The sequence below is a fragment of the Hyla sarda genome, chromosome 3 (genome assembly GCF_029499605.1).
Source record: "Hyla sarda isolate aHylSar1 chromosome 3, aHylSar1.hap1, whole genome shotgun sequence".
NCBI lineage: Eukaryota > Metazoa > Chordata > Amphibia > Anura > Hylidae > Hyla > Hyla sarda.
The window spans coordinates 57,111,798-57,183,886 of NC_079191.1; the positions used below are offsets into that span (position 1 = coordinate 57,111,798).

General features: G+C 44.2%; 1 long non-coding RNA gene across 1 annotated transcript; it reads left to right on the plus strand.

Annotated features, from left to right (window-relative positions):
- The first annotated feature begins 53,372 nt into the window (after nucleotides 1-53,372).
- Nucleotides 53,373-59,358, plus strand: LOC130360561 (uncharacterized). Its single transcript, XR_008890709.1, has 4 exons — nucleotides 53,373-53,387; nucleotides 58,481-58,680; nucleotides 58,782-58,951; nucleotides 59,054-59,358. It is a non-coding gene; the product is annotated as an uncharacterized LOC130360561 (long non-coding RNA).
- Nucleotides 59,359-72,089: the final 12,731 nt, after the last annotated feature.

The following is a 72,089-nucleotide window of genomic DNA, read 5'->3' on the forward strand; positions in this document are numbered from 1 at the left end:
GCGCCACGTAGGCGGTCAAAGAGTTCCGAGATAAGAGGCAGGGGGTAGCGGTTTTTTATAGTGATTTTATTAAGACCGCGGTAATCAATGCATGGTCGTAAGGAACCGTCTTTTTTAGAGACAAAGAAGAACCCTGCTCCGGCAGGGGAGGAAGACTTGCGGATAAATCCCCTTTTTAAATTTTCTTGGATGTACTCCGTCATGGCTTGTGTTTCCGGAGCAGACAGAGGATAGATTCTGCCCCGGGGTGGAGTAGTACCAGGGAGGAGATCAATAGGACAGTCATATGGCCTGTGAGGGGGCAAAGTCTCAGCTTGTTTTTTGCAAAAAACATCAGCATAGTCCAGATAGGCCTTGGGGAGACCTGGTATCGGAGGAGCCACAGGGTTTTGACTGGCAGGACTGTGAGCAAACATAAGGCATTTTGTGTGGCAAGAAGTACCCCAGTTCTTGATTTCCCCGGTGGTCCAGTCAAGGGTAGGGGAATGGCGTTGCAGCCAAGGTAGTCCAAGAAGAATTTCAGAGGTGCAGTTAGAAAGTACCAAAAAAATTCAATCTTTTCGTGATGGGGTCCAATGCACATTAAGAGGGGTTCTGTGCGGTAACGCACAGTACAGTCCAATCTTTCACCATTAACAGAGGCGATGTAGAGGGGTCTGGCAAGACTGGTCACAGGGATGTTGAACCTGTTAACGAAAGAGGCCAAAATAAAGTTTCCTGCAGATCCGGAATCCAAGAAGGCCACAGCTGAGAAGGAGAAGTTAGAAGTATAAATCCGCACAGGCACAGTAAGACGTGGAGAAGCAGAGTTCACATCTAGAGCTGTCTTACCTTTGTGCGGAGTCGGAGTACGTCTTTCCTGACGTGGAGGTCGGATAGGACAATCCTTCAAGAAGTGTTCGGTACTGGCACAGTACAGGCATAGGTTCTCATTGCGGCGGCGTGTGCTCTCTTGAGGTGTCAGGCGAGACCGGTCTACTTGCATAGCCTCCAAGGCGGAAGGCACAGGAACAGATTGCAGCGGACCAGAGAGAGGAGCCGGGGAGAGAAACCGCCTCGTGCGAACAAAGTCCATATCCTGGCGGAGCTCCTGACGTCTTTCGGAAAAACGCATGTCAATGCGGGTGGCCAGATGAATAAGTTCATGCAGGTTAGCAGGGATTTCTCTTGCGGCCAGCACATCTTTAATGTTACTGGATAGGCCTTTTTTGAAGGTCGCGCAGAGGGCCTCGTTATTCCTGGACAATTCGGAGGCGAGAGTACGGAATTGGATGGCGTACTCGCCTACGGAAGAATTACCCTGGACCAGGTTCAGCAGGGCAGTCTCGGCAGAAGAGGCTTGGGCTGGTTCTTCGAAGACACTTCGAATCTCCGCGAAGAAAGAGTGTACAGAGGCAGTGACAGGATCATTGCGGTCCCAGAGCGGTGTGGCCCATGACAGGGCTTTCCCAGACAGAAAACTGACCACGAAAGCCACCTTTGACCTTTCAGTTGGAAATTGGTCCGACATCATCTCCAAATGCAGGGAACTTTGCGAGAGAAAACCACGGCAAAGTTTAGAGTCCCCATCAAACTTGTCCGGCAAAGATAAACGGAGGATGGATGCGGCCACTCGCTGCCGAGGAGGTGCAGGCGCTGGCGGAGGAGATGGTTGCTGAAGCTGTGGTAGCAGCTGCTGTAGCATCACGGTCAGTTGAGACAGCTGGTGGCCTTGTTGCGCTATCTGTTGCGACTGCTGGGCGACCACCGTGGTAATGTCAGCGACAACTGGCAGCGGGACCTCAGCGGGATCTATGGCCGGATCTACTGTCAGGATTCGGCAGGCTGGAGATGGATCCTCTGTGTCAGAGAGGGATTGGCGTGGACCGTGTCGGTGGACCGGTTCTAAGTTGCTACTGGTATTCACCAGAGCCCGCCGCAAAGCGGAATGGTCTTGCAGCGGCAGTAGCAACCCGGTCGTATCCACCGGCAACGGCTCAACCTCTCTGACTGCTGAGATAGGTGCGGTACAAGGGATTAGACAAGAGCAAGGTCGGACGTAGCAGAAGGTCAGGGGAGGCAGCAAGGATCATAGTCAGGGGCAACGGCAAGAGGTCTGGAACACTGGCTAGGGATACACAAGGAACGCTTTCACTGACACAATGGCAATAAGATCCGGCAAGGAAGTGCAGGGGAAGTGAGGTAATATAGGGAGGGCACAGGTGAACACACTAATTAAAACCCATGCGCCAATCAGTGGCGCACCTGCCCTTTAAATAGCTAAGAACCGGCGTGCGCCCTAGGGAGCGGGGCCGCGCGCGCCGGGACAGCACAGACGGGGAGCGAGTCTGGTAAGCGGGTCGGGGTGCGCACCGCGAGCGGGCACGTTGCGCACCGTGAGCGGGCGCGTCCCGCATCGCGAACCGCATCCCGACTAGGGACATTATCGCAGCGCACCCGGTCAGCGGGTCTGACCGGGGCGCTGCAAACAGGAGAATGCTGCGAGTGCTCCGGGGAGGAGCGGGGACCCAGAGCGCTCGGCGTAACAATAGCATCAATGCCTTCCTCTTGCAAGAACTGCTGACACACTCCAGCCACATGAGGTCTAGCATTGTCTTGCATTAGGAGGAACCCAGGGCCAACCGCACCAGCATATGGTCTCACAAGGGGTCTGAGGATCTCATCTAGGTACCTAATGGCAGTCAGGCTACCCCTGGCAAGCACATGGAGGGCTGTGTGGCCCCCCAAAGAAATGCCACCCACACCATTAATGACTCACAGCCAAACTGGTCATGCTGGAGGATGTTGCAGACAGCAGAACATTCTCCGCAGCATCTCCAGACTCTGTCACGTCACTCACATGTGCTCAGTGTCAACCTGCTTTCATCTGTGAAGATCACAGGGCGCCAGTGGCAAATATGCAGATCTTGGTGTTCTCTGGCAAATGCCAAATGTCCTGCATGGTGTTGGGCTGTAAGCACAACCTCCACCTGTCGACATCGGGCCTCAAACCACCCTCATGGAGTCTGTTTCTGATAGTTTGAGTGGACGCATGCCCATTGTCGCCTGCTGGAGGTCATTTTGCAGGGCTCTGGCAGTGCTCCTCCTTGCACAAAGGCGGAGGTAGCGGTCCTGCTGCTTGATGGTTGCCCTCCTACGGCCTCCTCCACATCTCCTGATGTACTGGCCTGTCTCCTGGTAGCGCCTCCATACTCTGGACACTACGCTGATAGACACAGCAAACCTTCTTGCAACAACTCGCATTGATGTGACATCCTGGATGAGCTGCCCTACCTGAGGTACTTGTGTGGGTTGTAGACTCCGTCTTATGCTACCACTAGAGTGAAAGCACAGCCAGCATTCAAAAGTGACCAAAACATCAGCCAGGAAGCATAGGAACTGAGAAGTGGTCCGTGGTCACACCTACAGAACCACTCCTTCATTGGGGGTGTCTTGCTAATTGCCTACAATTCCCACCTGTTGTCTGTTCCATTTGCACAACAGCATGTGAAATTGATTGCCAATCAGTGTTGCTTCCTAAGTGTTATTGACTTGGAGTTGCATTGTGTTGTTTAATCGTTCCCTTTATTTTTTTGAGCAGTGTATTTGGAGGTCCATGAGATAAGCTTATGTTGCCCCTCTCTTACTTCCCAATGGGATTTGTCATCCTGCACAGGGAACCCCTGTATACAATCACAGAAAATAAGTGAAAGGAGAATCACTAGAGACCAATATCCCACATCTTTCCTACAAATTATGAAGAAAGGGAAATGCCGAAATATAGTGGCCTATAAGATTTGGCCTTAGATTAGATGGTGCCCTGTGCAATGTCTCTTATTAAGGTCTCCCATCGATTCATTCTACATTATTAATTCTTTAATTGAGGATGAATAACGTAGCCCAAGATCGTCCTTTACAGTTGCCTTTCCATATTTTCAGACAACTCGTGTGCCAACTCTAACATAAAGGGTTTTTTTGGGCTGGGAATTGTATTTTTTAGCTTATACCACCCATTGCAGTGAAAATAAATATGAGTTACAACCCACGGACTGCTGTGACTTCTGAAACTCAACTGATTTGGCTTTGGGACACTCTCAAAGGCATCGTCTAAGTGTCCAAAGGAGCAGGTAACCCTGGTACAGGTAAAGTGTACAGAACATGTAATACCTCCCTGTACTGTAGGGGGCGCTACCAGACACCAGTCAGTGCATACGCTTCAGTAATACAGGGATTTTACCAGTGAATGTCCATTCTGATTGGTCAGTTCTTCCAGCGATTGACATGTTTCACAGATCTGGACTGTCTGTACATTGTATGTTGAGTCTGGTTTCAAGTTACAATGGTCCAGAAAAGACCATTGTATGTTGAAACTATTGTATGTTGAGGCCATTGTAAGTTGAGGGATCATTGTAATAGGTACACTGCAATGAAATTATAAATTCATACATTTTATTAAATAGCCAAAAATCCTATTTACAACACAAAGAGAAGGTCAACCCCCCACCCTCACCCCTGTAAAAAAACAACATAGACACGGTTGTATACCCCACCTGTAAATCACTGTTATTAGTATGGTTCGAGATAAGAAAAAATCCCCAGCACTAAATCAAGTTATATCAAGCATAAGCAATTAGTTCTACCACCACACCAAAAAATATACAGTAGATCACCAAATATTGCACTCACTTAACCCAGTGGTATTAGTACAGACATACAAGTACTAGTGGATATAAATACATACAACATAAATATCAACATGAGTTACTCATCATCCTAGTATATCACCTGGGGTTAACATCTCGTCCAGACCTGCAACACCTCGAAAAAAGATTTTAGTATCAAACGGAGTAAATTTATTGATGCTTAAGAACGTTACACATCATACATTACAGCATTTGCAAAGTAACAGAATTAGTGCAATAACAAAGGATTAATGCCATATAAAGGTCAACATGAACCAAAATCCAAAAGGGGAAAGGGGGAGGGGCCAGGACGGGAAGGGTAGGGGGGGGGGGGGGTCAGGTACATATAAGCTCAGTACATAGTAGTTCGGAGCACACAACTAGAAAGGTCAACAATTCCAGAAGTGGGGGGAGATAAACAAGCGATGATGAGAGGATGGCATCAGAGTAAAGTTATACATATAAGACCCATTACAATGAGATATAGTAAGAGATATCCATACCATGAGGGGAGTTCATCCAGGGATCCCATACTTTGTTAAAAAGCAACATCTCATCCCCCCTGATAGCATTCAAACGTTCTGATAACATAATATCATTAATTTTTGTTATGACCATAGATATGGACAGCACAGATGTTTTCCATTTGGAAGCAATATGAATTCTCGCAGCCATAAGAATAAATTGTAATAGTCTAAATTTGGCACCAGGTAAGGCCCGAGGTCTGTGTCCCAACAGGAAAATAGCCGGATTTCGTGGGCAGGAGACATGTAAAACAGAAAAAATCAGGTCCTCAACCCGGTGCCAAAATGCGGTAACATACTGGCAAGACCACCAAATATGCAACATATCACCTGTATCCTGACATCCTCTAAAGCACAGAGGGGAGACAGATGGGTAAATGGCGTGCAACCTGGAGGGAACATAATAGGTCCTATGAAGTATTTTTAGAGCAGTTTCTGATAGGGAGGTCTGCCAACTACCTCTACTCAACTGCATGCAACATTCACGCCATTGCGGTAATGATAAGGTAATTTGGAAATCGTCCTCCCATTGAGACATAAACAATAACTTCGTGTCCTCGGGAGGACGGTTTAGAACCGAATAAATAAGGGAAAGAGTCCCCGTGCGTAATGGTGAGTATATAGCCGTGGTTTCATAGAAGGAGTTCTCTATGGCACATGAAGTAGTATTTAAGGAGCGCCAGAAGGAGAAGATTTGGGAGACTCTGAACAATTCCTCAGGAGGTGGGTTATACCTGCTGATGAATTCTGATTGGGTAGTCAATCGTTTACGTACCAAGAAGTGGTGAAGTAAGTAGAGTTTGTGAGAAAGCCACCATGAAAAATCCGACCTCTGTAGACCAGGGGGAAAGGAGGGGTTAGCAAGTAGGGGGGTTGTAGGAGAGACTGGAGATTGCAGCCTGTACTTAAAGCGCACCGACCGCCAGAGGAGTAGAGAATAGAGGGATAGGATAGCTGAGGAAGGAACATAAGAGGAGACTGAAGCAGTAGACCACATGAGAGATTGTAAGGTATATGGAGAAAGCAACTCATTTTCTAGTGTAACCCAACGGGGAGAGTCCGTTGGAGAGTTACAAAGGACTAGTTGAGCTAGACGAGCAGAGTGATAGTAGTGTATGAAGTTAGGTACAGAGAGCCCACCCAGTCTTTTGTGGTAGTACATGACACTTCGAGGGATTCTGGGTTTAAGACCTCGCCAAATGAACTCAAAAACATCTCTCTGTAACCTCCTAAGGTCCGTCATGCGGACTGGGATAGGTAAAGTCCTAAAGAGGTAGAGAAGCCTAGGTAATACCATCATCTTTATGGAGTGGATACGTCCAAGCCATGAGATGTGGGGAAGGTTCCATTTGGCAAGGTCCTCCCGAATAGATTTGTAAAGAGAGGGGTAGTTAAGTTTATATAACTGTGATAAAGAAGAAGGTAGCGCGATTCCTAAGTATGAAAGGAAGCAAGAGGCGGGACGTAGTTGAAAGTTAGTAGATATAGAAGTACACAGCCGAGAAGGTGAATTACATAAAAGGACCTCCGACTTGGACCTATTGATTACCAGGCCCGAAATTGTCGAGAAGCGATCGAGTAAGGGGAACAGATTAGGAAGGGAAATCAGGGGGTTGGTTAAGGTAAGTAACAGATCATCAGCAAATAAATTGGTTTTATAATGTGAAGAACCTATAGAAACTCCGGTAATATCTGGGTGGGAACGAATTAGGCTCGCCAGGGGTTCCATGACCAGAGCAAAAAGTGCCGGGGACAGGGGACAACCCTGGCGAGTACCCCTCAAAATAGAAATGGGGGACGGGTGGGAAGATGGGAGTTTGAGGTATGCTACAGGGTTGGAATAGAGAGTATGAATAGCTTGTACAAAGGGTCCAGAAAATCCCATGGCAGACAGAACCCCAAACAAATATGGCCAAGATACCGTGTCAAAAGCCTTTTCTATGTCGAGGCCTAGGATTGCCAGAGGAGTATTATGTACTGAGGCCCATTGGATGATGGAGAGCACCTTTCGTATGTTGTCCGGGGCCTGTCTGCCCGGGATGAAGCCTACTTGATCATTATGTATTAGGTTAGGTAACAATCGATTGAGGCGGTGCGCCAATATGGACGTAAACAGTTTAGCATCTAAGTTAATAAGCGAAATTGGTCTATAGTTAGAGGGTAGTAGTGGGTCCTTATTGGGTTTGGGAATAACTACTATGGACGCTTGCAGAAATTCAGGTGGCATAGGGGTACCGGATAATAATTTATTGCAATAGGCAGTGATGTGGGGGATTAAGATAGAAGCAAATTTCTTATAATAGAGGGCGGAGAAGCCATCAGGTCCTGGGGCCTTACCCAGCTTCAAATCGGAGATCGCAGCATCCACCTCCTCAGCCGTGATAGGGGAGTTAAGGGAGTCTCTAGCGGTGGAGGTAAGTGTAGGGAGGGGAATCGAGGATAGGAAAGTAGAGATGTCAGACTGTGAAGGAGAAGAGCGGCCAGTATTATATAAGGAGGAATAGAAGGAATGAAAAACCGAGTATATACGGGATGGGTTTGAGGTGGGCACCCCTATGCACTTTGTTAATTCTCTGTCTATTTCGTAACATGGATGCTAGAAGGCGGTCTGGTTTATTTGCCCATTTATAGTAAGTAGTTTTTGTCCAGCGCAGGGCTTTCTCTGTGCGTTCAGATAGAACAGTGTCTAGCTGTAATTTAGTGATGCGTATGGCCTGTAATAAATACATGGAAGGATTAAGCTGGTGTGCAACGGAGAGCCTGGCCAGCTTATTTTCAAGCATGGTCTGAGCTTTTAGGCGTTCCCGTTTGAGACGGGAGGCCAGAGAGATAATCCTACCTCTCATATAGGCCTTATGTGCCATCCAGACCCACCCCGGTTCAGTAAAGGAAGAGGAATTAGAAGAGAAGTAGTCAGAGAGGTCGGATTCAAGTTGGGTACGTACATGTGGTCGGCATAGCAGTGACTCGTTGAGTCTCCATGAGAAAGGTGTGGAACAGCGAGTACCTATGTTAAATTCAGAAAGAACAAGATCATGGTCAGACCAAACACAATTAATATGGCGAGCATAAAGTAAGTGAGCGAGAGTACATGAGTTAGTTAAAATCCAATCTATACGTGTATAGAGATTGTGTGAGGGCGAGTAATATGTATACCCCCTCTGTTGTAAATTATGCTCCTTCCAGGTATCAACCAACTCAAGGTCCGCAAAGGTCTGCCGCAGAAGCCTCTGCTGGGCCCCCGTGCGACGGAAAGAGGTGGTGGCAGATCTGTCCAATATACCGTTAAAAACCATGTTAAAATCTCCGCTCCATATGAGATAGTCATAGGTAAGAGACTGTAACAGGGTCGCCACGGTTACAAAAAAGGCAAGGGGTTCTTCATTAGGGGCATAGGAATTGACAATACACATTTTTTTTTCTTGGTAGATTCCCTCTAGAATGAGGTACCTACCCTCGGGGTCGTCATGTATGGTTGTGGGGGTGAAAGGAAAAGAATTCTTCAATAATATCACTACTCCCCTCGTTTTTGTCTGAAATGAAGCAGCGTAGAAGCGAGAGTAATTCTTATGAAAGAATTTCGGAAATGAACTAGTGGTGAAATGAGATTCCTGGAGATTGATAACATCTGGGTCATGTGTGAGATAATCAATAAATGCCTTTTTCCTCTTAATCGGGGAGTTGAACCCCCTCACATTATGGGATAAGATGCGACACATTAGGAGTGAGGGTATAGAGCTGAGTAAAGCATTCGTTGACCAGGACATACAACAGTAAGGATGAAAAATCGGAAAAATTCAAGTGTACTACAGTTGGTAAGACAGTGCTGAGGGGGAAAAGAAAAGACGATAGAATGGACACTTCAGGCGTACCGGGAGGGGGGGAGAGGAACAAACAAGGAAAACCAAGAACAGGGGAATAATACCAGAAGAGAATGGACAAAAAAAACCCCATCAAAACTATCCTTCCCACCATCTCTATCATTCCCGAAGGAGAAAGGGGCAACAAGATCATCCACCCCCACCGAGATTCCCAAGGGTAGAGCATCAGCAGCAGTATGTAATAGCACAGAAAGCACAGTTGGGCAATAGATAAAGAGAAGATCTAGAGGAGAAAGGAGTAGTAGCGTAGAGTAGAAATTAGGAGGAGGGAGGTGGAGAAGAATCGGTGACAGAGTAAAGACAAGCACAAGTAGAAAGAGAAAGAAAGAAAGAGTACTGGTAATGACTCACTAAGCCGAAAAGGTGGTTAGAGGTATGCACCCCAAATACCCGAGAGTAAAGAGCAAAGATGCTGGTATGCATCTGGGCAATAAAAAAAAAAAAAAAAAAAAAAAAAATTATTAGCCAGTATATATAACTATAAACTCCAAAAGGACCTCCGTAATGCAAGGAGGTACAGCACAACAGAACAGTCATTTTAAGAAGGAAAACGGAAGAACTAGAGTCCATGGAATCCGACTCCACCTGTAGAAATAAAGGTTAGGCAGAGATATAACACATGGCCTGCGACCAAAGAAAAATTAAATAATAAAGAAAAATAGGCTGTTCAGCCAGGCTTGTGAGGTTGAGATCTTTGACGCTTGTGGGGAAATTCGGCTCTTTGCCACATTCTTTTGAGGGTCGGAGAGCGTGAGGGTAATGGAGCATGTTCATCATATGGAATGTCCTCACGATGAAGAATTTCCATGGCTTCTGAGGGAGTGCGGACCACATAGGAGCGGGAACGAATCTGGAACTGCAGTGAAAAGGGGAATCCCCATCGGTACTTGACCTGGGCCTTTTGGAGAGCCAGGGTGACCGGTCTCATGTTCCGTCTTCTTTCAAGTGTGGACGGAGCCAGGTCCGCATAAAGATGGACCGAGGACGGCATGCCAGGTAAGGGAGAGACGTTGCGGGCTGCTTGAAGGATTTTGTCCCTCATTTCAGGATAGTGCATACGGAGTATTACATCTCTTGGTACGTCAGGATTTTTAGGGCGACCCAGTGCTCTGTGGATTCGGTCCATGCGGAGGTAGGTCCGGTCAGTTTGCGGTAGTAGAGCAGTGAACAGTGTCAGAGTCGCAGTGTTTAAGTCGGTTACTGCTTCCGGTAGTCCGCGAATGCGAATGTTTGCTCGTCTGGATCTGTTTTCAAGATCTTCCAATTTTAGTTCCAGGATGTCAAACTTATCATTATGCTCAGAGAGGAGACCTTTGTTAGCCTCTATAGCGTCAGCCAAGTCATCGGCCCTTAGTTCCATGTCAGAAACTCTGCTGCCTAGGTCGCCCACCTGTTTAGAGAGGTCTGCCACAGCCTTTGAAAGTTCTGTCTTAAACATCGTTTGGATGGAGCGGTATAATTCAGCCGGGTTCATAGGGTCGGCCGGTAGTTCTGGTACTGGGGACTTGTCCGCTATGTCCTCCTCCTCAGGAGCAGCAGGGCTGGAGGCGCGCGAGGGAGTCGGCGCCATGTTGGATCTTCGCCCCGAGCGGAAAATTTCAGGTATAGTTTGGGATAAGGACTTTTGCGAGTCTCCTGTCTGGCTCTTCTCCATCCCCGCAAGTTTAGCCCACCTTTAGAGTGTGCGATGCTGCTGTGGAGCCATGAAAACAGCGCTGATTATGGCTTAATCTCGGCAGGTGGCGCGGAGCTCACGGGGAACACGTCCTTCTCAGCGAGCCGCGCGCATGCGCCCCCTCGAAAAAAGATTTTAAAAAGCTATAGCATACCTATAGTAAATAATAAAGTATAATATTTATACTGTGTATATATATACGGTATATATATATATATATATATATATATATATATATATATATATATACCGTATATATGTGTATACAAATATCCTTTGGATAGGAGATAAGTTGTCTAACAGCAGAGTACCCCTTTAAGGGTAGAGTCACGTGTCGTATTTTGCTGCATATTTTGTATTTTCTGCAGCAGTATTTTCTGCAGCTGATTTTGCTAACCATTGGGTAGGGACATACTAAGCAGAAAATATGCAGCAAAATACTCTGAAGCATAAAATCTGCAGCTTCAAATCCTGTGCATTAAATATGGGTAGGATACTGTATGTGTGAAAAGATCCTAACTTGCTATTCTGCAAGGAAATGTAGGGAAAACATCACGTTTGAATACGAGAACAACAAGCAGCTTCTTCTTGACCAGTTCTATCACATAAATGGCCACAATGGAGAAGAAAATCAACCCCAACCTAATTTTGATTCTACGGCAGAGATTAGATACAAAATGTGTTAGTGAAACTGCAGTAGTTAAAAATTAAAATACCATTAATAATGTATAATCTTTTCCTGATTTATTCATCAAAAAGCATATAGATCTGTACTGTGCACTTAGTGAAGAACAAACGCCGGTACAAGATCAGTCATATCCATGGGATGTGCTACAATATCTTCAATTCATCCCACTACGGGAGAAAATCGCTACACTGAAATTTACCATGGCAGGTCAAAGTACAGAAAAATGAATGTAACTGATCTTGTAAAATAGTGTTTTGATTTATTGAGTAAAATTACATTTAGTTCTGCTGCTGAATAATTTGATCATAAATGGGCACTGTCAGATATAAAAACTTTTTATATGTTGTACATCTTGCCAAAACAATAGTTTTTCTAATATACTTCTTTAAAAAATGTTCATATTTTATTAAAGAAAACTGCCCTTGAAAATCTAACCACTAGGGGTCCCCATACCTCCTTGGACACTGATGAGTCCCACAGCAGCATGAGCGTGTCCAAGGGTCATGGACACAAGATGGTTGATTGATAAGACTGCAGGAGGAACACAGTCTGCAGCAACACTGCTGTAACACAGAGTTTTACCAATCATGTGCCTCCAGCTGTTGCAAAACTACAACTCCAAGCAGTTGTAGTTTTGCAAAAGCTGTAGGCTCACAGCTGGAGGCCACCCTGCTGTATAAAATAATTATCCAAACACTATACCTCCAACTATAAGTCCCAGTATTAAAGGACTGCTAAAGGATGACACACATGAATGACATAGGAACATATAGAAAATGTATGCATTAAAAACTAAACCTTTTCACTTATATATGAAGATGTAAATTATACACTCACCATTTTCTTTGTTAGTAGAGTACAGGTAATCTCTAATAATCATTGTGTGTGTACAGCATAAAATCAGAAAGGAAAGGCTTACGCACAGTGCATGCAAGAGAGGGACACGGCCATTCCCTCTGAGAGATTGGAAGAAATGTTGAGCAGCTGTAATTTGTTCTTTTTTTTGTGTGAAATATGGGTGATAAAGATGTACATGATATCATGATTAGGTAATGAGTAACACATAACAGTTTTGTTTAAAGTGAATGTCCAGCCCTGAACACTATTTGTTTAAAAAAAAAAAAAATATATATATATATATATATATATATATGCCCAAAATGATGTGCTGTATAATGGCTTAATAACCATTTGAAACGGCAGTGGAGCAGTGAATTCGCCGAACCTGTGTGGATGATGGCAAGGGCCGTACCAGGGATCGGAATCTAAGGTGCCGCTGGTTTTCACCAGAGCCCGCCGCAAAGCAGGATGGACTTGCTGCGGCAGGTGGCACCCAGGTCGCTACCCATGATTCGAGTCGCCCACACAGGCTGCTGAGGTGTTATGTGGCACAGGTAAGATGAGGCAAACTCATAGTCTGGACAGGCAGAAGGTCAGGGCAGGCAGCACAGGAGCGTGGTCAGGAATGAAGCTAGGAGGTCAGAGGGCAGGCGGCACAGGAGCATGGTCAGGTCACACAGCAAGAAGTCAGGAACACTGTAAGACAACACACAACTGGAACACTTTCTCTAGGACTGGTGAGCACAAAGATCCGGCAAAGACAGGAAGGAAGTGTGGGGTTAAATAGACACAGGACCAAACACCAATCAATGGTGCACTGTCCCTTTAAATCTGAGGAAGCCTAGGAGGCGGGGGCGCACGTGCCGACAGCAAAGAACAGTGGAGGGGACAGAGATGCGGAGAGGAGAGTGAGAGCCCGTCCTTCGCATGCGAGCACTTCCCGTTATGCGAACGGCGGCAGAAGCAGCACGGGAGGAAGGGGACAGAGCGAACTGGCAGCCAGCATGTCTGGCTGCAACGCTACTTGTGACACTTATATAGTGATTATAGAATTCTTCTGATCCAATTCCACTAAGAAGTCATATTGTTATGGTTTTTAAAGGGTTACAAAGACATGGCAGAACCCCCTTTGAAGCATATTGGTACTTTCAAGTAACATTAGAGGGTGTGCTTGAAGAGTAGCACTTTACCTGATCATTAATTTACCCCTTCTGAAGGCATCATTCCTATTTCAGTTGTTCCTGAACTAGAATTTGGATAATAGCTGTTAAGATGTCTCCCATATACTGCTCATACACAGAAGAGGAGATCATGCTTCACTATATCTCTGAGGTACACCCTTAGAAGTAACAGCAGCATAGATGAGATTATAGAGCAGTATTGAACAGTATAAACTGGATTATTTACTAGAGCTTTCAGTACAGAAAACTGTCTTTTTTTCTGTCTTTTTCTCTCTCCCGCCACTATCCTTCCCCATACTCCCATGTTCATAAACTTCTAAGAGCAAAGTTGATCCCTAATGTCGTGCGGTAATAACTCAATTATGAATTATGGTCATAAAAATATTTATTATGAAAAATAAAAAATTATGACCTGGTAAATTGTAGACAAAGCCAGTCAATACAGTTCACATCTGAGTCCGACTATTTCCTTAGATATCAACAAGTTATTTTTATGATGGGATGGCATTAATGCTTAAAGGGGTATTCTGGGCAAAAACATCTCATCCCCGATCCAAAGGATAAGGGATAATATGTCTGATCGCGGGGGGCCTGCCGCTGGGACCCCCCGCGATCTCCCTGCAGCAGCCCGCATTCTATGCGTCTGCAGTTTCAGAAGCCGCCGGGCTTCCGTGACGGGGATGTGACGTCGCGCTGCGCCCCCTCCATTCATGTCTATGATGGGGGGATTGCGGCCATTACGCCCCCTCCCTTAGAAATGAATGGAGGGGGCGTGGCGTGACGTCATGTCCCCGTCTCGGAAGCCCAGCGGTTTCCAAAATTGCAGACGCAGCTACGCATAGAATGCGGGCTGCTGCAGGGAGATTGCGGGGGGGGGGGGGGGGTCTCAGCGGCAGGCCCCCCGCGATCAGACATATTATCCCCTATCCTTTGGATAGGGGATAAGATGTTTTTGCCTGGAATACCCCTTTAAGGATGTAGTTTTGCAATATACAATAATACACAGATATTATAAAGTATGCAGATTTATTGGTTATAAGGTTATAAACATAAATGAGTAATAAACACAATGATATATGCAAATTAATATCAATTAGATATTGACTACTCAACAGTAGAACAATACATGTGAGTAGTAAGTAACTTGCTACAATAAAACATGAGCTACTAGGTTAGGAATATCATATAAGAAAAAGGTTACACATCACTTTATCCAGAGGAAACCTCATGATATCAAGATGGGCATATCTAATCATAGACAACAATATGTAATGCTAATTTACACTCCACCCCTTCTAACCACTACACCATCACATGACTCCAAGTATGGGCAAATCCATCTAAGGATATAAACATGGAAGAACTTTGATATACTTCCTCCCAATTCTGGACTATTTTCTATATACGATCTTGGTAACACATTAAGACAATTAAATTGCAGAGATATATGATCTTGCTCTATATTTTAGAAGGAGGAACTTGAATCAAGTTTCCTGTGTGGGAAATACACTTATAACACTTAGCTTGGTGAAATAGGAATTCTATCAATATCTATAAGTAGTAATTTAATGCTTTGATAGATTATGAGTCTTGATTCTTCTGCAGGTAGAATGAAGTCTCACAATATCCTAAAGTTATAATCTCAATAAGGAGATAATTAAATAATTAATTTAATTTAATTATTCACCCGTTTAAATGGTTTAATTCCATTAACATTATCCAAATTAGTCTTAATTAAATGGAATACCACTTTTGTGTCTCTTATCAAGTCTTGTTTCTGGTCCTAGGAAAGCTGGATGGTCCATCATCGGATCACCATGGATAGCCATTGGTTCAGTACTGTGTTATCAGTCCGGCTTGCTGGGATCTCACATGGCTTTCATGGCTTCCATCTTGTGGACCTCTTTCAGTGACAGACTTCTTTGTCTTTGTCTGAGTCTTTTCTCTAGCTCTAGGTGTGTCCATAGGTCTCTTCTTTGTGTCTTTGTGTGTCTAAAATCTGGATTAACAGACTTTTTAATTAGTTAGACACACACCTAAATTGGAATTCCCCAATGAATGTAGATTGGGCGTGTACATATTGTAATGACTATGACATCACTATAATACCCAGAATGCATTGTGCATATAACCCATAATGCCTTTCCTGTGGGTGTAATGTCAACTAACCATACACTAGGGTTGATATTGCATAGGAGATCAGTATCATTACCATTAAGGGTTAACTGTCCAAAGTTGGTTTCAAACCCACATTCCACACATGATGTATGGAACCCTAAATCAGAAGTATGGGGATTAAGTGTGACAATTATAAGTAATCAAAACATGGTTTCTCCAGACATAGAGTCACCAATTAGACATTTACAACACTATGGGAATATAATAATACAATGGATGATTCTCCAACACAGATGTGTGAATTTCTATCTGTCCAGTCAAATGGAAAATTAATTGTTAGTCAGAATAACATTCACAAGACTGGCTAACTAGCTTTCTCATCTGTCTTATCTAACCAGCCATAAATATCTAAAGAGACAAGTATTCTTCTCCCAGACTGGCACTTGTAGAGAAGAACTTTAGAATACAATGTGATCTATTTAGAACATACAAATGGCAGACACATCATGCTATCATTCTATTCAACATAGTGATTCATTTTGGGGCCTACAATAAATATGACACTAAGTGAGCTGATCTGTCTCGAGGTGGGTTTTTGCAGTTTTCAAAGTGAATAATGCATCTAGGAAGGAGGTAAAATAAGAGGCAGTTTTCTCTAATAAGATACATTACAGAGATATATTCACGTGTACCATTGATTTATGCAAACTTTGTTGGAAGGTTAGTGAACATTAAAACGATTAGTTTTAGTGTAAGTTTTAGTCTATTTTTTCTGATCAACCACCTAAAAGGCAGCAATGTCTTTAAAATGTCATATAAAAATAGCACCACATTATAGGGGCCATAATTATCACCGATAAGGGTGAATAACAGGTAATGAAACGCGTTTTCTAATAAGCTGTAGACCGTGTTCCGTGTTTCTCACTTTCTAATTCCATCTTGGACTCTTGCAGTGAAAAGTGCTAGATAGATGCATCTATTTTATAATATAGCTTGCCTGGAAATAATAATGAACATTATAAATGAACAGATTGTGCATTATGTAGCCAGTGGTCTGTCTGGCACCGAAGCAATGATTTTAATATCTGCAGGAAGTACCAGCAAGTGGCAAATTATACAGTATATCAAAAAAAGTGTAGGTGTTTCAGCAATTTCTGTGTTGAGAATTTATATTTAAAAGTAACAGCCTCTCAATTTTCTTTCTTTCTCTCTCCCTCTCTCTCTCTCTCTCTCTCTCTCTCTCTCTCTCTCTCTCTCTCTCTCTCTCTCTCTCTCTCACTCTTTCTCTCTCTCTCTATCCATCTATCTATCTATCTGTATATTCAGTCAGCCACACCAACCCAAATATACAGGTAGATAGTGAGGGTGACCCTGTTCCTAATGCTTAACGGGTAAAAATCGGCGCAGTCATTCAGGAGATATTCATCTTGTTGCTAATATGGTAATTTCTTCTTATGTTCACTGGAGGTGGCTACTGATGTATGAGGCTTTCTCCCTCTCCTTGGGATTGATAACTCTACCCTCTTCTGCCGATACCTTCACCACGTTAAGAAATATGAATTTCCTCTTCTTCAGCACGTTTATGAAGCAAAGCATTGACATACAGCAGCAGCCTCCTCCAGTGTAGATACGAAGAAGTTACCATATTCGCACCAAAATAAATATCTCCTAAACGGCTGCACCAATTCTCTATAAGAAGCGTTAGAAACAGGGTCAGCCGCACTATCTACCTATATATAATCTCCCCCTAGAGATACAAGCAGTGGCATCTCCATGCATTGGGGGTGGGGGGAGTGTAGGGCAGAAGATTGCACAGGATCCTATGGATAGGGGATAAGTACTTATGTACCAGAGCTCTCCTATAGGCCTTCTGGAATCCATACATCAAGCTGTGCATGCTCCTGGGCTGAAGTTGTCCATTGATTCTATCCTAATGACGATGAATAATAGGATATTGATATTTATCTCTGGGCGTTGTTGTTATATCACATACTTTTTTTATTTATTGTTGTTACAGAGGTTTAACCTAACCATTATACAAATTAAAATTGCAGAGTAATACTCTACCTTAGGTGGTGGAGGTATGTATACAGCCATCACCTTATGTTTTATTCTGCCAATTTTATTGAGATTAAATATAAATTATATAAGATGTGATCATATAGGATAAAAATTGTTGGTATGATAACTTGACTCTATTGTTGGTAGGGGATAGATGGTTGGGGATAGTAATTATGGTTAATAATTGTTTTTAATCATTTTTTGTAGGATTGAGAATTTTATACCAAATGCTATCATTCTATGGAGGACATTTATCATTGCTTGCTCTGGTAAGCAAGTTCTGAAGGCATTTTTTTTTTTTTTGCTTTAGTTTTGCTTATGTGCTACATATTTATCATACTAAAACAGGGGTTTGATAAATTTGGAGGACATAAGCAAAACATAAAGGTTTTTTGCAATGTTTTAAATTAAGCGAGTTTAAATTAAAGGGGTTATCCACCATAAGGTGATTTTAGTACGTACCTGGCAGACAGTAATGGACATTCTTACGAAGGATCTGTGCTTGTCTTGGGGCTAAATGGCTATGTTGTGAGATTACCATAACACTGTGGCTAACTTTTTGTGAACTGGTATTTCCTTTTTGAGTTTTCTTCTTTGCCTACAAATCCCATAATTCCATTTTCCTCACTCCCACACATCAGCCACCCTAACCATTTAAAAACATGAATGAGCTGCATCCATTCAAAAGACCTGTGATTTTCAATCAGGGTGCTTACAGCTGTTGCATTAGTTGCAGATTGAGCTCTCTCCCACCAAGCGATCCCTCCACCCATTGAAGCAGACAGGCTCCCTTTCATCAGCTGACTAGTGATTCAGGTCTTGCCGCATTGCAATCTGGGAAAAATCTGAGACAACAGTCATTTTGTATGCTGTTAAAAATAAATATTGGGGTGAAAATCACAGAAGAATTGTGAGAAACCGTCACACACAGATAAAGACAGTGTATTATGAACTACACTAACTTTACAGCCCCTGTAGCATAGTCAAATAAAAAAAATTCCTGGAATATCCCTTTAAGAGTTTTATACTCCAGGTTAGACCTGGAGTAGACTTGTGACTTTTTGAAGGTGGTTTGCGAAAATTTTTTCGCCTTCGTACGACATTAGCACATCATAAGTACATGACCACTGCAAAGTGAAAGCTGAAATTTGCTTATATAAGGGTGTTTTGCAACTTTATGCCTACCCACAAAAATTGCACAAAAAAGTGCTTAGTCCCGCATGCAACTTTTTTGTGTGCTTGGAGTAAGCAGAAAAAAGGCTCTAAATATCTTGATAAATGTCCCCCATTATCTCTACAGGTACCATCTCCAGTGCCTTTATCTCTCTCCAGCTAACGCCCAGGTCCATGACCCGTCGGACAGGTGATGTCATCCAGCCTCTGTGGAATGGAATACTCATGTGAGATATTCTGATTTAATGTCCATATATGTGTGTTACAGCTTGCGCTCCGGCCGCACATGAATCCCGGCTCGTCACTTACCACACTCCTCTGCACCCTCCTACACTGTGTCTCAGCTCTGGTGCGTGTGTCCCCGTCCTCTAGGGCATGCGCGCACCGGAGCTCTGAAATTTCAAGGGCCAGTAAGCCGGATCTTCCGTGCTATTTGCCTGAGAGAAAGTGTTCCCATTGCCTGTTTTGCCATTCCCGTGCATCCAGATCTTCCTGCTACGTTTTTTTACTACGAACTTTTGCCGCCTGCCTTGACCTTCTGCTACCTTTGACTACGCTACAGCCTCATCCTTCGGTACCTTGCCTTGCTCAATTAACTGTGTGGTCGAGCCATGTCGGGGGGTAGCGACCTGGGTGTTGCCTGCTGCAGCAAGCCCATCCTGCCTTGCGGCAGGCTCTGGTAAAAACCAGTGGCACCTTAGACTCCGCTCCCCGATACGGTCCGAGTCATCTGCCACACAGGTGGAGGATCCACTTGCAGCTTCGTGACAGCCTACATCCAGGTGTGTGACAATGTGGTTGTGTTTAATATATTGGTCGGGGTAATTCTTACCAGAGGATGTACAGGGTGGGCCATTTATATGGATACACCTTAATAAAATGGGAATGGTTGGTTATATTAACTTCCTGGTTGTAGCACATTAGTATATGTGAGTGGGAAAACTTTGCAAGATGGGTGGTGACCATTTTGAAGTCAGCCATTTTGAATCCAACTTTTGTTTTTTTCAATAGGAAGAGGGTCATGTGACACATCAAACGTATTGGGAATTTCACAAGAAAAACAATGATGTGCTTGGTTATAACGTAACTTTATTCTTTCATGAGTTATTTACAAGTTTCTGACCACTTATAAAATGTGTTCAATGTGCTGCCCATTGTGTAGGATTGTCAATGCAACCCTCTTCTCCCTCTCTTCACACACTGATAGCAACACTGCAGGAGAAATGCTAGCACAGGCTTCCAGTATCCGTAGTTTCAGGTGCTGCAGAATGGGCAAAACTAAAATTGGAACAGGACCCTCACTTTACGCAGAAGATTTTGTCCAGTGATGAGGCAAACTTTTATGTGAATGGTGAAGTTAACAAACAAAACCACCGCTATTGGTCTGACACTAACCCCCATTGGATAGATCCCTCCAAGACTGTTGGAACACAAAAATTTATGGTATGGTGTGGTATATGGGGTACAAAGATAGTGGGGCCATTCTTCATCAATGGAAACCTCAAGGCCACTGGATATGCGAAATTGCTACGTGACGATGTGTTTCCCTCTTTATGCACTGAAGCTGGCACGTTCCCTGAGTTTTTCCAGCAAGATGGTGCCATATGCCCTTCTTCTCTGCTCCCTCATCTCCTCCAGTATGTCAGCCATCCAGGCCTCTCGCTCAGCCCTCCCTGACAAGGCCGCAGAGTCTGCTACTTTCTGGGCAGGGGCAGTAGGTACTGGTGCATGTACCGTATTATCTGCGGCTCATTGAGGGTATTTTCAAGGAACCTCTATCAGTCTACTGATATGACACTTAAAGGGGTACTCCCGTGGAAAACTTTTTTTTTTTTTAAATCAACTGGTGCCAGAAAGTTAAACAGATTTGTAAATCACTTCTATTAAAAAATCTTAATCCTTCCAGTACTTTTTAGGGGCTGTATATTAAAGAGAAATCCAAAAAGAAATGCATTTCCTATGATGTCCTGACCACAGTGCTCTCTGCTGACCTCTGCTGTCCATTTTAGGAACTTTCCAGAGAAGCATATGTTTGCTATGGGGATTTTCTCCAGTTCCTAAAATGGACAGCAGAGGTCAGCAGAGAGCACTGTGGTCAGGACATCACAGGAAATGCATTTCTTTTTGGATTTGTCTTTAGTATACAGCCCCTAAAAAATACTGGAAGGATTAAGATTTTTTAATAGAAGTGATTTACAAATCTGTTTAACTTTCTGGCACCAGTTGTTTAAAAAAAAAAAGTTTTCCACGGGAATACCCCTTTAACGATGCAGGACGTATATTTACGTCCTGCGCCGGCTCCCGCGATATGAAGCGGGATCACGCCGCGATCCCGCATCATATCGCGTCGTTCCCAGCGCTAATCAACGGCCGGGACCCGCGGCTAATACCACACATCGACGATCGCGGCGATGTGCGGTATTAACCCTTTAGAAGCGGCGGTCAAAGCTGACCTCCGCTTCGAAAGTGAAACTGAAAGTGACCCGGCTGCTCAGTCGGGCTGATCGGGACCGCCGCGGTGAAATCGCGGCATCCCGAACAGCTGACCGGACACCGGGAGGGCCCTTACCTGCCTCCCCGGTGTCCGATCGACGAATGACTGCTCCGTGCCTGAGATCCGTTAATACACGCCAGTGATCAGCATAGGAGATCAGTGTGTGCAGTGTTATAGGTCCCTATGGGACCTATAACACTGCAAAAAAAAAGTTAAAAAAAAGTTTTAATAAAGGTCATTTAACCCCTTCCCTAATAAAAGTTTGAATCACCCCCCTTTTCCCATAAAAAAAATAAAACAGTGTAAAAAAAATAAATAAAATAAACATATGTGGTATCGCCGCGTGCGTAAATGTCCGAACTATAAAAATATATAATTAATTAAGCCGCACGGTCAATGGCGTACGCGCAAAAAAATTCCAAAGTCCAAAATAGCGTATTTTGGTCACTTTTTATAACATTAAAAAATGAATAAAAAGTGATCAAAAAGTCCGATCAAAACAAAAATCATACCGATAAAAACTTCAGATCACGGCGCAAAAAATAAAAATGAGTCCTCATACCGCCCCGTACGTGGAAAAATAAAAAAGTTATAGGGGTCAGAAGATGAAATTTTTAAACGTATAAATTTTCCTGCATGTAGTTATGATTTTTTCCAGAAGTGCGACAAAATCAAACTTATATAAGTAGGGTATCATTTTAACCGTATGGACCTACAGAGTAATGATAAGGTGTAATTTTTACCGAAATATGCACTGCGTAGAAACGGAAGCCCCCAAAAGTTACAAAATGGCGTTTTTTTTCGATTTTGTCGCACAATGATTTTTTTTTCCGTTTCGCCGTACATTTTTGGGTAAAATGACTAATGACACTGCAAAATAGAATTGGCGACGCAAAAAATAAGCCATAATATGGATTTTTAGGTGGAAAATTGAAAGGGTTATGATTTTTAAAAGGTAAGGAGGAAAAAACGAAAGTGCAAAAACGGAAAAACCCTGAGTCCTTAAGGGGTTAAAAAGAAAAGTTTTCCACCGGAGTACCCCTTTAAAGAGGATCTAATGGTGTGGCTTGAATTTTTTGGAAATACTTTGTGGCAATATGAGTTTATGATAGTCTGTCCCTCTTTACAGATTATGCGGGATCTATAAGGCTCATGAGTTGCTAATAGGTTAACAAAAATATTGTTTCATTAGAATTTTTTCGGGTGTTGTTGCAGTAGTCATTTGTAATTTTTTTTGTGTTCTGAAAACAAAAGGGTAATTTTCACAATTTATTGTTTATCATCTAAGTCAAATGAGGTAGCAAAACTCTCACGCCATCTAGTGTCATGTTGTATAAAGCTCAACATTTGGTTAAAAGCAAAATATATAACAGGCAGTACATATGAAGCTGCTGACGCATTGTCTCGCCAACAGTTGGACAGGTTCGGAATGCTCAAGCCAGATGTACAGTTAGATGGAATGCTATGTCCAAGACATTTATGAGACTTAATGTGGGATTTTAGTATGTATTATTTTATCTGTCACTCTGTTGCCCCTACTAAATGGGCTGCTTATGTGACCACATGGGAAAAGGGGGTTCACTTTTCTGCAGACCAACATGCTTGAAATCTGATGTAAGTTTGACTTCACATTTTGTATCTCAGACTATTGCTGAAGAACTGTCAATTTCTAAGACGTTAGAAAGGATCTCATTTTTGATAATGTTTGAAGGTTTGCCTGGTATATTACAGGTTTTATCTGGTAGGTCATTTTTAAAAATAATATAAAAGAGTTAGGGTGCTTTCACACTACAGTTGTTGGTTGCGAGGGGCGAAAACCGGCCGCTCCCGTATCCCAGCCGGATCCGGCCCGAACCCCATTCATTTCAATGAGCCAACCGGAGTCAAACGCTGACTCCGGTTGTCTAATTTTTCCCCGAATACGGTTTTCTGACCAGACCTAGAACCGTGGTATGCCACAGTTTTAGGTCCGGTCAGAAAACTGTAAACGGGGCAAAAATGACACAACCGGAGTCAGCGTTTGACTCCGGTCGGCTCATTGAAATGAATGGGGTTTGGGCTCGATCCGGCTGGGATACAGGAGCGGCCGGTTTTCGCCCCTCCTAACCGGATCCAGCAACCGTACACTACAATCGTAGTGTGAAAGTACCCTTAGACTGGTTCCTGAGAAGCGTAGGCCTATATCTTCCAAATTACTTGGTGTCATTTGTTCTTGTTTACCTTTTGTGTGCCCTCTATCCCTGGACCTCAAGCCTTTTAAGTCCATCTTTTTCCTGTGATTTTATGCAGCATTACGCATGCCAGAAGTTGCCACTGAGGCTCATGCTTCTGTGTCTCCATATTGATGTCAAAATTTCAGATTGTTCCTTGTTTCTTCATGTTTGCAGAGCAAAACCATATTAACTGGGTAAAGGTAATTGACTTTGTATTTTTCTCTTTCCCATAGTGGAGTCTCCCATTTGTCCAGTTGCAGCTATGGGTCATTGTCTGGAGCGGAGAATAACTAGTGCTTCTGCCTTCTTAATTCAATTACACCTGTCTCCATTAACTAAGTTTCAATTATTCACAGGAAGTGTCTTAACCCCTTAAGGACACAGCCCACAGACTATTTATACCAATTATTAGATTGCTAATACTGTTCAGTGTTATGCTTATGCATATTGTCATGTATGGGCAGGGAACAGTGAAGCCTAAACTCACCCACAGCCACTGTCCCTACATATTGCCTATTCACCCTAGGTGATTGATCGACAACCATGATGACAAACTCTTCCTGCTAAGTACTGGGGCAGCACTGTAAAAATAGTCAAATACAAAAACAGTAGGAGTCGGGAAACAGCTGGAGGCACACAAACTAACAGAGATACACTAAGACACACACACACACACACACAGTAAAATCAATGTCAGTCTATCTGAGGTCGGTACCAGGAAACAGTGGAGTACAGGAACGCAGAGCAAGAGAAGAGTCAAGGGAAAAGCCAAAGATTAATAAACAAGCAGGTATCCAGTAAGCAGGAGGTGTCAGCTAAGGTATAACCATTCACAGACCATGAACTGATCACTACTTCTAGCTAATATAGGCTGGTGATCATGGATACACCTTCCTAATAGGTAGCAGGGCTGAGAACCACACCCAAGGTGAGCTCCAAGCAGCTCCAGACCGACTATAAAGTAATTTAACTCTTAGTGTACATCCAGAGCCAGACATTACACATAGCACTGATGATTATTATAGACGATCTTCTCTGGTCTGCTCAATGTCAGACCAGATGAGAAGACCCTGGGAGGGCGATGGAGCCAGGTGAGGAGACCTCCGTCCGCCATCTTGGATGATCAGATGCCGTGGCAGTACCGTTGGCGATCTGATCATCCATTCAAAGTGCCGCATTGCCACAGATGCTAACTACTAAACCAGAGTTTCACTGAAGGAATAAGAGCGCACACCAGCAATTATATATAATCAAAATACAAAATACTTTATGGAAACGTATCTCACACAATATCACATATACGCGGACATTTAAAACCAATTAAAACAGCTCAAAAGAAGAGCCTAGCACAACCCTGGGGAAGGGCCATGACCCCCCTCCCACAGGTAAGTGACCCCGTCCTATATTAATAAAAGCAGAGAAATAAATAGATGCAATGCAATATTCAACATAAACAATGCCTCACAGCCACCTAGTAGCAGAGAAATCCCTAGTTAGAGCTAATACCACAGAGGTGGATGTCCAATGGATCAGGATGGGGTCATGCCAGAACCCCATGCGTTCTGTCGCTGAGCGACTTCCTCAGGGGGTAATGGCGGACATTAGCACAAATGCTGATGTCTGCAATTACCGGCAGGTCCCTGGCTGCTGATAGCAGCCGGGACCTGCCATGCATGATGCGAGCACTTCTCCGATGCTTGCATCATGTACAGGATGTAAATGTACGTCCTAATGTGCTAAGTCCCAACGGATTAGGATGTACATGTATGTCCAATGTCCTTAAGGGGTTGAAATTAGATCACCTCAAGTTGTCTGCACACTCATTTCATATAGGTGCAGTGATTGAAGACACCATGCTGGGTTTGCATGAAAGTATTTTTAAAAGGTAGGGAGTGCACAATGCTTTAGGTTGTTTATTAGGCTTGACCTTTTGTGTTTTATACTTATTTTTTCTTCTCAGGTCCAGTTCAGGTCACTTGGATCGTAGATCAGTCCTACAGCTACTGATGTGAGAACTTACTTATTTTGGTGTGGGTAGAAAGGTCTTACTTGGCAATATGTTATTTCTGAACTACAAATGTTGCAGTTTAACCTTCCAAATGCTAAAGTGTCCTAATGCTGTATGTACGAGGCAATGATGTTGGCAGAGTAAATACTCTTGATGTGTTATTTAAGACAAAGTTGGATTTAGCGGTCATTAAAACAATGTTTTCTAATGCTTGTTAACGTTTTGTTTGCAGAAATAATACCTTAAGTTGCAACTGACTGACTGGTGATTTGCCAACAAAATCAGAAAGAGTTTGAATAGAGCATTAGAAAAGGTATTTGCCCATTTGGGCAGTTTTACATACTGGAACACAGAGTTGAAAGGTTTTGCTGCTGGTCTTTTTCACACTGACTTTGTTCATCTTGCTAATGTGGAGAATGATATCACTAATTTGGGTTTTCAAGCAATGATTGAAAAAGGGCTGCAATGTTTTGGGCCTGGTGGCCATGGCCTGGTGGACTAGTCATCCTGATTGATCCTGGGTGTACAAGCTTTTGATGTAATAGTTTTTGGTTCTTTTAATGGTTTAAACTTCATGGTTTTATTATTAAATGATTCAAAGAAATTATTTACTATTTACCCATTAATGAACATTGTGTCATAATTTCACCATATGTTCTGTCTCTTGTGCTTTATTTCAATTAAAATATGCGGGGTATATAATACCATGCAGAGGACTGAGACAGGTTCATAATCAGGAACCAGACCAGGCTCATTGAACAAATCTTAGGAACTTCTGTGACTTTAACTCCTTTCATGGTGCTTTGGGTTATCCACAGAAGACCACCCTGCTTACTAGAACATTGTTGCTAGCCCATCTACTCTCAGCAGCAAAAATGCTGATCCCGTTGCATTGGAGACAACCCAAACCTCCCATTTTTCAGGAATGGATTCATAAAGTGGCATAGATATGTAGGTTTGAGGAGCTCTTTAGGTGGAGTGATCGCTCTTATGACAAATACTTCAAAATTTGGCACCGCTGGCTATATTATAGGGAACGGTGTCCTGGCCATACGTGAAGTGGGGGTTGATATGAGGACCACCAGCTATTGCCATGCCTTCCCTCATCTACCACATACCTGCCCTCACCCTCACCTCTCCCCTCCTCTCCTCACCCAAACTCCACCCACACCTCATCTGTTTTTCTTCTTTCTTCCTTCTTCCCCCTTCTCTTTCTTCTTTATCCTCTATCCTTTTCACTATCCTTATCATCTCCTTCTATCCTTGCCTGCTACTGGCCTTAAGGTCAACAGTTCTATAGGATGCAGTTCATCTCATTGCAATATTCTCCATTTCACCATCAGGCAATTACTCCCCCTAGGATTTAAGGCGAACAACGATCACCCTTGATGTTTAACAAAGCACTTACCAACTTGTCCTTATGGCGGCATAATTGTATGTTTTCAAATGTTGCTTGCCTTCGTGTGCATTACATGCACTTTCATATGTGAGTTACCTCCCCTAGAAAGATTTTGCTTGTTCACTCATGCATCCGAATATGTTTGTGCTGTCTGTTTGTACTGTATGCTTATAAAATGTTAAATAAAGGTTTGATTAAAAAAAAAAGGGAAGTAAGTGTGGTGTCCCGGTACCGGATTGCATCCGTTACCTTGTGGTGAGGTCCCCAAAGTCAGAGTCCCTAGGTACCGGTGGGATCCTCATCAATAGTTAGCCCCTTGTCACCCCTTTAATATTTAAAATTATTCAAATTCATTGTGTAAATATGTAAATAAAGTGTACTTACCTTGTTGTGACCTGCGGGTCACGTGATGTGTTCCAAAACTCTATGGTTTTCTGGTTCAAGGACCTTTGGAGGAAGTCAGGTGATCGCCCACCATGCATTGTAATGGTGAGTGACAGCTGACCCGGACCAATTCAAAACGGCCCTGCCCATTTAACGGAGCGGCAGCCATTACTCTGTCTCTTTCCTCGTGGGCTGCTGATGAAGGAGGATCTGCGCAGTTGTCATCAGCTGTGACTAGGCCCAAGCCTTGCGGCAATGGCCATCTTTATAAAACTGCGAGTTATCTCAATCCCTGTTAACTCCGCAAGATCACCGGACCTAAATATTCCCCTAAATCCGGACGGATCTCTGCACCAATCCTAATTCTAATGATCCTTTGGATAAGTCAATGGTCCTCAGCATCTGTCAATCACTGCCATGCTGTATAGAGACTGCATTGCTAAGACTGTTGCTGTTAATTGGATGTACCTCAAATACCTCAGTAAAGTTTATGCAAGTTCAAGTTCATCTCTACTGTGGACCTTCATTCATTTAAGCACGCACCTATCGTTTCTGGGAAGGGTGGCGATAGGCCGAAGATTTATCTCAGCGTATTAACCCTCACCCTGGCGTCACGAGTGACAGGGGTTAAATTAATCCCTCAAATACCGAAGCAACACCCCAACTACACTACACCCCAAGGCAGTTACCACAAAGCCTTTTTGGCATCACGAACAGGATTCGGGTGTGTGCATACTACTGTTGCCACACAACAGTAGTAGGCACACTCCCCCCCAAGTAACGGACTTTATTCATGTGCTGTGAACCATGTTGTTGTGTACGGGAGCGGTGTCCGTGGTGCACCATACAAAGGGGCCACGAGAAAAGTAAGGGGGGAGGCGAAAATTTATCTGCAACTAAGATGTGTTAACTGCGCAATGAGTTCATGCTGCGATCCTCTGGTCCGGTAAGCACAGGCGGAGCTAAACTGCTGCCGGAAAAGCGCACTAAGAATGCCCGCGCTGCGCCCCGCCCCTGGGCGTGGCTGCCAAGTTGCTGTATCACAGCCGAAAGGGAACTTGGAAATACAGGAGTCGTTTCTGGGAGGACCGGAATCGGGGCTGCACCGATGACGTCCTTCCTGCCGGCCACCATTTTGGGGAAGCCCACTATAAAAGACACCACGCACAGCAACCTCTTAAGTCTGCACAGGGAGCCGGAGAGTACAGACATGGCGGAGAGCAGCATTCCACTTGGTGAAGATGGCAAAATGGCGCCGGAACAGAGGAAAGTTGTGGCAGTCGCAGCCCGAGTTTTCCAAGAACTTGCTGACCGTCTGCAGCGGTTGTCATTAGACGAAGAGGGGCCTGGAATCTTCCCCCACTGCCTGATGATGACGACGATTGACCAGAGACACCTCAAGCGGAGAGTGCAGGGACACCTGGAGGTGCATCGCCGGTGAGACTGTCCCCTCACCACAGAACCTGGGGCTCGTGAGCTGAGATCCCATCGGAGGAGTCTGCAGTGAATACCCCACCAGAGGCGGCCTATTCTTCCTCCTTCAGCCCTGAAGCTAAAATACCTCTATCTACTTTGCCAAGTGCACAACCGTGCTCACCAGATTTTCCCCAGTGGATCTTTGGGGACGAGCCGGGACTCATCGAGTATATGCCCACGGTTCTACAACCTATACCTGGGAAGTCACTCCCACCAATTCCAGCCGCACAAAGGGAAAGGGCCCATCAAGAAGCAGAGCTGGCTGAACTGATAGACAGATTAAAGGCCCGACACAGAGAACTGTACGCCCCTAAGCATGTGCATTTGCCTCCTGAGGAAAGAATTCGCTACCAGGAGAATACTAAAGAAATGGAAGCTTTCTTCATCCGCAAATGGGACCATCCCCGTGAAGGGGAGGAGCCTCTAGAACAACGAAGAGCAACTGTGGCCAAGTTCGACAAGGTAATAGGTTATGGGACACTCCTAGATTGCTCATATGAAAAACAAACATAAATGTGTCCCCGAGGGTCTCAGGGTAATTCAATACTAATCAACCTTTAAGGGGTTGCCCCCTCTCGGGGATCAGCCCTTACTAGATACCCTCCCCTAAAAACAAGCTTTTATTGAACTTATGTTAAAATTCTTTTTGACCCCTTCATATGTTTTAAAATTATCAGCGATGCAGTACTGTGCTTGCAGTGGGGATATTATATTAGCCCCCTACTGCGTTAGGTATCACTGGAGCTATGTTGCCTGAATTGTATGTATGATTGGTGTGCTACAATATCTGCATCACCTAACCATAGGCTACCAGTCCTATTATTATTTCAGTGTCTGCCGCTGGTTAAAACACAGACAAAAGCCTCCACCACTCCTAGATTGCCACACAGGGCAAACCATCCTCGTAAACCGGCGAGCAGTACAGAGTCCATATCTTCATAAGAAGTTCTACTCCTTGGAGGTGGGGGAAATTGTGGTGTACACCCCCGTCCAGAGCCTGCGTGGAGAATGGGCTGCCGCGGTCACAAGACCAACAGCCCCAACACAGCTTCCCTTCAAATACTTTCCGTCTACAGTTTGGGAATCGGATCCCTTCAACTTGAGGGTGAAATGGTCTGCTCCTGATGCCTCCAACAACGTACTCAAGGAGGAGGAGCCTCTACAACTTCAATCATCTTCTGTGTACAGTAAAGTGCCAATTCCTGCTCAAGTTCAAGAAAGTAAGCCTAAATTGCTGGCACCAAAGACCGTACCTAGACCCTCTCGGAGCAATGAGAGTTTGTCTGTTCCAGAGGTACCAACGTACGTACCTAGGCCCTCTCGGAGCAATGAGAGTTTGCCTCCTGCACAGGTACCAACCTATGTACCAAGGCTCTCCTCTGACATGGAGAGTTTGCCTGCTTCCAGGTTTACCGACGAAAGTGCTTTGCCCCACTCCTGATATGGAGATGGTGCTAAAACCTTATGCACCAACTTTGATCCCAGCCAGTAAACCCCTGGTGACTTAGAATCCTACTGTTGCCCATTCTACTGTCACCAATGTGGTGTGGGAGAGTCACATTAACTCCTTGCCTGCCTTAGATGTTGGAAGATATAGAGGATCTACTAGAGGCACAAGGAGATTCAGAAGAAATGTCTTTTGAAGGACTGTAAAGTAATGTTTATTGCTTTTCTGTGCTAATCACTTTTGTTTTACAGTAACAAAGTTCAAGACATGTGCCTAGCAGGACTGTGCTAAGATTGTTCCAGTTTTAAGTTCAGCAATGTAACCATCAAGCTTTGTGCCTGACCATTAGGTCAAGAGACTCCTAGCCAGTAGGAGATTCGTAAGTTTTGTGCCCGGCTGATTGTGGTAAAGCCGTGTTTCCCATTGACTCCTAGTGTAGGTGGACTGCAGATCCTTACACGTCCATTTTATGTACATAACCTTATATTTATAGGACTCTCTGCTAAATGTTGCACTTATCAGGTGTATGCTCCTGAACCTTGGAGTGTTAATAAATGTATCATAAAGATGTATTAGGTTCTTGTACACAAGAAAAATAGCTTCATGTCTGTGTACATAAAAAGTAAGTAAAGGTTGTACACAGAAAATTGCCCGCTGTATGCACGTGTACACCAAACACAAAAATGTAAATAATACTTGTACACATGTACATACAAAGGTATAAAAATGCTAAAAGGTGTTTTAGTAGTTGCTCAATGGGTGACTCTCTTGGCTTCTACGAGAGTGACATTGTTTTTAGTCGCTAGCACCTGTCTCAACAAAAATAACAGGGTAACTTACCCTTAAGATAGTACTTGCACACATAGTACTTTAGACTACTCACTTAGATGTACTACTTCAGTCTACTTCAGTACATACACAAAAACAAAATGTATCTCACATTCAAGAAACACTTAGGTATTGTAGCCTATTGATACCCAATTCCTGCCACGGTTAGGTACACACATATTTCTCTTTTCTGTATTACGTGTGCGAGATGCTATACCTGGCCAGTAGGTGCTCTTGTGAGTATAGAATTAAACACGTAGTTCTAAAGGTAACCTAGGTAGGTTATTTTGATGTGCTCTAGGGGTAAGTAGCGTGTAGCCGATAGACCCTAGCAGCCAAACTTACTGTGACCTAGCTTCCGGCTAGCCAGTATACCTTTCGTGTACTAACAGGTAACTCATTGTTGGCGAAAAGAAAAAAAAATGGGAGAGATTCCAAAATGTTTAGTCAGCTTGAAGCTAGATGTATAGAGAGCTGTACTAATGTCTAGTTAGCCTCATAAAATGTGTAAGAGAGCTAAAACAAAATGTTTTAGGAGCTAGCAACTAAATGTCAGATAGCTGCCTAATTGTCTAGTACGCTTTAAAATGTATAGTAAGCTAAATTAAAATGTCTAAGAAGCTAGAAACTAAAGGTCTAAATAGCTTCATAATTATCCAGATAGCTTCATAAATGTCATGGAAGCCTTTATAAGTGTCTACTAGGATTTAGTAGGTTTAAAAATACCTAATGTGTATAAAAGTTTGTCAAGATATAGATTCTGTCTAGTTAGCAATCCTGTTCTACCTGCCCTAGTCCCTCTGCCTTAGGGGACAGGCGTCAGGGTCCACTTGTTTTAAGTAAGGGGGTTTGTGGTATCCAGGTACCGGATTGAATCCGTTACCTTGTGGTGAGGTCCCCAAAGTCAGAGTCCCTAGGTACCGGTGGGATCCTCATCAATAGTTAGCTCAATGTCACCAGTTTAATAGTTAAAATTATTCAGATTCAATGTGTAAATATGTAAATAAAATGTACTTACCTTGTTGTGGTGTCGCAGGATCTGCGGGTCACGTGATGCGTTCCAAAACTCTATGGTTTTCTGGTTCAAGGACCTTTGGAGGAAGTCAGGTGATCGCCCACCATGCATTGAAACGGTGAGTGACAGCTGACCCGGACCAATCCAGAACGGCCCTGCCCCTGCCCATATAAGGGAGCTGAGGCCATTACTCTGTCTCTTTCCTCGTGGGCTGCTGATGAAGGAGGATCTGCGCAGTTGTCATCAGCAGTGGCTAGGCCCAAGCCTTGCGGCAACGGCCATCTTTACAAAACTGTGAGTTATCTCAATCCCTGTTAACTCCGCAAGATCACCGGACCTAAATATTCCCCTAAATACGGACGGATCTCTGCACTAATCCTAATTCTAATAATCCTTTGGATAAGTCAATGGTCCTCAGCATCTGTCAATCACTGCCGTGCTGTATAGAGGCTGTATTGCTAAAACTGTTGCTGTTAATTGGATGTACCGCAAGTACCTCAGTAAAGTTTATGCAAGTTCAAGTTCATCTCTATTGTGGACCTTCATTCATTTAAGCACGCACCTATCGTTTCTGGGAAGGGTGGCGAATGGGCTGAGCACCACCAGTACACGTCACTAGTTAACTGGGATATTAATAAGCATTAATAATAGCAGATATGTAGCAGCGCAACTATACAGCGCTACTGTGGTTTTTCTGCAGTAAAACAAGCAGAGCTCTAAGAAATTTAAAGAGATTTTCTTTTCATTGTTAAACGAATCTAAACTATTTCATCCTATGAGATCGATAAAACACAAAGACTCTTGGTTGGTGGCTTAGAAGCGGACACAAGATGACAATGCGCTTCTTTCGGCACTAATAAACTTAATGCAGGACATGAACTTGCTTTCAATGCTCTCTGTAAGGAGAAAATTCTCCAATTCTGACAAATAGCTTAACTACTTTTGAAACACTAAAGTGTGAACAGTTTGCTAATCTAACAACCTTCACAAAATCCCAACACTTAAAGGATGTACTCTCAGCTTTATTACTTCATAGCAAACATACAAATCACAGATATGATACAGAACAATACTTCTTTAACAGCTGAACATTATGGATTAATAAAACATACCTCGAACACAAAAAGCTAATTATTTAAATTAAATATAGTTATGTTTTTTTTTTAGATCAAGTCAAAGAAAATATAGATTTACTTTGTAAACTAAAACAAATACTGGAAAAATACAAATATCACTAATGTACAGTCTCTTGACACCACTGTCATTATTCGTGATCAGATTCTTATGACTAATATTTACACCAACAACCTAAAAAGAAGTCCTATATACTGTGGTCTAAATAAAATTTGGGGAAAAACCAAAACAACCACTAAAAAACCTATAGATACGCCACTACAGCGTATAGGGTAAACCCACCAAGAATAAAAATGTATATAATAAAATAAATAAAAAATATATATTAATCTGATAAATCAATAACCATCAAGTTTGAATAAATATAGTTTTATTTTACAAAAAATGCATATATCATACACAAGCAGAAAAGATTGATAATGATATATAGCTATATAACATACATAAAAATAATAATCATTAGCGCAATTTGATAATGTATATAATTATTTAAAAAATTATTTTATATATATATATATATATATATATATATATGTAAATAAATGAACTTAAAAAATGCAAAAGATGGCAGGGACGGGAAAAGGATGTAAAAAAGAAAGGCGTAAATGTGGGGGTCAACTGATCACCAATGGATCATGAAAACACCTGTTGCTATAAAATACGTGCAATGTGACACTCTATTTAAAGCATAAAAAATGTGTTTAACCTTGGAAATATAAGTATGCATAAAGTGCAATGTGCAACACAGAAATATAAGTGTGTACAATGGATGTAAAAAAGCAGTGCAAGAAAACAAAAAATAAGGTGCTAAAAGTGAAGGTGTCAGAATGTAAATACTTGACCCCACATGTAAAAAGAAGGTAGGTTCCACGTCCCTGCAATCACCTCCAACGCGTTTCACCGTGACCGGCTTGATAAAGCCGGTCACGGTGAAACGCGTTGGAGGTGATTGCAGGGACGTGGAACCTACCTTCTTTTTACATGTGGGGTCAAGTATTTACATTCTGACACCTTCACTTATAGCACCTTATTTTTTGTTTTCTTGCACTGCTTTTTTACATCCATTGTACACACTTATATTTCTGTGTTGCACATTGCACTTTATGCATACTTATATTTCCAAGGTTAAACACATTTTTTATGCTTTAAATAGAGTGTCACATTGCACGTATTTTATAGCAACAGGTGTTTTTATGATCCATTGGTGATCAGTTGACCCCCACATTTACGCCTTTCTTTTTTACATCCTTTTCCCGTCCCTGCCATCTTTAGCATTTTTTAAGTTCATTTATTTACATATATATATATATATATATATAATAATTTTTTTAATAATTACATACATTATCAAATTGTGCTAATGATTATTATTTTTATGTATGTTATATAGCTATATATTATTATCAATCTTTTCTGCTTGTGTATGATATATGCATTTTTTGTAAAATAAAACTATATTTCTTCAAACTTGATGGTTATTGATTTATCAGATTAATATATATTTTTTATTTATTTTATTATATACATTTTTATTCTTGGTGGGTTTACCCTATACGCTGTAGTGGCGTATCTATAGGTTTTTTAATATTTACACCAAACCAACTGATGCTAATTCCATACTACGGTTTGACAGTCAACATGCACGTAGTATGTTGCGATCACTGCCGACTAGCCAAAGGATGCGAGCTAAAAGAATTGTTAGCAATGAGGACAACATAGAGCATGCATTAGATCAGATGTGTATCAACTTTATCAATAGGGGTTATCCCCGGTCATTGGTAACTACATGTAAAAATAAGGTGCAAATCCTGGAAAGACATCAACTATTACGGACTAACATGACGAAAAAACATGACAACAGGATTGCATTTGTGACTACCTATTGTCACGATGCCGGCTGGCAGGTAGTGGATCCTCTGTGCCAGAGAGGGATTGGCGTGGACCGTGCTAGTGGACCGGTTCTAAGCCACTACTGGTTTTCACCAGAGCCCGCCGCAAAGCGGGATGGTCTTGCTGCGGCGGTAGTGACCAGGTCGTATCCACTAGCAACGGCTCACCTCTCTGGCTGCTGAAGATAGGCGCGGTACAAGGGAGTAGGCAAAAGCAAGGTCGGACGTAGCAGAAGGTCGGGGCAGGCAGCAAGGATCGTAGTCAGGGGCAACGGCAGAAGGTCTGGAAACACAGGCAAGGAACACACAAGGAACGCTTTCACTGGCACTAAGGCAACAAGATCCGGCAAGGGAGTGCAGGGGAAGTGAGGTGATATAGGGAAGTGCACAGGTGAACACACTAATTGGAACCACTGCGCCAATCAGCGGCGCAGTGGCCCTTTAAATCGCAGAGACCCGGCGCGCGCGCGCCCTAGGGAGCGGGGCCGCGCGCGCCGGGACAGAACAGACGGAGAGCGAGTCAGGTAGGGGAGCCGGGGTGCGCATCGCGAGCGGGCGCTACCCGCATCGCGAATCGCATCCCGGCTGACAGCGGAATCGCAGCGCCCCGGGTCAGAGGACGTGACCGGAGCGCTGCCGCGAGGAGAGTGAAGCGAGCGCTCCGGGGAGGAGCGGGGACCCGGAGCGCTCGGCGTAACAGTACCCCCCCCCCTTGGGTCTCCCCCTCTTCTTAGAGCCTGAGAACCTGAGGAGCAGACTTTTGTCTAGGATGTTGTCCTCAGGTTCCCAGGATCTCTCTTCAGGACCACAACCCTCCCAGTCCACTAAAAAAAAATTTTTCCCTCTGACCTTTTTGGCAGCTAAAATTTCTTTGACCGAGAAGATGTCCGAGGAGCCGGAAACAGGAGTGGGAGGAACAGATTTGGGAGAAAAACGGTTGAGGATGAGTGGTTTGAGAAGAGAGACGTGAAAGGCATTAGGGATACGAAGAGAGGGAGGAAGAAGAAGTTTATAAGAGACAGGATTAATTTGACACAAAATTTTGAAAGGACCAAGATAGCGTGGTCCCAACTTGTAGCTAGGGACACGGAAGCGGACATATTTAGCGGAGAGCCATACCTTGTCTCCAGGGGAAAAAACGGGGGGAGCTCTTCTTTTCTTATCCGCGAACTTCTTCATGCGTGATGAAGCCTGTAAGAGAGAATTTTGGGTCTCTCTCCATATGATGGAAAGGTCACGAGAAATTTCATCCACAGCGGGCAGACCAGAGGGCAAGGGAGTAGGGAGGGGGGGGAAGAGGGTGACGGCCGTACACCACGAAAAATGGGGATTTGGAGGAAGACTCAGAGACCCTGAAGTTATACGAGAATTCGGCCCATGGGAGGAGATCTGCCCAGTCATCCTGGCGGGAGGAAACAAAATGTCGCAAATAATCACCCAAGATCTGGTTAATCCTTTCTACTTGTCCATTGGACTGGGGATGATATGCAGAAGAAAAATTTAATTTAATCTTGAGTTGTTTACAGAGAGCCCTCCAGAATTTAGACACGAATTGGACGCCTCTATCCGAGACAATCTGCGTAGGCAACCCGTGAAGACGAAAAATGTGTACAAAAAATTGTTTAGCCAACTGAGGCGCAGAAGGAAGACCAGGAAGAGGGATGAAATGTGCCATTTTGGAGAATCGATCAACGACCACCCAAATAACAGTGTTGCCACGGGAAGGGGGTAAATCAGTAATAAAATCCATACCAATCAGAGACCAAGGCTGTTCGGGGACAGGCAGAGGATGAAGAAAACCAGCGGGCTTCTGGCGAGGAGTCTTATCCCGGGCACAGATAGTGCAGGCTCGCACAAAGTCCACAACATCCGTCTCCAGAGTCGGCCACCAATAGAAGCGGGAGATGAGTTGCACAGATTTCTTGATACCCGCATGACCTGCGAGATGGGAGGAGTGACCCCATTTGAGGATTCCGAGGCGTTGGCGAGGAGAAACAAAGGTCTTTCCTGGAGGAGTCTGCCTGATGGAGGCAGGAGAAGTGGAGATCAGGCAGTCAGGTGGAATGATGTGTTGCGGAGAGAGTTCAACTTCTGAGGCATCCGAGGAACGAGAGAGAGCATCGGCCCTAATGTTCTTATCGGCAGGACGAAAGTGAATCTCAAAATTAAATCGGGCAAAGAACAGAGACCACCGGGCCTGGCGAGGATTCAGCCGTTGGGCAGACTGGAGGTAGGAGAGGTTCTTGTGGTCGGTGTAGATAATAACAGGAGAACTTGATCCCTCCAGCAGATGCCTCCATTCCTCAAGTGCTAATTTAATGGCTAGAAGCTCTCGATCCCCGATGGAGTAGTTCCTCTCCGCTGGAGAGAAGGTCCTAGAGAAAAAACCACAAGTGACAGCATGCCCGGAAGAATTTTTTTGTAGAAGAACAGCTCCAGCTCCCACTGAGGAGGCATCAACCTCCAATAGGAAGGGTTTGGAAGGGTCAGGTCTGGAGAGGACGGGAGCCGAAGAAAAGGCAGACTTGAGTCGTTTAAAGGCGTCTTCTGCTTGAGGAGGCCAGGACTTGGGATCAGCATTTTTTTTGGTTAAAGCCACGATAGGAGCCACAATGGTAGAAAAATGTGGAATAAATTGCCTGTAATAATTGGCGAACCCCAAAAAGCGTTGGATAGCACGGAGTCCGGAGGGGCGTGGCCAATCTAAGACGGCAGAGAGTTTGTCTGGATCCATCTGTAGTCCCTGGCCAGAGACCAAATATCCTAGAAAAGGAAGAGATTGGCATTCAAACAGACATTTCTCAATTTTGGCATAGAGTTGGTTGTCACGAAGTCTCTGAAGAACCATACGGACATGCTGGCGGTGTTCTTCTAGATTGGCAGAAAAAATTAGGATATCGTCCAGATATACAACAACACAGGAGTATAACAGATCACGAAAAATTTCATTGACAAAGTCTTGGAAGACGGCAGGGGCGTTGCACAGTCCAAAGGGCATGACCAGATACTCAAAGTGTCCATCTCTGGTGTTAAATGCCGTTTTCCACTCGTCCCCCTCTCTGATGCGGATGAGGTTATAGGCGCCTCTTAAGTCCAATTTAGTGAAGATGTGGGCACCTTGGAGGCGATCAAAGAGTTCAGAGATGAGGGGTAAGGGGTAGCGGTTCTTAACCGTGATTTTATTAAGACCGCGGTAGTCAATGCAAGGACGTAGGGAGCCATCTTTTTTGGACACAAAGAAAAATCCGGCTCCGGCAGGAGAGGAGGATTTACGGATAAAGCCCTTTTTTAGATTCTCCTGGACGTATTCGGACATGGCAAGAGTCTCTGGGGCAGAGAGAGGATAAATTCTGCCCCGGGGTGGAGTAGTACCCGGGAGGAGGTCGATAGGGCAATCATAAGGCCTGTGAGGAGGTAGAGTCTCAGCTTGTTTTTTGCAGAAAACATCCGCGAAGTCCATATAGGCCTTAGGGAGACCGGTTACTGGAGGAACCACAGAGTTACGGCAAGGGTTACTGGGAACCGGTTTTAGACAGTTCTTGGAACAAGAGGACCCCCAACTCTTGATCTCCCCAGTGGACCAATCCAGGGTAGGGGAATGAAGTTGAAGCCAGGGAAGTCCAAGGAGAATTTCCGAGGTGCAATTGGGGAGGACCAAAAGTTCAATCCTCTCATGATGAGATCCGATGCTCAAAAGAAGGGGCTCCGTGCGGAAACGTATGGTACAGTCCAATCTTTCATTATTTACACAATTGATGTAGAGGGGTCTGGCGAGACTGGTCACCGGGATGTTGAACCTGTTGACGAGAGAGGCCAAAATAAAATTTCCTGCAGATCCAGAGTCCAAGAAGGCCACTGTAGAGAAGGAGAAGGCAGAGGCAGACATCCGCACAGGCACAGTAAGACGTGGAGAAGCAGAGTAGACATCAAGGACTGTCTCACGTTTGTGCGGAGTCAGCGTACGTCTTTCCAGGCGGGGAGGACGGATAGGACAATCTCTCAGGAAGTGTTCGGTACTAGCACAGTACAGGCAGAGGTTCTCCATACGGCGTCGTGTCCTCTCTTGAGGTGTCAGGCGAGACCGGTCGACCTGCATAGCCTCCACGGCGGGAGGCACAGGAACAGATTGCAGGGGACCAGAGGAGAGAGGAGCCGAGGAGAAGAAACGCCTCGTGCGAACAGAGTCCATATCTTGGCGGAGTTCCTGACGCCTTTCGGAAAAACGCATGTCAATGCGAGTGGCTAGGTGAATAAGTTCATGTAGATTAGCAGGAATTTCTCGTGCGGCCAGAACATCTTTAATGTTGCTGGATAGGCCTTTTTTGAAGGTCGCGCAGAGGGCCTCATTATTCCAGGACAATTCTGAAGCAAGAGTACGGAATTGTACGGCATACTCGCCAACGGAAGAATTACCCTGGACCAGGTTCAACAGGGCAGTCTCAGCAGAAGAGGCTCGGGCAGGTTCCTCAAAGACACTTCGGATTTCCGAGAAGAAGGAGTGTACAGAGGCAGTGACGGGGTCATTGCGGTCCCAGAGCGGTGTGGCCCATGACAGGGCTTTTCCGGACAGAAGGCTGACTACGAAAGCCACCTTAGACCTTTCAGTGGGAAACAGGTCCGACATCATCTCCAGATGCAGGGAACATTGGGAAAGAAAGCCACGGCAAAACTTAGAGTCCCCATCAAATTTATCCGGCAAGGATAAGCGTATCCCAGGAGCGGCCACTCGCTGCGGAGGAGGTGCAGGAGCTGGCGGAGGAGATGACTGCTGAAGCTGTGGTAGTAACTGTTGTAGCATAACGGTCAGTTGAGACAGCTGTTGGCCTTGTTGCGCTATCTGTTGTGACTGCTGGGCGACCACCGTGGTGAGGTCAGCGACAACTGGCAGAGGAACTTCAGCGGGATCCATGGCCGGATCTACTGTCACGATGCCGGCTGGCAGGTAGTGGATCCTCTGTGCCAGAGAGGGATTGGCGTGGACCGTGCTAGTGGACCGGTTCTAAGCCACTACTGGTTTTCACCAGAGCCCGCCGCAAAGCGGGATGGTCTTGCTGCGGCGGTAGTGACCAGGTCGTATCCACTAGCAACGGCTCACCTCTCTGGCTGCTGAAGATAGGCGCGGTACAAGGGAGTAGGCAAAAGCAAGGTCGGACGTAGCAGAAGGTCGGGGCAGGCAGCAAGGATCGTAGTCAGGGGCAACGGCAGAAGGTCTGGAAACACAGGCAAGGAACACACAAGGAACGCTTTCACTGGCACTAAGGCAACAAGATCCGGCAAGGGAGTGCAGGGGAAGTGAGGTGATATAGGGAAGTGCACAGGTGAACACACTAATTGGAACCACTGCGCCAATCAGCGGCGCAGTGGCCCTTTAAATCGCAGAGACCCGGCGCGCGCGCGCCCTAGGGAGCGGGGCCGCGCGCGCCGGGACAGAACAGACGGAGAGCGAGTCAGGTAGGGGAGCCGGGGTGCGCATCGCGAGCGGGCGCTACCCGCATCGCGAATCGCATCCCGGCTGACAGCGGAATCGCAGCGCCCCGGGTCAGAGGACGTGACCGGAGCGCTGCCGCGGGGAGAGTGAAGCGAGCGCTCCGGGGAGGAGCGGGGACCCGGAGCGCTCGGCGTAACACCTATTCAGGAGCTTCACACAAGATAGCAAACATAGTCAGGAAACACTGGCAGGTATTAAGTACTGGACTGTCACATATACCTGAACTTACTAACCCTCCACTCATGTCTTACCACAGGGCGACAAACTTAAGGGACAGATTAGGGAAATTTGACGTGTCAATTGCCAAACCCAAACAAAGATATTTGACAGTACCCAACAAGGGATCTTTTCCTTGCTGCTCTTGCATTAATTGCACATACTTGATGAAAGGTAAAGAATTTATACACCCTAAAACAGGCAAAAAATATTTGAACCGATTTTATTTAACATGTAACTCCAACCATGTCGTTTACATTCTGCAATGCCCATGCAATTTATTGTATGTAGGGGAGACTACACTTGATGTAAACACAAGATTGAACCAACACCGTTATTCTATTAGTAAAAAATGTACTGATCTGGCAGTTCCTAGCCATTTTAACGAACTTGGACACTGTGAGAAGGACTTAAAATGTATGTTAATTGATCATGTACCATTACCCAAGTCGGAAGGTAACCGGACGGCTATGTTAAAACATAAAGAACTATGGTGGATATATGAATTGAACACTTTGAGACCTTATGGTCTCAACGTAGATTTTCATGTGACACATGATATATATAACAATTAATCCTTTAGACTGTATTTTGCTGGCTATACCTGTGTATAATTTAACAATCTTTTTATATTCATTTTTTCTTAATTTCAGGTTTAATTTCTTTATTGTACAACACACGCCAACAACAGTGAGAACATTAATACAAGAAATTCATTCCATCATTAAGTCATCCTGTTTACAAGATAGCCACCCGGTTAACACTGAAGAAAAAGGCTGCACTTCTTCATATGGTGCTCTATAGCGCCCCCGAAACCCAGTGTCACCAGGGACACTGGTGCTCTGGAAAGTAGGAGGTATAGGCTGCTAGGCTGAGATGGGGTTTCGCCACAGCCTGGTTATGCCTTGCGCTTGTTTGGACACTGAAGACTGCCGTGCGCTGTGTAACTAAGTGTAAAGGTGTGCCGACAACTAAGATGGCTGACAATGTCTCTCCTAATTGCTCTGCGCATGCGCTACGGCGCTATACACATATTGTCACATGACTTCCCTGCAGGGCTGTACCTTCCGGCTTCTGTGTTCTGGCGTATGTTGTCACCCTGACAATGCCGTCCTCGTGGCGCGATATGTATCGGCTTATGGTGAGTGAATTCATCTCCCCGCCCAGTTGATTATGTTTTTAATCTGCACCTGTGCACTCGCACTATGTATTTAACATTATGCACTTTATACTGTAAACACAGGTGTACATCGGATGGTGGTCCGCCTTGCGGACTACACATCTTATGTACATATGGGTCCTATACACTTTTTATGGATATACAGGGTGGGCCATTTATATGGATACACCTTAATAAAATGGGAATGGTTGGTGATATTAACTTTCTGTTTGTGGCACATTAGTATATGTGAGGGAGGGAAACTTTTCAAGATGGGTGGTGACCATGGTGGCCATTTTGAAGTTGGCCTTTTTGAATCCAACTTTTGTTTTTTCAATAGGAAGAGGGTCATGTGACACATCAAACTTATATGGAATTTCACAAGAAAAACAATGATGTGCTTGGTTTTAACGTAACTTTATTCTTTCATGAATTATTTACAAGTTTCTGACCACTTATAAAATGTGTTCAATGTGCTGCCCATTGTGTTGGATTGTCAATGCAACTCTCTTCTCCCACTCTTTACACACTGATAGCAACACCGCAGGAGAAATGCTAGCACAGGTTTCCAGTATCCGTAGTTTCAGGCGCTGCACATCTCGTATCTTCACAGCATAGACAATTGCCTTCAGATGACCCCAAAGATAAAAGTCTAAAGGGGTCAGATCGGGAGACCTTGGGGGCCATTCAACTGGCCCACGATGATCAATCCACTTTCCAGGAAACTGTTCATCTAGAAATGCTCGGACCTGACCTGGTGCACCACCTTGCTGGAAAAACTCAGGGAACGTACCAGATTCAGTACATAAAGAGGGAAACACATCATCATGTAGCAATTTTGCATATCCAGTGGCCTTGAGGTTTTCATTGATGAAGAATGGCCTCACTATCTTTGTACCCCATATACCACACCATACCATCAATTTTTGTGTTCCAACAGTCTTGGAGGGATCTATCCAATGGGGGTTAGTGTCAGACCAATAGCGGTGGTTTTGTTTGTTAACTTCACCATTCACATAAAAGTTTGCCTCATCACTGAACAAAATCTTCTGCGTAAACTGAGGGTCCTGTTCCAATTTTTGTTTTGTCCATTCTGCAGCACCTGAAACTACGGATACTGGAAGCCTGTGCTGGCATTTCTCCTGCGGTGTTGCTATCAGTGTGTGAAGAGTGGGAGAAGAGGGTTGCATTGACAATCCAACACAATGGGCAGCACATTGAACACATTTTATAAGTGGTCAGAAACGTGTAAATAACTCATGAAAGAATAAAGTTATGTTAAAACCAAGCACATCATTGTTTTTCTTGTGAAATTCCCAATAAGTTTAATATGTCACATGACCCTCTTCCTATTGAAAAAACAAAAGTTGGATTAAAAATGGCCAACTTCAATATGGCCGCCATGGTCACCACCCATCTTGAAAAGTTTCCCCCCTCACATATACTAGTGTGCCACAAACAGAAAGTTAATATCACCAACCATTTCCATTTTATTAAGATGTGTCCATATAAATGGCCCACCCTGTATTTATTGCATCTCATGTATTTTTCACTTATTTGTACACCAATTTTGTAATTGATTGTTAACAGTTGTGTACCCTTTATATAACTATCACAGTGTGTCATTTGTTGCTTGAAAATGGCGGGTGAGCCAGCCGAAACATTGCCTTACACGTTTTTTGAATAAACACCTTTTCTTTTTGTACTCAACTTTCCTGGTGGATGTTCCTGCCCGCCATGATGGAGAGGATATGAAGGTTGAAACTGTCCCCCGTAAGTAGTCCCCTGAGTGGGAAGCTATACATACCTAGTCCCACTGCTCTGGCCGTAATGACACCCCCTCCACGTGATTGATGGCGTTGCTCTGCCCCCTAAGTAGACTGAACAGAGCAGAGGCAGTCTCTTAATCATGCTGAGGGGACATCACTACGGCCGGAGCAGCAAGACTAGGTAAATATAGCAGGGGACAATTTCAAACTTCATGTCCTCACCATCCCTGTGGGCAAGGGCATCCCCAGTGATGGTGAAGATGAAGATTTTACCATATATAATGCATTGCCAAGCATTATATATGGTAAAATCTGATGCTTGGTTCCCTTTACAGACCTTACAGAGCTTTGGAAGTAGGCTAACTGAAAAAAAGATGGCTACAACAAGAGAATTGTTAATTGTATTCATGGAAATTATTATAAATCTTTTTCAAGACAGTAGTCCAACATTGTTTTGTAAAAGATGTTGGTTGTTCCCATTTAGCTCTGTGTAAAATATGGTGCAGGTGTACACAAAATTAACTTATAAAATAAAAAAATTCAAGTAGACCAAGGAAGAAATCAATTAGCAGGACAGAAAACTTAAGATGGTCAAGTGTCAAGTCCTAAACAAAAAAAAAAAAACACAAGTACTGTATTCAACGGGAAAAATCATGGAGTGTAGAGGATTATATAAAAGTGTTATTCAGTGATCAATTGTATGTATTGGCGAAGGAGATGATACTAGATGATGATACTAGTTATTTATCAGTATTATAACCTATGTTGTAACAGAGTGTTAAAACTTTACTTCCGTAGAGGCATATAAACTTCTCAACATATCAACCTAGCTAGAGTTAGGATTTCGCAAAATAACAATTTTATCCTTGGGCATCAGTTTTTAAAGAGTACCTGTCATGAAATAAAGTTTTATTATGTTGCACATTAAGCCTTTCCTAACAATTTCCTAATAAATATTTGATTTAAAAAAAATATATATATTTACATGTGTAATTTCATTTTGTAAAACCCACCACTAGGGGTCTATTTACATAAACCAGCCACTAGATTTCAAACTCATGCTGGCCTGGCATGAGTCCGAAATCTCAGACTGCAGCCGGAGTAGTGAAGTAAATGGTCAGTCAGCACACTTGGCGTGATTGGCTGAGCCGCACAAACTTTCTCCCTGCTATTGGTTGTGGGGGGGGGGGGGGGGCTGCAGCTCAACTGTCTAGGAAGACTGGCTTGCTTTAACCCAGCGGCTACCTTGCTCTCACCCTGCTGACTGCTGCCAGTCAAAGCAGCTGTCTAGCTCTCACAGCCCCAGCCCTGCTGCTACTCTCACCTCTTCACCCCCACTCCCCATGGTCACTCACTGCGGCTACTCACTGCGCTGTGAGCGGACAGCAGGGGTCACAGTCACAGGGAATGTGAGTGGACAGCGGGTTGGGTGAGAGAGCAGCCTCTCGGCCGCTGCTCCTCCTCATTGAAGCCTGAAGTGAGGGTGGAAGCGGTCTCCCTCAGCAGGCTTCAGTGACATAGCGCCTGCCGGGGCATGCTCACGTCCTCCTGCTGGCACCTCACACTGTGTGAGCAAGGATACTGGTAAGTAACCGAGCCTTTTAAAGCTCTTAAAAAGAGCAGGTGGGGGGGGGGGGGTGTTAGGTGCAGTTAGGGGGACATAGTGTGAGTTCATTTTGTATAGTTAGTTTGTTGATAGGTTCTCATTAAGAGTATAGTGAGAATGGTATGACTGAGCTGTGGGGATACTGTGGAAGTAAAAAGTCTGAACAGTTCTGATGAACAGGTGGAGAAAACTGCAGCTGATTACAATGTTGGTGCCCCAACTAATGTGTTAAAACACATATTTCAATAGTTCATAAGGTTGAAAAAAGACCAGAGTCCATCAGGTTCAACCTATAACCCTACTGTGTCCCTACTTTGTTGATTCAGAAGGAAACAAAAAAACTCTTATGAGGCTGATGCCATTTGCCCCATACCAGGGGAAAAATGTCTTCCCGAATCCAAAATGCATCAGAATAAAACCCTGTATCAGCGTTCTGTCCCTATAAATCTATTATACATAACCTGTAATGGTATTACTCTCCAGAAACATGGCAGGCTCCTTTTGATCTCTTTTATTGAGGTCACCATGAAGACTTTCTCTGCCAGAGATTTCCATAGTCTCACTGCTCTTACAGTAAAGAATCTATGTCTGTGCTTATTTCTTTTTTTAGTATAGGAGGGATATAACAGCAGATGACCAATTCCAGTGACATTGGTGCATAAGGAAATAGAAAACAAAAATAAATTGTCCAGAACATCCAAAACAACTGCAACACAACTAAGTAGGTGCACGCTGCATGGCTGCAACACAAATGAAAACACATTTGCACACTGCAAATGCTAAGTTATATATGAATCATTATGAATTGCATTACTGCTTTAAAAAACTTGATGTTCTTAGTGCAACATTTTATCACATAGTGAATCTCACCACAGTAAGGTGACCTCACCAGAATGGATCATTCACCAAATATATGGCTCCCTGGGGCTAGCACTAAGCCCACAAGTTCATGGTATGTAGGATCCAGCTATTCCCGCAGTTCATATTTCAGCACTAATCTATAGGATAGGGGCTAAGTGTCTGATCACAGACCCCCCACAATCTCCAGAACAGGGCCATGCTGCATGCACACGCTTCACGCATTGTTTATGAGAGTACCATAGATACTAGAGTACAATGCTCGTGTATCTCTAGTGCCCCCATGAACAATGCATGAAGCTATGGATAGTTGTCAGGAAACTTTCTCTCAGAGATCAGTCAGACTCCCGATATCATCAAGGTAATAGGTTTATTACATACATCAATGTATGGGCGATCCTTACATAGAAAAAGTCACGTAAAGAATCACACGGAGCTAAGGCATCCAGCAACTTTTAGCTGGTTACATCATAACTGATACTTTTTAATCTCCTTGTGCTATTATTCCCCCTCCATCTTAATCCCTTGTGCCATTATTCCCCCCTCCATCTTTATCCCTTGTGCCATTATTCCCCCCTCCATCTTAATCCCCTTGTGCCGTTATTCCCCCCTCCATCTTAATCCCCTCGTGCCATTATTCCCCCTCTATCTCAATCCCCTTGTGCCATTATTCCCCCTGCATTTCGGAAAATATCGGATAATAATGGCACAAAGGGATTAAGATGGAGGGGGGAATAATGCTAAAAGGGGATCAGAGGGAGGGGGAATAATGGCACAAGGGGATTAAGATGGAGGGGGAAGAATAGCACAAGGGGATTAAGATGGAGGGGGAATGATAGCACAAGGGGATTAAGTATTGCATTAGTACAAAGGTAAGAACACGCCTTTTTTCCATGGACATACTCTGAGCCTTTGGGGGTACAGTCACCAAAAAGGTTGAGAACCACTGATCTAAGTGGTCTACCATTTTGTTCCTGTTAAAGTCCTAAGGGCCTAGTTACTGTGAAAGGCCAGCCAAAAGTACACACCTGCTGGTGTTGTAGACAAATACTGTTTTAAGTGTACTGGAGTGTTGTACTCCCCTCATAAATGCATACCACGTACGTACATCTAAGTGGTGTACCATTTTGTAGGTCGGCCCCACAAAGGAACCCATCCCTATTTCCACTTAAAAACCCTGGGAAATGGCAGTGTTTGTAGGTGGAAATAGGAAGAGGTTTCTGTGTGGGGCCGCCCTTTTTAGGGCGAGTAACACATTCCAAGAAGGGAATTAATAATGCCAGAGTAGGGCCTTACAGGGGAAGTTTTTACCCCCACCGGTTACAATGGACCATACGTTGTTCCCTTCCACCTTTTAGAGGTCTTTGCATCACATCAATACTTGGTGGTGTAGGTGGAATGTGGTATTTATTGGGTACATATATTTTGGGTACATATATTTTATCCTGAAAATATTATTAAAAGTTAAGTTTTACGCAATGCATATCCTCAATACTTACTTAAGTTTTATGTAATGCATATCCTCAATACTTACTTGTGCACACTAACACTTTAACAAAAGAGACCATTTTCTTCTGCCTACCTGCCTTAGCTACTATTCTGATCCAGACACAAGCCTGATGCCACAAATCTGATGCCAAGTTCTCCTTTTTTCACCCACCTTTATCTCCGGGTACTGGTATTGCCACCCACCGCCCCTCTATGTCACTGGGTCACTTTCAGGACTCCTGATGCTGCCACCATATGTTCTCCTCATGCTAAAGCCAGCTCCAGGCTGTCTCATACTGCCACCATATGCTCTCCTCATGCTGATGCCAGCTCCAGGCTGTCTCATACTGCCACCATACGTTCTCCTCATGCTGATGCCAGCTCTAGGCTGTCTCATTCTGCCTCCTTATGTTCTCCTCATTCCGATGCCAGCTCCAGGCAGTCTCATACTGCCACCATATGTTCTCTTCATGCTGCTGCCACCTCCAGGCTGTCTCATTCAGCAACTATATGGTCTCCTCTTGCTGCTGCCAACTCCAGGCTGTGTCATTCAGCCACTATATGGTCTCCTCATGCTGCCCCCACCTCCACGATTTGTCATTCAGCCACTAAATTGTCTCCTCATACTGATGCCAACTCCAGGCTCTGTCATTGTGCCGCTCTGCGACAATGATTCTAATAGCGATGCCTCTAATCTGCATGTCATACTGAATAACAGTATTATTTCACTAACCCAGCAAACACCCTATATGTGTTACAGCAAGGCAAAGTGTTCTACACCCCTATAGAGGCTCTCTGTAGGTCAGAAATAGGCATTTTTAATAGAGATTTGCCGCAAATAAATTCGGACCGAACTAAATTTTTTCTTAAAATTTGGTGAATAGGCAGAATCTAATTTTTTTTTAAATTTGCTAATCTCTAATAACTACAGTCAGAAAAAAAAGAAGTTAAAAACAAATAAAAGTATGTACATCTCATGACTCCCACAACAATAGGGGATAATTTTTACGTGCTGGAATACCCATTTAACAACTCTTATTATTTTGGGCAAGAGCAGTTAACATAAAATTAAGACTTTATTGCTGCAGTGTAAGGTTGTTTTATGATTAAACATTTACATAAAGCGAAAACAACTAAACTGAATTACGTTGATTTAAGATAGTAGTACATTGCTCAAAAAAATGAAGGGAACACTAAGATAACACATCCTAGATCTCAATGAATGAACTAATCGGATGAAATACTTTCGTCTTTACACCATTACTGACCCACCGCCAGACCGGTTATGCTGGAGGATGTTGCAGGCAGCAGAACGTTCTCCACGGCATCTCCAGACTCACATGTGCTCAGTGTGAACCAACTTTCATCTGTAAAGAGCACAGGGTGCCAGTGGCAAATTTGCCAATCTTGGAGTGGCAAATTCCAAACATCCTGTACGGTGTTGGGCTGCAAGCACAATGCCCACCTGTGGACATCGGGCCCTCATACCACCCTCATGGAGTCTGTTTCTGACCGTTTGAGTGGACACATGCACATTTGTGGCCTTCTGGAGATCAGTTTGCAGGGCTCTGGCAGTGCACCTCCTGCTCCTCCTTGCACAAAGGCGGAGTAGGTGGTCCTGCTGCTGGGTTGTTGCCCTCCTACAGCCTCCTCCATGTCTCTTGTTGTACTGGCCTGTCTCCTGGTAGTGCCTCCATGCTCTGGACACTACGCTGACAGACACAGCAAACCTTCTTGCCACAGCTCGCATTGATGTGCCATCCTGGATAAGCTGCACTACCTGAGCCACTTGTGTGGGTTGTAGACTCCATCTCATGCTACCACTAGAGTGAAGGCACCACCAGCATTCAAAAGTGAACAAAACATCAGCCAAGAGGCATAGGAACTGAGAAGTGGTCTGTGGTCACCACTTGCAGAACCACTCCTTTGTTGGGGGTGTCTTGCTAATTTCCCATAATTTCCACCTGTTGTTTGTTCCATTTTCACAACAGCATGTGAAATTGATTGTCAATCAGTGTTGGTTCCTGAGTGGACAGTGTGATGTCCCATTACATTGTGTTGTTTAAATGTTCCCTTTATTTTTTGAGCAGTGTATATTTTCAGATAAGTGATAATTCCTTTTACCAGTAGAATGAAAGGTAATTTATGCTTCTCTAATCGGTGTACTTTATTACAAAGGGAAATAGTAAAATACTTTAAAGGGGCTGGCTCATGTCGACTCCTGTCAGATTGAGCAATGGATGTCATAGAGTCCTGCTAAGAACCTCCTTTACAGTCTGTAAGAGTGGTCCCCTTCTAGAAGATTTGAGCTGCCCATCTGAATTGCGGCAATGCTATACAGGGCCGGCCTTACCATATGTCCTGGTGGGACCATGGTCCCAAGCGACACTTTTTTAGGAGTGTTACTACAGCGGTCTCCTGCTTCTGCATACCTCCGGTGAGTAATTGACCCTGAGGACGGAACTTCCTCTGCGCTCCAGCGCATGAATGACGTCATCAGATGCCGGAGCGCAGAGGAAGAGGATAGAAGAGGCCTGAGGGAGCCGCCAGGGGAAGAAGAAAGAAGAGCCACAGGAAAGTGAATTTTATGGACGAATGATGATGTTTCCTTTGCTTAAGGAATATGCAGATCATAATGCTATGCTGGCTGACATATTTCTTGTCTCGCCGCTGTTATTGGCCACAGTTTTGCCCAGATAAGAATTGCTAGGGATAGGCCTATTGGGGATTAGTGTTGAGCGGCATAGGCCATATTCGAATTTGCGAATATTTGCGAATATATGGACGAATATTCGTCATATATTTGCTAAATTCGCATATTCGTAATATTCGCGTTTTATTTTCGCATATGCGAAAATCAGCATATGCGAAAATTAGCATATACAAAAATTAGCATAAGCTAAAATCCGCATATGCGAAAATTTGCATATGCAAATTTTCGCATATGCGAAAAGTCACACGCCAGTCTCACACAGTAGTATTAGAGCCTTCTTTACACCACACAAGCTGGAAGCAGAGAGGGATGATCACTGTGATGTGTATTGTGATTAAAAATATATATATATTTGTAATTACGAATATATAGTGCTATACTCGCGAATATTCGCGAATTCGCGAATATGCGATATTCGCGAATAGAATTTGAATTGCGAATATTCGCGAGCAACACTTATTATAATTCTGCCACATACTGCACCCTATGAATTTACTACCACACACTGAACACCCAGAATAAAATACTGCCACATACTGTACCTCAATGAATAAAATACAGCCAAAAACTGCACCCTCTGTTGGTCCTGCCGATGGATGATGGGGGTGCAGCACCCCTATCATACATCAGTAGCACCCTCATCATACATAAGGAGGATCATCCTCCTGCCAGTGGCACCTCCATCATACATCAGTAGCACCATCATCATACATCAGTAGCACCCCCATCATACATCAGCAGGATAATACTCCTGGCAGTGGCACCCCCATCATCCGGGATGGTGGGGGTGCTACTGGCAGAAGGATGATCCTCCCAATGGATGATGAGGGTGCTACTGCCCTTCTCCCCCCCCCCCCCGGCTGTAGCACCCCCATCATACATTCGCAGGATAATCCTCCTGCCAGTAGCACCCCCATCATCCAGGAGGATCATCTGCTTATGGATGATGGGGGTGCTACTGGTAGGAGGATGATCCTGCTGATGGGTGATTGGGGTGCAGCACCCCCATCATTCATCAGTAGCACCCTCATCATACATAAGGAGGATCATCCTCCTGCCAGTGGCACCCTCCATTATCCAGGAGGATGATTTCGCTGATGGATGATGGGGGTGCAGCACCCCCATCATTCATCAGTAGCACCCTCATCATACATAAGGAGGATCATCCTCCTGCCAGTGGCATCCCCATCATCCAGGAGGATGATCTGCTGATGGATGATGGGGGTGCTACTTGCAGGAGGATGATCCTGCTGATGGATGATGGGGGTGCTACAGGCAGGAGGATGATCCCGCTGATGAATGATGGGGAGTGAAGCACCCCCATCATTCATCAGTAGCACCCTCATCATACATAAGGAGGATCATCCTCCTGCCAGTGGCACCCGCCATCATCCAGGAGGTTGATCCCGCTGATGGATGATGGGGGTGCCGCACCCCCATCATTGATCAGTAGCACCCTCATCATACATAAGGAGGATCATCCTCCTGCCAGTGGCACCCTCCAGAGCCTCTCAGCAACCCCATTTTCCCTGATAGTACATTACAGGGGTCAGATGCACCCCAGTCACCGGACAACAGCGGAGGGGGGGGGGGGAGGAATGTGGTTGTGTAGTGGCGCCGCTGGTGAGGACGTGTTGAGGACGGGGGGTTGTTGCTTTTGCTGCTGAAGATGTCACTCTAACTCTGCAAGTGATTTAGGAGGGGGAGGAGGTGCTGGCGGACGTGGTGTCACCCCTCCAGGCTGGTGTCACCCGGTGCGTACTGCACCCCCCGCACCCCGGTCGCAACACCACTGCCTTAGGGGGCCCCAAATAACATCTGTCACCAAGCCCAATTTTTCAAATCTGGCATGTGTCATTTTGTTGTAATAAGGTTGTAATAACTTTGACATGCTTTTACTGAATTATGTAAATCTGAGATAGTTTTTTCGTGACATATTGTACTTTTATATTTTATATTAGTGGTAAATCTTTGTTGATACATGAAGCGATTTTTGTGAAGAACTCTAAAATATTATTAACTCTTTTCATGTCAATCACTGTGCGGTAAAAATTTTGTTATTTTTATTCTGTTGGTTGGTATAACTATATCCAATTTTTGAAGCTTTTTATGTTCTTTTCACAACAAAATCCTTTTTTTCCCTTTTTAGTGTTGCCATGTTCTGACAGCCATAAGTTTTAGATTTTTCATCCAACACCATTGTATGAGCTTTACTTTTTATTGGCACATTTTTTGCGATTCATGCTACCTTTTGATCTTTTTTATTCCACATTTTGGACTAAAATTTGCGATTTTTGCACTTTTTTTTTGTTTTTTTACAGCGTTCACTGTGAGAGATAAATAACATTATCATTTTATTGTAAAAATCATTACAAATGTTGAAATACCTATTATGTATAGATTTAGGGTTTAATTTTTTTTGTTTTGGGGATATGATAACTTTATTGGAAAATGGCCTCTATTTTATTTTTTTTACACTTTATTTATTTGTTGAAAAAACTTTTATTTTTTATACTTTTTACTTTTTTACTGTTATACTATGTTGCAGTACATCTGTAGTGCAGCACAGTATAACTGTCAGAGTTACCTGACACTCAGCTTGTGCGATCCAGCCTATGACTGCACCTCACAGGCTGCCCCACTAGGCAGAAAGAAGGCAATCAACTGGCCTCCTGCTGCCATGGCAACAAACTGGACCCTGGTTCACATCACTGGGTTGCCGTTTTGGAACAGGGGGAGCCCCTTCCCCCTGTAAGTCCCATAGATCCCATGATCAGTATTGATCATGGCATTAATGGGGGTAAATGCTGCCGATCCTGGTCTCAGCAGCTGTGGTGGGATCTCGGCTTTGATTGACTGCCTGGTCCTGCCGCCAATCTCCTATGGCACATCGCGCTAACATGACATGTTATGAAAGTTTATTCTCTTCAGCTTTGAGTTCGCTTTTATCTTGACACTATAATAGCCAAAGATATCTGAACCCCTCTAGTCTTTATTTCAGGTACACTCATACCTTGGCATTACATTTACTGTATTTGGTTGTGGAACCAGTGGTATGGCCATCTCTTTGAAATCTCTCTGTAGCCATTTTTAAACACAACAATGCTAGGCCGCAGGATGTTGGTACTATTGTGAGCAGCCTGCGTAAATGTGCTACCATGGCCTGCAGCATCTCCAGACTTGTCTCCCATCGAGCACATCTAGAACATCATTGATCGGCATTTGCAAAGGGAGCTGCCAGCCGCAAACCTTGATCACTTGTGACCCCAAGGGGGAAGTTTCCTCACACCACACAGCCATTAATAACCTCATTGATAGCAGGCCAAGGCATGTATTTTTATCTGTGACGCTCATACTCAATACTGAATAAACCAAGATTTTTTTAATAGTTTTTTTTATAATATACAAATCGTTAACATGTCTATCTTTTCCTTCTTGATGTTGCAATTGTGATCAGTGTATATTAGGACCTAAAGAAATGGAATATGTTATGCTTGTTTTGTTATGTCTATTTGATGCTAAGAGCTTTCAACGTTGTTTAATAGCTATTAGGATACAAACACACACTTTTATTTCACCTCTTCTAGAACTGCTGCTAGTTGTCAAACTTAAAAAATGGCTTTTTATTTCCCAGCCAAGTGTCAATAAGGTGGAGCCGAATTGTTTAAATGTCACAGTCTGGTATGCTTCCTTACTCATCCTCACCTTTAAGCCCCTCCTTGACTAATGTACAGAGCCCTGTTTGGCAGTCAAGCGGGGTCTGGGAGATGAGGATGAGTAAGGAGGCATGCCAGGCTCCATATTGCCTTTTAAATATATATATATATATATATATATATATATATATATATAAAACTCAACGTGTGTGTGTATGTATGTAGGTATGTATGTATGTGCGTGTGTATGTATGTATGTTCCACAAAAACTTTCAAACGGCTAAAGATATTACCATGAAACTTGGCACACATGTTACTTATATGTCAACATCAAACATAGGGTAGGTAATTTAACCCTTACTCACCCCCATTTGCCAGGGGTGGGGCTTATGTTTAAAGTCCCATACAAGTCAATGGGAAATATATGTTACAGCATAACTTCTAAACGGCTGGAGATATTTCCATAATACTTTGTCACATGTTACTTATATGTCCACTTAAAATATAGGATAGTAAATTTAACCCTTAACTACCCCCATTTGTGAGAGTTGGGGTTTTTGTTTAAAGTCCCATGCAAATCAATGGGAAATGTATGTTCCCATATAATTTCCGTTGGGCGGGAGCGATTTCAATAATACCTGGTCGCATATTACGGGTCGGGATAGGAGGTCGAGATATGAGGACGGGATATGAGGACGGGTTAGGAGGTCGGGATAGGAGGATGGGGATAGGAGGTCAGGATAGGAGGTCAGGATAGGAGGTCGGGATAGGAGGACAGGATGGGAGGTCGGGATAGGAGGTCGGGATAGGAGGACGGGATAGGAGGACAGGATATGAGGACGGAATATGAGAACGAGATATGAGGTCGGGATAGGAGGACGGGATAGGAGGATGGGATAGGAGGTCTGGATAGGAGGTCGGGATAGGAGGTCGAGATAGGAGGTCGAGATAGGAGGATGGGATAGGAGGTCGAGATATGAGGACGGGAAAGGAGGGTGGGATAGGAGGTCGGGATAGGAGAACGGGATAGGAGGTTTAGATAGTAGGTTGAGATAGGAGGACGGGAAAGGAGGATGGGATAGGAGGTCGGGATAGGAGGTCGGGATAGGAGGTCAGGATAGGAGGTCATGATAGGTCAAGATAGGAGGTCAGGATAGGAGGTCGGGATAGGAGCTCGAGATTGGAGGAAGGGATAGGAGGTCAGGATAGAAGGTAGAGATAGGAGGACTGGATAGGAGGACGGGATAGGAGGTCGAGATAGGAGGTCGAGATAGGAAGATGGGATAGGAGGACGGAATAGGAGGTCGAGATAGGAGGTCAGGATAGAAAGATGGGATAGGAGGACGGAATAGGAGGTCAGGATAGGAGGACGGGATAGGAGCACAGGATAGGAGGATGGGATAGGAGATCGGGATAAGAGGTCAGGATAGGAGGACGGGATAGGAGGATGAGATAGGAGGTCGAGATAGGAGGACGGGATAGGAGGTCGGGACAGGAGGACGGGATAGGAGGTCGGGATGTGGGGTTGGGATATGACAACAATATATGAGGACTGGATATGAAGTCAAAAGCTTCCTCCTTTGTTTATTTTCCTCCCCAACAAGGATTAGGAAGGAAAAACCGGGCAACACCGGGTATTCAGCTAGAGGTTGTATAAGATTAAAAAATGCTTTTTTTCCCCAGAAACAGCACCCCTTCTGTTCACGGGCAGCATTTGCACTAGCAACACAGCCCCATTCATTTGAATAAGGCTGAACTGCAGTACTAGACATGGCTCATGAACAGAGGGACACTGTTACTGGAAAAAAAACAAAAACTAAATTTATAGTCTCGTGCAACCCCTTTAATAAATGTCCCTGCCTTTTATATCCTTTTAGTGACTGGAACATATTAGCAATTGTGGTAGCCCTTGGGGGGTGTATGGTAGTGGTGGTATGGTATATAAGGGGTTAATGTTGACCCTAGAGTTCGTGATGCCAGGCTGAGGGCTGGTATGCTGAATCAGTGTTCTGGCCTATCGCCGCCCTTCCCAGCAATGATAGGTGCATAAAATAACGGAAGGTCCACGAAGAGATTTGAACTTGAACTTGAATAACGTTTACTGAAGTGCTTGCAATATTCACGGCACAGTCACAGTCTCATACAAACAGTCCTTTGGTTACTTAGCGACTGGCAGTAGTTGCGGACCTTGAGCTATGGGGACCCATAAGGAAATAAGTACCGTATAGAATGCGGTACTGGGACACCACACAATACTTTGGCTCCTGTTTTTGGCTGCAGTACCATCAGTACTCAACTGTGGCTTTATAAACAATGGAACAAACTTTGCTTTCCTTCATTTCCATTAGTATATTATTTAGCAGTGAGATTTATACTTGGGAGATTCCATAGTTTTTCTTCTTCATACACGATTGTCAAGAAGCAGAAATTATTATTATTATAATAAAGTCTCTCAATAGAACACACTTGGCACTGCTATGTTGTGTGCACAGATTTACCACGCTAGATGCAGTTTATTGAAGATCCAAGTGACACATACAGGTACGAGACAGACAAACACACAGGCAGGGGTGCTTCTTTAGTGCTTCTTTTATTGTAATAAAACTTTAATAAATGTGTCTGTATCATACCCAGATTGAGAAAGTGCTCTAGTAACTTGTAATATATGAAAAAGAAAAAAAAAACAGACAAAAGTTACCACTAGCAACAATAGGTTCTGCTAACCTGATGGTGTTATGCTCAGAGCACAACACTTACTGAAGCTTGATTACCCAATCTCTGGGTGTGTAGCCGGGGTGCTGCCTGGATCATGCCCATCGCTGGAATCCTCAGGACGGTCAGAAGAATTTCAGATGAAACCTGCGGGCTGCAAGATAAATAGCGAACCTCCTGGCGCTCTCCCGATGGTAGTTTGTAGAAACTGAGTTAAACAATTAGAATTATTAAATACAAAAGGATTATTTATTCATAGCGCTGTGGACTATGCGTTTCAAGGGGTGGGACCCCCTCTTCCTCAGGTCCTGAGGACCTGAGGAAGAGGGGGTCCCACCCCTTGAAAAGCATAGTCCACAGCGCTATGAATAAATAATCCTTTTTTCTTTAATAATTCTAATTGTCCGACTTAGTTTCTACAAACTACCATCGGGAGAGCGCCAGGAGGATCGTTATTTATCCTGCAGCCCGCAGGTTTCATCTGAAACTTCTCTAGTAGAGATTTTCACTGTGGGATGCCTACCTTCATGACACCGTCGGGCCGACTGTCTGTCATCATTCGATTACTGAGGTGCTCCTGACGTTGGCCAGTGTCAGGCCCTTGTGAGCGAAAGCCATGTTACACACAATGTCCTACAGCTGGTTAGTTTCCTATCTACAGACTATAGGGCTCTGCCTCTTCATCAGTTTCTGTTGGCACCACATCAGTTACTGGGTGCAGATAAACCCCACTTGGTGCAAGAAGCTAGTAGGGCAGTCAGAGAGATGTGGAAAACTGTAATGGTGCTGCACACTGGCTAAGTGGGTAGTGGTGCTCGGTGGTTGGACTGATATATCCAATAGCACAAGAAAAAAATATAGCATGCCAATATGCATAAAACAGGCCCTGTCAATTAAACTCACTTTGCATAGAGTACAAACAAATATAAAAAAGTTTGTAATATATATGATCAGACAAAAATGCTTTTTTTCTCCTGTTATTAAACTTCCTCCTCCACTTGTCCTGTGTCTGCAAGACAAGCAATACAAGTCTATAGAGGGAGGAGGAGGGAGCTTCTCTAAGCTCTAAGAGAACTGCAAATTCTAGATAAAGCCTGCAGAGCAGAAATCTTCTGAAAATGCTGCATACAAGTTATAGTGTTGAGCGGCATAGGCCATATTCGAATTTGCAATATTTCGTGAATATATGGGCGAATATTCGTCATATATTCACTAAATTTGCACATTCGTAATATTCGCGTTTATTTTCGCGAAAATTCACATATGCGAAAATTAGCATTTGCAAATTTTCGCATATGCGAAAATTCAGACGCCAGTCTCACACAGTAGTATTAGAGCTTTCTTTACACCACACAAGCTGGAAGCAGAGAGGGATAATCACTGTGATGTGTACTGTGAAAAAAAAAACTAATATTCATAATTGCGAATATATAGTGCTATATTTGTGAATAAAATTTGCATTGCGAATATTCGCGAGCAACACTAGTCAGACGTCCCGGCGGCCAGCGCTGCTCATTGAGCCTGCCGGAGCAGCACTTATCTATGTAAGAAACCTATGGGCCCAGGCTGTTGGGGCCACCAAATGATATTACATATGCAGAATGTGTGGTTAGGAGAAACAAATATAATGCCCCCACAGGGAGTAGCGCCATTTTATTAAAAAAATTATTGAAAACCTTAGATAACAGTCATACAGAATATATTAGAAAGCTTTTTTTATTTTCAGCCAATCAGAGAGCAGCACTACTGAAATAGAACTTCCAGGACGTAACAGCGTGTCACACATGTGATGTCATAACCATTGTCCACCAGAGAGTAGCACTGAGCAGAAATAACACTGCTCCTGTTCATTCTTCATCAGTGAGGGGCCGGTGCTGGACACTGTAATGACGCGGGAATGCAAAGTCATGCACATGACTGTGACTGGTAAGTGTTACATTGTTGTGTCCAAAAGATCTTTAGTGCAGTTCCATGTGTATTTCTATGATAAACATGTAAATAATTTATCTTTTGTTTTCTTATCTTAGATGCACTATCTCCAGGACATGGAGTAGCATTTCCGCACCTACAGCAAGACGTTGGATGAAGGCACAGCCCCAGAAATAACACTGGTCCTGTTCATTCTTCATCAGTGAGGGGCCGGTGCTGGACACTGTAGGGACGCGGGAATGCAAAGTCATGCACATGACTGTGACTGGTAAGTGTTGCATTGTTTTGTCCAAAAGGTCTTTAGTGCAGTTCCATGTGTATTTCTATGATAAACATGTAAATAATCTATCTTTTTTCCCCCCTATCTTAGATGCACTATCTCCAGGACATGGAGTAGCATTTCCAGACCTACAGCAAGACGTTGGATGAAGGCACAGCCCCAGGAATCACGCACATACACAGACACATTTGCCCAAATTATAGAGGTAACCTCCTTTAGTATGCCCAGAGGAAGGGCAGTACAGTAGCCATGGATTCCCTACAGGTTTCCTCCCCTCTGGAGGTTTTTCCTGTCCTGAGTATTAGTTACTGTACGCTCTTTGTGAGTGATGGGAGGTTACAAAAAATCCCCTACACAAACATTTTAATAATAAATAAAATTCCCCTTTTTTTAAACTGTTCTTTGACTTGTTCGACTCATTTATTTATTTCTGTGTGTGAAAAATAGAGTTAGCAAAACATGGATGACCAAAGCTGCTCTCCTGCACGATCTGCATAATGCGGTGCGGAGAGAGGTAACTGGTGCTGGGTGGTGCAGTTTATGAGGCAAGCGTAGAACACCCAGCAAGTTCCATGCACAAGCCTTTTTCTGATGAATGGGACTCATGCAGGGAACTTGCTAGGGGTCATACGGTTGCAAATGATCAACCTTTGGGTACGTGAACTGTCCCTTAAAGGGGTACTCCGCCTCTAGATATCTTATACCCTATGTAAATGATAGGGGATAAGATGTCTGATCAAGGGGATCCTGCTGCTGGGACCCCAGCAATCTCCATGCAGCAACCAAAATTCTAAATAGTATGTTTAGATCACTGGTTCCTGTGGCAGGATTTGTGACGTCATGCCACACCTTCTTGTGACATCACACCACCTCCCATAGACATAAATGGAAGGGGCGTAGCGTGACATCAAGACCCGAACCACGAGAACCCAGAGTTCTAAATATATTATTCAGAACGCTGGGTGCTGCATGAAGATCGTGGGGGTCCCAGTGATCAGTCATCTTATGTCCTATCCTTAAGGAAGGGGATAAGATATCTAGGGGCGGAGTACCACTTTAACCCCTTAAGGACCAGGCCATTTGACACCTTAGGACCAGAGCGTTTTTTGCACATCTGACCACTGTCACTTTAAACATTTATAACTCTGGAATGCTTTTAGTTATCAATCTGATTCCGAGATTGTTTTTTCGTGACATATTCTACTTTAACATAGTGGTAAAATTTTGTGGTAACGTGCATCCTTTCTTGGTGAAAAATCCCAAAATTTGATGAAAAATGTGAAAATTTTGCATTTTTCTAACTTTGAAGCTCTCTGCTTGTAAGGAAAATGGATATTCAAAATATTTTTTTATTTTATTCACATTTCCAATATGTCTACTTTATGTTTGCATCATAAAATTGACGTGTTTTTACTTTTGGAAGACACCAGAGGGCTTCAAAGTTCAGCAGCACTTTTCCAATTTTTCACAAAATTTTGAACCTCGCTTTTTTTCAGAGACCAGTTCAGGTTTGAAGTGGATTTAAAGGGTCTTCCCATTAGAAATACCCCACAAATGACCCCATTATAAAAACTACACCCCCCAAAGTATTCAAAATTACAATCAGTAAGTGTTTTAACCCTTTAGGTGTTTCACAGGAATAGCAGCAAAGTGAAGGAGAAAATTCACAATCTTTATTTTTTACACTCGCATGTTCTTGTAAACCCAATTTTTGAATTTTTACAAGGGGTAAAAGGAGAAAATGTATACTTGTATTTGTAGCCCAATTTCTCTCGAGTAAGCACATACCTCATATGTCTATGTAAAGTGTTCGGCGGGCGCAGTAGAGGGCTCAGAAGCGAAGGAGCGACAAGGGGATTTTGGAGAGTACGTTTTTCAGAAATGGTTTTTGGGGGGCATGTTGCATTTAGGAAGCCCCTATGGTGCCAGAACAGCAAAAATAACCCACATGGCATACCATTTTGGAAACTAGACCCCTTGGAGAACGTAACAAGGAATAAAGTGAGCCTTAATACCCCACAGGTGTTTCACGACTTTTGCATATGTAAAAAAAATAATTTTTTTTTTCACTAAAATGTGTGTTTCCCCCCAAATTTCGCATTTTTGCAAGGGTTAATAGCAGAAAATACCCCCCAAAATTTGTAACCCCATCTCTTCTGAGTATGGAGGCACCCCATAAGTTGGCATGAAGTGCATTACGGGCGAACTACAATGCTCCGAAGAGAAGGAGTGATATTTGACTTTTTGAGAGCAAATTTTGCTTGCTCGGGGGGCATGTCGCATTTAGGAAGCCCCTATGGTGCCAGAACAGCAAAAAAAAACACATGGCATACCATTTTGGAAACTAGACCCCTTGAGGAGCGTAACAAGGAATAAAGTGAGCCTTAATACCCCACACGGGTTTCACGACTTTTGCATATGTAAAAATATATATATTTTTTTTTCACTAAGATGTGTGTTTCCCCCCAAATTTCACATTTTTGCAAGGGTTAATAGCAGAAAATACCCCCCAAAATTTGTAACCCCTATCTCTTCTGAGTATGGAGGTACCCCATAAGTGGACCTGAAGTGCACTACGGGCGAACTACAATGCTCAGAAGAGGAGGAGCACCATTGAGCTTTTGGAAAGAGAATTCGTTTGGAATGGTAGTCAGGGGCCATGTGCATTTACAAAGCCCCCCGTGGTGCCAGAACAGTGGACCCCCCCCCCACATGTGACCCCATTTTGGAAACTACACCCCTCACAGAATTTAATAAGTGGTGCAGTGAGCATTTACACCCCACTGGCGTTTGACAGATCTTTGGGACAGTGGGCTGTGCAAATGGAAAATTACATTTTTTATTTTCACGGATCACTGTTCCAAAAATCTGTCAGACACCTGTGGGGCGTAAATGCTCACTGCGCCCCTTATTACATTACATGAGGGGTGTAGTTTCCAAAATGGGGTCACATATGGGGGGGGTCCATTGTTCGGGTACCATGGGGGCTTTGTAAACACAAGTGGCCTTCAATTCCGGACAAATTTTATCTTCAAAATCCCAATGGCGCTCCCTCTCTTCTGAGCATTGTAGTGCACCCATAGAGCACTTTACATCCACATATGGGGTATGCTCTTACTCAGAAGAAATTGGGTTACAAATTTTGGGGGGCTTTTTTTTATTTTCCCTTGTGAAAATGAAAAATTTAGGGTGACACCAGCATTTTAGTGAAAAATAAAAATTTTTTCCATTTTCCCATCCAACTTTAATGAAAATTTGTCAAACACCTGTGGGGTGTTCAGGCTCACTATACCCCTTGTTACGTTCCGTGAGGGGTTTCGTTTCCAAAATGGGGTCACATGTCTGTATTTATTGTTTTGCGCTTATGTCAGAACCGCTGTAAAATCAGTCACCCCTGTGCAAATCACCAATTTAGGCCTCAAATGTACATGGTGCGCTCTCACTCCTGAGCCTTGTTGTACGTCCGCAGAGCATTTTACGCCCACATATGGGGTATCTCCGTACTCAGGAGAAATTGCGTTACAAATTTTGGGGGTCTTTTTTTCCTTTTACCTCCCGTGAAAATAAAAAGTAAAGGACAACGCCAGCATGTTAATGTAAAAAAAAAATTTTTTTTACACTAACAGGCTGGTGTAGACCCAACTTTTCTTTTTCATAAGGGTTAAAAGGAAAAAAAGCCCCCAAAATTAGTAACGCAATTTCTCCCGAGTACGGAAATATCCCATATGTGGCACTAAACTGTTTCCTTGAAATACGACAGGGCTCCGAAGTGAGAGAGCGCCATGCGCATTTGAGGACTAAATTAGGGATTGCACAGGGGTGGACATAGGGGTATTCTACGCCAGTGATTCCCAAACAGGGTGCCTCCAGCTGTTGCTAAACTCCCAGCATGCCTGGACAGTCAGTGGCTGTCCGGAAATGCTGGGAGTTGTTGTTTTGCAACAGCTGGAGGCTCTGTTTTGGAAACACTGCCGTACAATACGTTTTTTATTTTTTATTAGGGGGACAGTGTAAGGGGGTGTATATGTTGTGTTTTACTCTTTATTATGTGTAAGTGTAGTGTTTTTAGGGTACGTTCACACTGGCGGGTTTACAGTGAATTTACCGCTAGGAGTTTGCGCTGCGGTGAAAAATTTGCCACAGCCCAAACTTGAAGCAGAAAACTTACTGTAAACCCGCCAGTGTGAATGTACCCTGTACGTTCACATGGGGGGGGGGGCAAACCTCCAGCTGTTTCAAAACTACAACTCCCAGCATGTACTGACAGACCGTGCATGCTGGGAGTTGTACTTTTGCAACAGCTGGAGGCACACTGGTTGGAAAACCTTCAGTTAGGTTCTGTTACCTAACTCAGTATTTTCCAACCAGTGTGCCTCCAGCTGTTGCAAAACTTCAACTCCCAGCATGTACTGATCGCCGAAAGGCATGCTGGGAGATGTAGTTTTGCAACAGCTGGAGGGATCGCAACTACAACTCCCAGCATGCCCAGAGAGCTGTTTAGGCTTGCTGGGAGTTGCAGTTTTGCAACATCTGTAGAGCTATAGTTTAGAGACCACTGCATAGTGGTCTCCAAACTGTGGACCTCCAGATGTTGCAAAACTACAACTCCCAGCATGCCCAGACAGCAAACTGCTGTCTGGGCATGCTGGGAGTTGTAGTTTTGCAAAATCTGGAGATGCACAGTATAGAGATCACTTTGCAGTGGTCTCAAACTGTAGACCTCCAGCTGTTGCAAAACTGCAACTCCCAGCAAGCCTAAACAGCTCTCTGGGCATGCTGGGAGTTGTAGTTTTGCAACATCTGGAGGGTTACAGTTTAGAGACCACTATAGTGGTCTCAGACTGTAGCCCTCCAGATGTTGCTAAGTAACTCACCGGCTTATGTTGGATCCAGGGAGCTGCGTCGCGGTCCTCTTCTTCCGCCGATCGTCGCCCGCTGCCGCCGTTGATCGTCGCCGCTGCCGTCGCCGATGGGTAAGTGGATCTTCGGCGCCGGTCCCTGTCGGTTTCCCCGTCCTGCCCCGCCTATTTTGGGTGGGCAGGACGGGGAAACCGAAAGTAAACCCCTCCGCCCCCGATCTGCTATTGGTGGTCGCGTCTAGATCACCAATAGCAGAGATAGGAGGGGTGGCAACTCTGCCACCTCAATCCTATCGCTACAGGGGGATCGTGGGTGTCTAGGACACCCGCGATCCCCCTTCTATTCCGGGTCACCGGGTCACCATAGACCCGTATGACCCGGAATCGGCGCAAATCGCAAGTGTGAATTCACTTGCGATTTGCGCCGATCGCCGACATGGGGGGGTCTAATGACCCCCCTGGGCATTTGCGCGGGGTGTCTGCTGATAGATATCAGCAGTCACCCCGGCGCGATCCCCGCCCGGCGCGCGGCGGGGACCGAAATTCCCACGGGCGTACAGGTACGCCCTTGGTCCTTAAGTACCAGGGAGCAAAGGCGTACCTGTACGCCCTTGGTCCTTAAGGGGTTAAGGAATTAGAGAGTGTAGGCATGCCTTACAAGCAGGTAGAAAAAGAACAGCTGGGAGAAATGACAGGATACGAAGCAATGTGTGGCTGGGACCGATTTTGGGTGCGCTCTGGCCGATTAAAGGAGAACTATGGCAAAAATTAACTTATCCCCTATCCATGGGTTATGGGATAAGTAGCTGATCGCGGGGGTCCCCCTGCAATACCTGGGATGAGACCTGTCGCTCAGTGAGAAGCGTTGCAGACGTCAAATCTAACTTTCCCTGGACCCCCCCCCTTTCCTTCATGTCCACCACAGACGCCCCCAGACTGCTGTCTCTTACAGAGTTTTATGCCCAGAAATGGTTGGCTACTCACTTTGTCAGTAGATTCTCATCCTAAATATATAGACAATCGAGGAAATGTACCTGTGGAGAGGAAATGTTGTCCAGTTGCCCATAGCAACCAATCAGATCACTTCTTTTATATTTCAGAGGTCTTCTCAAGAATGAAAGAAGCGATCTGATTGGTTGCTATGGGCAACCTGATGAAAACATCTTATTTTTTTGTTCAGGATCTTTAACAATTACAGTACTACAACTCCAATTGTAGTGTGTCTGTTCAACCTGTGCCTCCTCCAACCCTGAGCCTTAGGGGGGCACAGACGGATCACACTGGGGGTTGTAGTACTTTCATTTTTACTGTTCCCTATAACTCTGCAGCTTCGGTAGAAGTATGAGGCTCAGCCTTAGAGTCAGTGTATCTGGCTGCTCCGGGGTTCTTCTATTTTACAGCCTGGACCCTGTTCTCCTCCACACCGGTCCCTGTGGTCGGGTCAGATGGTTCTGGACTGGGGCTGAACGGTTGCTTGAGGGATTTAGTGGCAGATTTTTTTGGGACTTCAGTTGTTGGATGACCTCTCTCTTCAGTGGCTGCTGATATTCGTAGTGCAGAATTCACAGGTGTTATGTAAAAGGGGTACTCCGGGGGAAAACATTTTTTTATTTTTTTTAAATCAACTGGTGCCAGTACGTTAATCCTTACAGTACTTATCAGCTATCGTATGCTACAAAGGTCTGACCACAGTGCTCTCTGTGAGTAGGAGCAAATCTCGATAGTAAACTTCTCCTACTACAGACAGTTCCGGACATGGACAGAGGTGTCAGCAGAGATCACTGTGGTCAGACTGGAAAGAAATCCAAAAAGAAAATAACTTCCTCTGTAGAATACAGCAGCTGATAAGTACTGGAAGGATTAAGGTTTTTAAATAGAAGTAATTTACAAATCTGTTTTTCTTTTTGGCACCAGTTGATTGTACTTGGTTGCTGGTACTTGTAGTTGAACATTCATAAGTGGTACTTCAGGCTCTGCAGCTGCTGGTCATTCTTTTTCCACAGCATCCAGTGATGTTCCATTAGTATCTGCACTGACCGCTGGTACTTGTAGTACAGTAGATATTAGCTCTGGCTCTGCAGCAGGGTCACTGGTACTTTGATGGATATCTGCAGAGGGACAGTCAGTTTTTGGGGCTGTATTCACACATGTGGTGATGTCCTTTCTCCATGGCCTCTGAGAGGGTCTCATTACGTTTATTATGCTCTGCATGCGGACACCCTCTAAATGTATGCCCCGGTCCTGAGCACAGGTTACAGATGACCGGTCCTGTACAGTCGTCCTTTACATAACTAAACTGTCCACATAGTGAGCACTTAGCCGAAGGGCAGTTTATGGCGGTGTGGCTGCCCCCACATCTATGGCGCAGACAGTGTTGACCAGGGTAATAATGTGGCAGCCATCGGGGTGCGAGGGAAAAACCTGATCACTTTGTGATGCCAGGGCACTGTTATCCTATACACGGTCTGAGGTTGGAGACATTTTCTCCTGGGCCAGACACGGGGAGTAAAGGAACACACGGACGTCAGGTTACAGATAACTGTCATTACTGAGCAGGGTGCAGATGGTATTACACGGACAGTATGGTGCAGAGTGAGAGGATGCAACGTAACCCCTTGGGAGCCCTGTTACCTTGCTGGGACTTGTGGTGCCTTCACCCATTAAATTGATACTGACTTAAAAGACGGGTAGATTGATCCTGGTAGCTAGGGTTCTGTCAAGGTCTTGTACCTTTCTCCGCCAGGGCATGAAATTCCTCCGTGTGGGTGATCCTTGCAGAATGACCGGAGTGAATACATTTGATCTGGGCCTTCCCTTGAGGTTTCTACACACAGCACACCTTAAAGGGGTACTCCACTGGCCAGCATTCGGAAGTGAATGTACGGAACACTGTTTTCGCACTGTGAAGGTCAGCCATGCCCCTTGTGACATCATGACCACGCCCCCTCAACGCAAGTCTATGGGAGGGGGCGTGACGCCGCCTCCCATTGACTTGCATTGAGGGAGCGTATTCATGACGTCACAAGGGGCATGGCCGACCCCGCGGCTTGAAAACAGCGTTCGGAAAATTCACTTCCGAACGCTGGCCAGTGGAGTACCTCTTTAACCTCAATGTGGCTCAGCAGAAACTGTTCTGGGGAAACTCTTCCCCCCCACTAGACTATATGGGAAAGAATAAGGGGTTCCCATTGGTAGGCAGGGTCACATGAGGTTTACACTGTTCCTCTCTTAAGGGCACAGTAACACAAAAGAAACAAACTATATAAAGATATATTAACCCCTCAAGGACCAGGCCAATTTTATTTTTGCATTTTCTTTTTTTTCCTCCTCGCCTTCTAAAAATCATAACTCTTTTATATTTCCATCCACAGACGAGTATGAGGCTTGTTTTTTGCACGACCAGTTGTCCTTTGTAATGACATCACTCATATTACCATAAAATGTATGGCAAAATAAAAAAAAAAATAATATTTGTCTGGGGAAATTGAAAAATAAAACAGCAATTTAGCAAATTTTGTCACATCCCCCCCCCCCCCTTGTCACATTCCTCCCCTTGTCACATTCCTCCCCTTGTCACATTCCCCCCCCCCTTCTGTCACATTCCCCCCCCTTCTGTCACATTCCCCCCCCTTCTGTCGCATCCCCCCCCCCTCCTCTCTCTTTCTTGTATTCTTGTACTGCAGCAATACACTGGGTTTCCCGGGCGGATTTCAAATCTTCTGCGGGACCCGGGAAACCTAGTGTATTACTGCAGTACAAGACCTTTCCCCATCAGCCAATCACTGGCTTGACACGTGACACCACTGCGGCCAGTGATTGGCTGAAAAGGGAAAGGTCCTACTGTACTAAGAAGAGAGGAAACTCCGGAGCGCACGGAGATGAATCTGCAGGACCGGGACTAGGTGAGCAGAAGGTTTTTTTTTATTTTTCTCCCTGCGCCCTTAGCTTAGTGTTTTTCTAGCAGGGTGCCTCCAGCTGTTGTGAAACTACAACTCTCAGCATGCCCGGACAGCCTTTGCCGGTCCGGGCATGCTAAGAGTTGTAGTTTTGCAACAACTGGAGGCCCCCTGGTTGGGAAACACTGACTTTTAGTATTTCAATTAGTTTTTACTTGCTCTGGCCGCCCCCGCCAGGGGAGCCCGAGCAGATAATCGCATGTTTTCGCGGGGGGCCGTATCGCCATATCGCAAAAATCGCAATTCGATTGCTTTTGCGATATATCGTGTAGCCCTAGTTGAAACTGAAGCCCCCAAAAGTTTACAAATTATGTTTTTTATTTTATTTTACCCCACTAATAAGTTTTTATTTTCTTGTTTTGCCCCAGATTATGTTATAAAATAAGTGAAGTCTTTACAGAGTACAATTGGTGATGCAGAAGCTGAACATATGGATCTGGGCTCTGCGGATAATCATTGCATGCTGCGTCCCAAATCACAGATCATAGAGGTTTAACATTGTCCCCACCAGTGAATGAAGAAGTGCCCAGACCAGGCCTCTGCTTTTTACCCCCTTTACAGACCATTTTGACCTTAACCCCTTAAGGACGCAGGCCTTTTTCACCCTAAGGACTGAGCCCTTTTTGCAATTCTGACCACCGTCACTTTACGAATTAATAACGTGAAAACGCTTTTACCGAATATTCTGATTCTGAGATTGTTTTTTCGTGAGATATTCTACTTTATTTTGGTGGTAAATTATCGGCGTTACTTGCATGGTTTTTTGGTGAAAAATCCCAAAATTTCATGAAAATTTTGAAAATTGTTTAACTTTTTTAATTTTTTAATTTCTAACTTTGAAGCTCTCTACTTCTAAGGAAAATGGATATTCACAATAAATGTAATTTTTCTTCACAAATACAATATGTCCACTTTATGTTGGCATCATAAAATGGACATATTTTTGCTTTTTGAAAAAATTAGAGGGCTTCAAAGTAGAGCAGCAATTTTCAAAAATTTCATGAAAATGGCTAAATCTGAAGGGACAGATGTTACAGAACTACAACTCCCAGCATGCCAGTCGAGGCATGCTGAGAGTTGTAGTGTGGCAACATCTGGAGGGCTACCGTTTGGGTACCACTGTAACAGTGGTCTCCAAACTGTGACCCTTCAGATGTTGCAAAACTACAACTCCCAGCATGCCCAGACAGCCTTTGGCTGTCTGGGCAAGCTGGGAGTTACAGTTTAACCTTCCTAGTGGTTGCCACAGTAAAGATCGTTTTACTTTCACTTTCAATTCTGCCCCCCCCCACCGACGATTCCCTACCTGATCCAGTATCCAGCAGGCTCCAGCGAAGATCCCGAGTCCCCAGGCATCTTCTCCTGCAGGTACGGCCTCCATCTTCTTCCCAGATCCCCTCGACATCCAGGGGCTGGCAGAACGGGAGTTTGCCATGGCAACCCCCTGTCCTGCAATGCCATTGGTCAGAGCTCCGTTCTGACTAATGGCAGGGGATAGGAGGAGATCGCAGATTTGCGACCTCATTCCTATCCCTTAGGCTGATCGGGGCTGTTGCTGACAACTCCGATCAGCCCTATTTTCCGGGTGATCGGGTCACCAGAGACCCGATCAGCCCGGAATTGGAGAAAATTGCATGTCTGGATTGACATGCGATTTTCTCCAATCGCCTACATGGGGGGATCTCAGGACCCCCCCTGGGCGATGTGCCGGGGTGCCTGCTGAATGATTTCAGCAGGTATCCGACTCCGGTCCCCAACCGGCTAGCAGTGGGGACCGGATTTCCCATGGGCATATGGATACGCTCTGTGTCCTTAAGGACTCGGAATGCAGGGCGTATCCATACGCCCTGTGTCCTGAAGCGGTTAAAGGGGTATCCAGGAAAAAAATTATATATATATATATATATATATATATATCTCAACTGGCTCCTGAAAGTTAAACAGATTTGTAAATTACTTCTATAAAAAAATATTAATCCCTTCAGTACTTATGAGCTGCTGAAGTTGAGCTGTTCTTTTCTGTTTAAGTGCTCGCTCCCTCTTCTACTCTGTGCAGTTCCCAAGACAAGCAGAGATGTCAGCAGAGAGCACTGTTGTCAGACAGAAAAGAACAACTCAACTTCAGCAGCTGATAATTATTGGAAGGATTAAGATTGTTTAATAGAAGTTATTTACAAATATGTTTAACTTTCTGGAGCCAGTTGATATAAAAAAAAAAAGTTTTTCCTGGAATACCGCTTTATCCAATATTCCTATATAGGTTGGGTGTCATTTTAATCGTATGGACCTACAGAATAAAGATAATGTGTCATTTTACCGAAAAGTTCACTGTGTGGAATTGAAAGCCCCCAAAAGTTACAAAATGGCGTTTTGTTTTTTCAATTTTGCCCCACAAATATAAGAGGTTAAAGGGGTACTCCGCCCCTAGACATCTTATTCCCCTATCCAAAGGCTGTGACGCCTCCTCCAATAGACTTGCATTTAGGGGGCGGGGCATGACATCACGAGGGTGCGGAGTCATGACATCACAATACTCCGTCCCCTGCACCGCCCGTCATCAGCCACCGAGCAAACATGTACAGGGGTGCCGCAGGATTGTGGGGGTCCCCAGCGGCAAGATCCCCACAATCTATCATCTTATCCCTTATCCTTTTGGTAGCGGATAAGATGTTTAGCGCTGGAGTACGTCTTTAAGGCCAATTTTATTTTAACATTTTTGTTATTTCCTCCTCGCCTTCTAAAAATCATAACTCTTTTATATTTTCATCCACAGACGAGTATGAGGCATGTTTTTTGTGCGACCAGATATACTTTTTAACCCCTTAAGGACCGGAGGTTTTTCCGTTTTTGCATTTTCGTTTTTTGCTCCTTGCCTTTAAAAAATCATAACTCTTTCAAATTTACACCTAAAAATCCATATGATGGCTTATTTTTTGCGCCACCAATTCTACTTTGTAATGACGTCAGTCATTTTGCCCAAAAATCTATGGTGAAGCGGGAAAAAAAATCATTGTGCGACAAAATTGAAAAAAAAAACGCTGTTTTGTAAATTTTGGGGGCTTCCGTTTCTACGTAGTACATTTTTCGGTAAAAATGACACCTGATATGTATTCTGTAGGTCCATACGATTAAAATGATACCCTACTTATTTAGGTTTGATTTTGTCGGACTTCTGGAAAAAATCATAACTACATGCAGGAAAATTAATACGTTTAAAATTGTCATCTTCTGACCCCTATAACTTTTTTATTTTTCTGTGTATGGGGCGGTATGAGGGCTCATTTTTTGCGCCGTGATCTGAAGTTTTTAACGGTACAATTTTTGCATTGATAGGACTTATTGATCACTTTTTATTCATTTTTAAATGATATAAAAAGTGACCAAAAATGCACTATTTTGGACTTTGGAATTTTTTTGCGCGCACGCCATTGACCGAGCGGTTTAATTAATGATATATTTTTATAATTCGGACATTTCCGCACGCGGTGATACCACATATGTTTATTTTTATTTTTATTTACACTGTGTTTTTTTTTTTATTGGAAAAGGGGGGTGATTCAAACTTTTAATAGGGGAGGAGTTAAATGATCTTTATTCACTTTTTTTTTTCACTTTTTTTTTGCAGTGTTATAGGTCCCATAGGGACCTATAACACTGCACACACTGATCTTCTATGTTGATAACTGGTTTCTCATAAGAAACCAGTGATCAACGATTCTGCCGGATGACTGCTCATGCCTGGATCTCAGGCACTGAGCAGTCATTCGGCGATCGGACAGCGAGGAGGCAGGTAGGGGCCCTCCCGCTGTCCTGTCAGCTGTTCGGGATGCCGCGATTAGCCGCGGCTATCCCGAACAGCTCGACTGAGCTAGCCGGGAACTTTCACTTTCACTTTTAGCCGCGCGGCTCAGCTTTGAGCGCGCGGCTAAAGGGTTAATATCGCGCGGCGCCGCGATCGGCGCTGCGCGCTATTAGAGGCGGGTCCCGGCTTCACTATGACGCCGGGCCCGCCATGATATGACGCGGGGTTACTGTGTAACCCCGCGTTATATCGGAAGAGCAGGACCAAGGACGTACCGGTACGTCCTTGGTCCTTAAGGGGTTAATGACATCACTCATTTTACCATAAAATGATGGCGCTACAAAAAAAAAAATACTATTTGTGTGGGGAAATTGATAAGAAAACCAAAATTTTAAAAGTTTTGGAAGGTTTCGTTTTCATGCTGTACACTTAAAATATACATGTAAAATACACAGGTTTCTTTTTATTCTCTGGGTCAATACGATTAAAATGATACCCCTGAATACATA